Below are 72,089 nucleotides of genomic sequence, written 5' to 3' on the forward strand. Positions count from 1 at the left end.
CCGTCGAAGACTATGTCGCAGAGTTCCAGTTATGGGCCACGGAGTCTCAGTGGAATTCAGTCTCTCTACATAATCAGTTCCGTCTGGGACTGTCTGAACATTTAAAAGATGAGCTTTCCCGTATTGAGTTTCCTGACACTCTAGAGTCTCTCATAAATATCTCCATCTCAATGGATAGGAGATACAGGGAACGTCGATCAGAAAAAGTTCCATCTGAAATCTATCCAAAGAAGTATCATGCACCTCAAATATAGAAAACAACTTCAAGTCCTGTACTCATGGAAATCGGAACAATAAAAGGTCCCCTAACATACGAGGAAAAACAACGTCGAAGGAGCTTAAACCTTTGCATGTATTGTGAAAACAAGGACCACACGGTATCCACTTGTCCAAATCTGATGCGCCAAAAGAGGGGTAAGATACTGATTGTTAACCCACAAATTAATTCCAAAGTGATGTCACACCTAACCATTTCATTGTCTTTGCAGTGGGATCAACATCTTCTCAAGAATGAGGCAATGGTCGATTCAGGGGCATTCGGCATGTTTATGGATCAAACTTATGTTACTGTAAATAAAATACCTAGTGTGTTAAAGCAATTTCCTGTGCATGTAAAAGTTATTTGATGGATCCACTCACTTAAAGGGACCAATAACACACCACACCATACCGATACTCATCACATCAGGTAATGGGCATACCGAATACATTACATTCGACATACTACCTAACTCTATACACCCCATTATATTGGGTTTCCTTTGGTTACAGAAACATAACCCTAGCATAGATTGGGCTACAAACACTATACAGTATTCATCTAAGTACTGTACCTCCACTTGTTACCCTATTATCTCTTTAAACCACATACAAACTCAAATACCCACAGAATACACTGAATTCTTAGATGTGTTTAACCTTAAAGAGGCAGAAAATCTACCACCTCATAGGCCATTTGATTGCCCTATAGACACTAAGCCTAACACTACCATACCTTTTGGGAAGATATATCCTATGTCTAAAAAAGAGTTGCAATATCTCAGGGACTATCTCAACGAAAATCTTAGAAAAGGGTTTATTTCAACATCTACTTCCCCAGCAGCTGCTGGAATGTTTTTTGTCACCAACAAGGATGGCACTTTGCGCCCAATTATAGACTATAGGGGTTTAAACGCTATCACTGTGAAAAACAGATACCCACTTCCACTCATCCCCGAACTCCTAGAAAGATTGACAGATGCTTGTATCTTTACCAAATTAGATTTGAAGGGGGCATACAATCTTATACGCATGAGAAAGGGTGATGAGTGGAAGACAGCATTCAAGACACGATATGGCTTATTTCAGTATAATGTTATGCCATTCGGTTTGACGAATGCTCCAGCGACATTTCAATTTTTTTATTAATGAGATATTCAAGGATTTATTAGACATCTGCGTAGTGATATATTTAGATGACATTTTAATATATTCAAAGTCCATGACCGACCATATCAAACACGTACGATGGGTCCTAACGAGGTTAAGAGAGCATCAACTATATGCCAAGTTGGAGAAGTGTCAATTCCATGTGAAGACAATCAAATTCCTGGGTTATATCATCTCCCCAAATGGCATAGAAATGGATCCTGACAAAGTAAAAGCTGTTTTGGAGTGGCCCACACCTACCAGTCTAAAGTCTCTTCAAAAGTTTCTAGGTTTCTCCAACTTCTACAGAAGATTCATACAGGGTTATTCATCCATTGCTCAACCCCTAACTAAATTAACAGGAAAAAACAGATTTTGTTGGACAAACGAAGCAAAAGAAGCTTTCGAACACCTTAAACAATGTTTTACTTCAGCTCCAATTTTACAACTTCCAGATCCAGATGCTGATTACACTCTTGAAGTGGACACCTCAAATATTGGTGCAGGGGCTATTCTATCTCAGCAACGCGTTGGATCAAAAGATCGCCACCCCGTTGCTTTCTATTCACGTCTTTTGACACCTGCAGAAAGGAATTACTCAGTAGGCGACCTTGAACTTCTGGCAATAAAGGTCGCTCTGGAACACTGGAGGCATATACTAGAAGGAACACTCAAACCATTTCTGGTTTTGACTGACCACAAGAATTTACAATATCTAAAGAAAAACAAAACGTTATCTTCACGACAGGTCCGCTGGTCACTCTTTTTGTATCAGTTTAACTTTCTGATACACTATAGACCAGGATCCAAAAATACTCAAGCAGATTCTCTATCCAGAACCTTCCATAGTGTTCCAGAACGGGAAGAAGCACAAAATATTATACCCTCTCACAAATTCCTAGCTGCTATTACGTCATTCCATTCCGATCTATTAATTGCTCAAAACAATGACTCTAACATTCCCACGATTTGTAACAAAGAATCGAAGTCCGGTTTATTTCACTACGACAAGTTATTATATGTACCACCAACACTTAGTAAAGAGTTACTCCATCACTACCATGATAAACCTTTATCAGGACACCCAGGTATTACCAAAACCCTTGAATTGTTGAACAGAGAATACTGGTGGCCAAAGATGAAACAAGATGTCTGTAACCATATTGCAGACTGCCAAGTTTGCTCTCGAAACAAACGAATACCTCATAAACCATTCGGATTGTTAACGCCTCTACCCATTCCTGACACACCATGGCAGATGATAGCATTGGACTTCATTGTAGAGCTACCCCCATCAAGGAATTTCACCTGTATCTTAGTGGTTGTTGATCATCTCACACGTATGGGACATTTCATTTCCCTGAAGAAGATACCTACTGCTACAACCACAGCTAACGTATTCATCTCTCATATTGTTAAATTACATGGCCTACCTCTTTCAATTGTAACAGATAGGGGAACACAATTCACCTCCAGATTCTGGAGGGAATTGTGTTGTCTAATGAAGATCTCCCCCAGATTCACAACAGCCTTTCACCCACAATCGAATGGTTTAACGGAACGTCTTAACCAAACACTAGAACAGTACCTCAGGTGCTACGTTTCACAGGTCCAGGATGATTGGTCTGACTGGCTTCCGATGGCTGAGTTCGCCTATAATAATTTGATCAATACCTCAACTAAAATGTCACCATTTTATGCCTCCTATGGTTATCATCCGAAAACAATACCAACCACTTTCAACACCTCTTCTTCACCTTATGCTGTTGAATACTTTACTGAATTAAAGAATTCATTGACTCTATTGAAAAAACATCTGGAAACTGCAAAGGACAAACAAAAACTTTACTTTGACAAGAAACATGCACTCCCCCCTCTGTACAAACCTGGTGATCAAGTTTGGTTGTCTACAAAGAATCTGAAACTAAAAGTCCCTTGTTAAAAATTGGCTAACCAATTTATTGGTCCTTAAAGGATAAAAAAAATCCTCAATCCTAATGCAGTTGTTCTACATTTACCAACAAATCTAAGGATCCATCCATCTTTTCATGTGTCACTCTTGAAACCCTACTCTGGACGATTGGATGAACAGCCAGGGGACAACGTCTCCGATACATGTTTATGTGCTGACCAACCTGAGTTTGAAGTTGAAGAGATCTTGGATTCCCGCATCCATTGGAGAAGGTTGGAATACCTGGTTCGTTGGACTGGATATGGTCCCGAAGAGGATTCCTGGATACCTCTACGAGATATCCACGCTCCTGATCTACTACGTGAGTTCCATCTTCGTTACCCTTCCAAACCAGGATACGTGAACCCAGGAGGGTCACCTTGAGAGGGGGGATCTGTCATGATTCCACCTTAAATTCCATCTATCCACCTTTATTTCTTAACCTATAAATGGCTATCAGCAACACCTTTTTGTTGCTTGATTATTGAAGTCGTGTACCAGAAGCGATTACTTCGTTTACACGTCCTTATCCTTCTCAAGCCTCAATCAGTCTTGCCTGAATTTATACTTTATTCACTACCTAGTCTCTTAACTGAACTTTCAGTAATTTCCTCCTACAGACTTAAGCTAATGGATCATCAGCTCCGCTTTTCCCATACGCTTGAACTCCTGACGTCATCTGCCTCCGACTCTCTGCCAAACAGTCAGACGCCGTTCCTGATTCTACACCGCACACACTTCCTGCAGACTCACAGCTTTGTCTCCGGCACAAGAGCCAGACGCCGCTCCGGTTGCAATACCGCACACGCTAACCTGCAGCCTAGCTGAACTTATCTCAGCTCTCATCAAAGTTGTACATAGCACACCGGACTCCCTCTCAAAGTAAGTGCTACAACTAATAGCTGTTTAAAGTTATCTCTCCACACGAACCGTATGCTGTGATAAACCAAACTGTCATTTTATTGTCTATTTACCTCATATGTACTAAACATCTACCGCATTATATCTCTGCTGCTATACTAATTTATACTCCAGTTATCCAGGAGTATTAACTCTGCTATACTTGAGGAGTTATCCTAACTGTCTCTAACTCTCTAATAATTATATAAGTATATAAGAGACATCCACAACTAATCATTTACTAATATTATTCTGCTAATTCCTTCTGCTTCACTCATTTCAAGCTATATGATCTGAATTAAAGGAATCAGCTACAAATCTAATATACATACTTAAGGAACATTAGTTCATGATAGCAGCGGACTGTTGTTAACTAGCAGTCATCAATCTCGCTGCTCTTCAGCTTTTTCCCAGCTGTATTAGTACCCTGTCACTAAACACCCACACTATACTATACGGTTTACCCCCTATCCCGTCGCCCCCGGAACTCACCACAACTCTAATAAATGTATTAACCCCTAATCCGCCGCTCACGGACCCCGCCACAACTAAATAAAGTGTTTAACCCCTAAACTGTCACTCCCAGAGCCCACCGCCACCTACAGTATACTTATTAACCCCTAATCTGCCGCCCCCTACACCGCCGCCACCTAGATTATACTTATTAACCCCTAATCTGCCCCCCCACACTGCCGCCACCTACCTACATTTATTAACCCCTAATCTGCCGCCCCCAACGTCGCCGCCACTATATTAAATTTATTAACCCCTAAACCTAAGTCTAACCCTAACCCCCAATAACTTAAATATAATTTAAATAAATCTAAATAAAATTCCTATCATTAACTAAATTATTCCTATTTAAAACTAAATACTTACCTATAAAATTAACCCTAAACTAGCTACAATATAACTAATAGTTACATTGTAGCCAGCTTAGGGTTTATATTTATTTTACAGGCAAGTTTGTATTTATTTTAACTAGGTAGAATAGTTACTAAATAGTTATTAACTATTTACTAACTACCTAGTTAAAATAAATACAAATTGACCTGTAAAATAAAACCTACCCTAAGTTACAATTACACCTAACACTACACTATAATTACATTAATTCCCTAAATTAAATACAATTAAATAAAATTAAATAAAATTATCTAATGTACAAAAAAACACAAACACTAAATTACAGAAAATAATAAACAAATTACAAGATTTTTAAACTAATTACACATAATCTAATCCCCCTAACAAAATAAAAAAGCCCCCCCCCCCCAAATAAAAAAAGCCCTATCCTACATTAAATTACAAATAGCCCTTAAAAGGGCCTTTTGCGGGGCATTGCCCCAGAGTAATCAGCTCTTTTACCTGTAAAAAAAAGTACAAATGCCCCCCCAACATTAAAACCCACCACCCACACAACCAACCCTACTCTAAAACCCACCCAATCCCCCCTTAAAAAAACCTAACACTAACCCCTTGAAGATCACCTTACCGGGGATAAGTCTTCACCCAACCAGGCCGAAGTCCTCAACGATGCCGGGAGCCTGAAGTCTTCATCCAAGTCGGGCGAAGTGGTTCTCCAGACAGCAGAAGTCTTCATCTAGACGGCATCTTCTATCTTCATCCATCCGGCGTGGAGCGGCTCCGTCTTCTAGACATCCGATGCGGAGCATCCTCTTCATCCGATGTCTTCTTGAAGATTGACGGTTGCTTTAAGTGACGTCATCCAAGATGGCATCCCTTCAATTCCGATTGGCTGATAGAATTCTATCAGCCAATCGGAATTAAGGTAGGAATAATCATATTGGCTTATTGGATCAGCCAATAGGATTGAAGTACAATCCTATTGCCTGATCCAATCAGCCAATAGGATTGAGCTCGCATTCTATTGGCTGTTCCAATCAGCCAATAGAATGCAAGCTCAATCCTATTGGCTGATTGGATCAGCCAATAGGATTGAACTTCAATCCTATTGGCTGATTGCACCAGCCAATAGGATTTTTCCTACCTTAATTCTGATTGGCTGATAGAATTCTATCAGCGAATCGGAATTGAAGGGACGCCATCTTGGATGATGTCACTTAAAGGAACCGTCATTGTTCAAGAAGACGTCGGATGAAGAGGATGCTCCGCGTCGGATGAAGACTTCTGCCCGTCTGGAGGACCATTTCTTCCCATCTGGAGGACCACTTCTGCCGGCTTCGTTGAGGACTTCGGCCCGGTTGGGTGAAGACTTCTCCCGGTAAGGTGATCTTCAATGGGTTAGTGTTAGGTTTTTTTAAGGGGGTATTGGGTGGGTTTTAGAGTAGGGTTGGTTGTGTGGGTGGTGGGTTTTAATGTTGGGCGGCATTTGTACTTTTTTTTACAGGTAAAAGAGCTAATTATTTTGGGGCAATGCCCCGCAAAAGGCCCTTTTAAGGGCTATTTGTAATTTAGTGTAGGGTAGGGCTTTTTTATTTTTGGGGGCTTTTTTATTTTGTTAGGGGGATTAGATTAGGTGTAATTAGTTTAAAAATCTTGTAATTTGTTTATGATTTTCTGTAATTTAGTGGGGTTCTTTTGTACTTTAGATAATTTTATTTAATTGTATTTAATTTAGGGAATTAATTTAATTATAGTGTAGTGTTAGGTGTAATTGTAAATTAGGTTAGGTTTTATTTTACAGGTACTTTTGTATTTATTTTAGCTAGGTAGTTATTAAATAGTTAATAACTATTTAGTAACAATTCTACCTAGTTAAAATAAATACAAACTTGCCTGTAAAATAAAAATAAAACCTAAGCTAGATACAATGTAACTATATTGTAGCTATCTTAGGGTTTATTTTATAGGTATTTAGTTTTAAATAGGAATAATTTAGTTAATGATAGGAATATTTATTTAGATTTATTTAAATTATATTTAAGTTAGGAGGTGTTAGGGTTAGACTTTGGTTTAGGGGTTAATAAATTTAATATAGTGGCGGCGACGTTGGGGGCGCCAGATTAGGGGTTAATAAATGTAGGTAGGTGGCGGTGATGTAGGGGGGGCAGATTAGGGGTTAATAAGTATAATGTAGGTGGCGGCGGTGTCAGGGGCAGCAGATTAGGGGTTAATAAGTATAATGTAGATGGCGGCAATGTAGGGGAGGCAGATTAGGGGTTAATAAGTATAATGTAGGTGGCGGCGGTGTCAGGGGCAGCAGATTAGGGGTTAATAAGTAAAATGTAGGTGCGGCGATGTAGGGGGCAGATTAGGGGTTAATAAGTATAATGTAGGTGGCGGCGGTGTCAGGGGTGGCAGATTAGGGGTGTTTAGACTTGGGGTACATGTTAGGGTGTTAGGTGTAAATGTTACCATAGGAATCAATGGGATATCGGGCAGCAGCGAACATGAGCTTTCGCTGCTTTCAGACTCCCATTGATTCCTATGGCATCTGCTGCCTCCAGGGCAGCGGATTGAAAACCAGGTATGCTGGGCCGGAATAGTGGCGAGCGTACCTGGTAGAAATTTGATAACAAGCAAAAGTAGTCAGAATGTGCCAAATTTGCATTCGGAACATCTGTAATGACGTAAGCATTGATCTGTGTCGGCCTGAGTCCGGCGGATCGTATGTTACGTCACAAAATTCTACTTTTGCCGGTCTGTAGGGTTTGATAACTAAGGGGAATCAGGCTCGCCACAAATACGCTGCAGAATTCCAGCGTATTTGCGGTTGACGGCTTGATAAATAGATGCCCATCTGTGAGCTTTTGGAGTGTTACTTTAAGGGATTGCAGTCCTGAATAAAGTTATAACATCACCTCAGTAACCAATAGTATCATATTAAGGTCACTTCAGCAACTATGTATGTTTTATAAGGTTGCATGATTATTATTATTAAAACCAGGTTAAATAAGGTTTATTAAGGTTAACCATTGCTATACTATTGTAGATACATAGGGGCAATATATGTTTAAGGTGAGCAAGCTTTGGGAAACCATTTCTTGCCTAAGGTATTAACGGCTTAATCCCTGTGGGGCTTTTGGTTGCAAGATGCTCATTTTCTATTGTTAATGTTTGCTTCCTGACAGACACTAATTGAAATTTTTAGATTAATAAAAAAGGTTTTTAAAGCAAAAAGAGTGCTGTATTCCCTTTCTTTTGTAAGGGTGGAGTACCCTCCTTCCTTATTAATATATATATAATATATATAAGCAAAATATGATAATAATATAAATACAACATTTGAGTTTAAGATCAGTTTGCATATAAAAAGTATTCAATTTTAACTAAAGACAGTGTCAAAAGGGCAACATCAAAAGAACCTGTTATGTTAAAGACAAACATAGTACATAAAAGCAAATTTAAAAAATACTGTTCCATTGAAGCATTTTTATGCATAGTATTTCTATAGGTCAGCAAGTAATATTACGGTTCTAAAAAACAAATTGCTTCAACCAAAACAGCTATGAAAGTATGCGCTCATTCAACTTGGAAGGCTCTGTTTAAGTAAATCATGCAAAGGCAGTATTTTGGTAGCACTGAATTTACATAGGAATATCATCCTTGGATATTTAACAAGTCTTAAGCAAACAAATGCATGAAGCCACCGTTACAAGGAGATTAATGGAACTGTTGTCTCTTTTTTACAGGATGCTGGATAACGTCCATAAAAGTAAATACACAATGTGATATGGCTCTAAGCTACACTCTGTAGGAACGTATACCTCTATTCCTTTCAAGAGACCAAACAAAGTAAGCCCCGTGATGTGTTATGACACATTTTTTTCAGTGACCTGTTAAATGCTTTGTGATGTATGTTATTGCCTGCATTTGGACATTTGTAAAATAACTTAACTCATGCTGATTTATTTACATTTTCCCAGCTGTAAACTATTGAGCATCATTCAATAAAACGTAACACGCAGTGTACTCAGCCATAATAAACATGATATTTAAACAAAATAAAAAGAATATATATGATTTAAAATTGACAACAAAAGAAATGCACTTTGCTGCTGTTGGAGTACAGTCAAGATGTATGTCCAAAACAAATGCATGTTGATAGAATTAGTTAAAATGAAAACTATTCCAATTTTTTTTCCTATCTATCATTGCTTTTGAGTGTCCTCCCTCAATTCAAAATCTGTACTGGGAGACAGGGACCCACTTCAAATAAATGAGTCATTTTTGCTTTTGAGCCAGAACAATTAAACCTTTTGTTTAAAACATGACCTAAAAACCTTCCCTTCACCACATCATCCCTCCTGAAACTCCCTAAGGTTAGCTTTGACATTTAGCAGCTAACAAATTCAATTTGTGAATAGCAAGGTCCAATCTTTTACCTTTGAAAACAAAAATTAGTTTATTGAGAAATTGGATTATTTTGTGATATTTTTTTTATCAATTTGACTCGAAGACAACTCAATGTCATGTGACCTCACACAAAGATTCATAATATACAGTAATTTCAATTCAAGAATAGATAAGATATTACTTTTAAAAAGAAAGTTAATGAAAAATAAATACCAGAAATAAAGCAAAAATACTTCTTTAACAGATTTATGTTTAAATATTTTTTATTGTCATTATTTTGAAACTTTGAAAACAATTACAGACATACCTTCCCCTCCATGTAATTCCCTCTACATGAAGGTTAGGAAGAAGACAATCAGTATAACATCATTTATGTAGCAAACAATATAGCTAATGTGGTAAGGTTTACCGTGCTCTACTCATTCCCAATGATATTTGAATGTCCTTTTGGATTCTGGGATGAAAGATAGATGGTAATATTCATAGGTCATCTTTTTCACGTGATGATTTATTTGAGTATCTTCCGTGGTGTTAGGGAATCTCTCTTAAGGGGTAGAGCAAATATCTAATTTAACTTCCATATTAACCTGTTGTTGAGTTGCGATAGCAGTTTCACAGTATCTGAGGTCACCTGAATTAACTCTACATAAATTAACTTTAAAGAGGTATATCCTCCTTAGGAGGTAAAATTATATAAATAGGGTATAAAAAGGGGAAGGGGGGAAGGGGGGGGAGGGGAGTGACGACACAACCTGATGTGATTATTGGGGAGTGATTTCGCAGTAGGTAAGATCACTCGTTATTTTTGTGTTTCAATGTTTTATTTAGCTATCCAGTAATACCATATCGCTAGGAAAGTTTCTCTATTGTCTAGGGTGTGAGATGCCAGCTCATACATAGTATATGTATATTGGATTTTATTATAAATTTCCGTCCAGGTTGGGCTGCCTGTCTTCCAATATCTGGCTATGCATGTCCTTGTGATTGTACACAATATCCTAATAAATGTGTTGATATGTTTATTAAGTGTACTAATATTTATGTGTAGAAGGGCCTGTTGGATGGTAAGATCTATATTTTCGTTCAGTATGTTACTAAGGAAGGAGGATAGCTGTTGCCATATCCCTGTAATTTCTTTGCAGTCCCACCACATATGTTTGTATGTTCCTGCCTCTCCGCACCCTCTGTAACATAAGGGACTTCCCTGTGTGTGCATATGAGCCGTTCTAATGGGTGTTAGATACTATCGGTGTATAGTCTTGATTATGTTCTCCTTAAGATCTACACTTATAAGTCCCTTCTCAGCCTTTAGAAATATCGTTTCCCATTCTTTAGTTTCTTTAGAAATGTGGAGATCCCTTTCCCAAGCTATCATAGTAGGGGTTTTGATTTTATTCTGTGATATTTGAATATTTGTATAGAGGATAGAAATAGTATGTTTATCTCGTTCTTGCGATTTACAAAGATGTTCTAGTGGCGCGGTGTGCCTTTCTCTTGGATGTTTCAGATATATCTGGGTGGCTGAATGAATCTGTAGGTATAAATACCATCTCAATTTCAAGGGGGATAATTTTTCTTGAAGTTGGTTAAATGTAAGTGTAGTTTCTCCCTCTATAAAGTCTGCTACTCTATAGAGACCCTTATTTTCCCATTTCTGCAGTTGATCCCAGAGTTCTCTGGGCAAAATATATTTTATCGGGATATATAAGGAATATTGTGGAATAAGATTGTATTTGGTTTTTGCTTTCTTCCAGGTAGTTATTGTGGTGTTTGTAGTGTAAGGTCTATATGATTCTTGTTTGGATTGTGTTTTCTCAGGATCCCAAATAATGGTATTCGTTTCCCCCCAACCACCCAGCGTTGTTTCTAGAGTAGGCCAGATAATTTCTTTATTTCTTTTTAGTAATAGACTATCTTGTGCTAATCTGGCGGTGTGGTAATATTCCATTAAATTGGGGACCCCAATACCTCCCAGAGTCCTGTGTCTAGTCAGGATTGATTTAGCAATCCTGTTCGTTTTGTCTCCTCTTATATAAATTAGTATCTCTTTTTGCAATGAGTCTATATCTGTTTTGACAATTTGGATAGGGAGTGTTCTAAAGAGATACAAGATCCTTGGCAAGATTGTCATCTTAACCGCGGCCACTCTGCCTAGCCATGAAAATTTATAGGTTTTCCACTTTGATAAATCTTTTTTAATTTGTTTGAACAATGGGATATAATTTACTCTGTATAGATGTGAGGGGCAGGAAGGAAGGTGAACTCCAAGGTACTTTAATGAATGTTTCATCCATTTAAAGTTGAAATTAATTTCTAATAGCGTCTGAGTCATTTGTGGTAGTGCAATGGGTAGGGCTTCACATTTTTCTGTGTTTATTTTGAATCCCGATATGTCAGAGAAGGTTGCTAATGTTTGGTAAAGGTTGGGTAATGATACTAAGGGGTTAGTCACAGTCAATAAAATATCGTCCGCAAACAAAGCCAACTTATGTTCCACCTTAGCTAACTTAACTCCCGAGATGTCTACTTGAGAGCGGATTTTGGCGGCCAGAGGTTCAATGCAAAGAGCGAAAAGTAATGGAGACAAAGGGCAACCTTGTCTAGTCCCATTACGAATTGGGAAGGGTTGTGATTTGTATCCTGCAGATGAAACCTGAGCTCCCGGCATGGAATCTTTAACAGATTTAAAGGGACTGAAAACTAGGCTTGTGCACTTTTTTTGTTATGAATGCAAATTCATAATGGAAACATGGGTATTTGTTTTTTTTTACTTAAAAATATCCAAATAGATGCACTAAATAATTTAAGAAATAACAAATATAAGTCATTAGTATATTCTTCAAATTAGGTGTATACTTACCTATAGCATACTGAGGAGCTGTGCTCATCCTTCATAGAGTCCAGGGCCCACGCTTATACGAACATTAGCGCAGCTGATTCAGGGTCTGCACTAAAGGACTTCTCCTATTAGTGTGGCCCTGTGAAGAAGGTCGGATTAGCGTGCCCCCACCTGTGCTAAAAGAGAAGGTCCTTTAGCGCAGGCTCTGGGATATGCCTCACTAATGTTCATATTAGCGCTGCACTGAACTCTATGAAGAAGAAGAGGATTAGCATGGCTGCCCAGCATGCTGTAGGTAAGTATCCAGAGGTGCCATTTGCAGCAAGATAATATTTACCACCTGCAGCAATATAACCTTTACATTTGTTTTAACGAAAACAAATGTAAATGTTAAAGGGACAGTCTACACCAGAATTTTTATTGTTTAAAAGATAGATAATCCCTTTATTACCCATTCCCCAGTTTTGCATAACCAACACAGTTATATTAATACATGTTTTACCTCTGTGATTACCTTGTATCTAAGCATCTTCTGACAGCCCCTGATCACATGACTTTTTATTTGTTATCTATTGACCTGCATTTTAGCCAATTAGTGCGGTGTTGTGCTGACTCTTAAATAACTCAATGGGCGTGAGCGCAATGTTATCTACATGACCCACATGAACTAGCAATACCCTGTTGTGAAAAGCTAATAAAAAAGCATATGATAAGAGGCTATCTGTAGTGACTTAGAAACAGGCATAAATTTAGAGCTTTAAATGTTATAACTATGACCATTGCAGGCTTCCAATTCTTGCTAGAAGTGGATGTACAGGCACTGCTATATTCCACAGGGCCACTGGTTGCACACTCTACTGGCTCACTTATAACTGTCTCTAACTGGCCCCAGCAGGGAAGAAAACCGAGGTTGCAACACATTGCTTCATGGATACTAAAACTTTTTTACTAATTGTTTTCAGTATTTAAAAAAATGAATGTAATATTTTGGCATGTTATTCTTAAGATAAACTAATGTATTTAGTGTTTAATGTCCCTTTAAAAGTTGCATTTAAAAAATGATAAAATATAATTTGAAAAAGGATAACATAAGTTTTTAAATATTTAAAAGGACACTGAACCCAAAGTTTTTCTTTTGTGATTCAGATAGAGCATGAAATTTTTAAGCAACTTTCTAATTTACTCCTATTATCAAATTTTCTTCATTCTCTTGGTATCTTTATTTGAAATGCAAGAAAGTAAGTTTAGATGCCGGCCCATTTTTGGTGAACAACCTGGGTTGTTCTTGCTGATTGGTGGATAAATGTATCCACCAATTTAAAAAGTGCTGTCCAGAGTCTGTACCAAAAAAGCTTAGATGCCTTCTTTTTAAAATAAAGATAGCAAGAGAACGAAGAAAAATTGAAAATAGGAGTAAATTAGAAAGTTGCTTAAAATTGCATGCTCTATCTGAATCATGGAAGAAAAAATTTGGGTTCAGTATCTCTTTAAGACTGTTAAAATAGAAAAAAAGTGTTTTATGATGCAATGGGATGTTGCTGTTAAATTTTCTTAGAGCAAAATATTTGCCCTTAAATTTAAGAACCATACAAAAACAAGTGCTACGTATTCTGCATAGCTCTTCTAATAGATTTTAATAGACCCCACTGTTTTTTTGGAAGTATGACAAATGTGAACGTTTGAATATCTCATCAGATTTGACAGATATTGAAATGTAGCATTAAAATATAACATAGGAATGTTGAGTCTAATTGTCATACTGAAGTCCATTAAAATGAACAGTTAAATGTTAATATTTAATTGAATATTACATTTAGTATACTGAAAGTTAATATTTGTTTGCCAAAAATAAATGTCAAACGTTGGACAATATTCAACATTCATTTAGAACAAACAAGTGCAGCCAACACTAATAAATGTTTTGAAATATGTGCCCATTCCTAATGTGGACTCAGCAGTTGTTCAACAGGCTATATTAACATTAGATTAATTAATATGGTGGTATTTATTTTGGAAATAAGTTTATCAGGTTAGGAGATAAAATCATGTTGGGGTATAAATTATTGTAGGCGGTTTAAGGGTTCAGATTCATTTATTTTGGAGCATTACTTTTAATTATGAAAGGAATTAATTACAATCGGAAATTATTAGAGTGAAAATGAATTACTATAGGGATACTACTTATAGTAGATGTAAAAAAGTAGAGGGTTATTGGGCATAATTTGGGGTTGTAGCTAGGAAAGTGTTAAGATTCTTTGGTAACTAGAATAACACTCCTGATCATTCAAGCAGCCAGTGAAGTGAAAAAAAGATACTTTCATGAACACAAATAGCTTCACTGCACCCAGTTCAAATATAGAGTTAAGCAAAGATTTTTTTACATCATGCATTAATTAACTAATGTGCAGGCTCATTGAATTACTAAAATATAAGTCATTTTTGGCCTGCTGGATGTCACTCTAGGGTCTGTGCCATGCCTGGTATTTGTAGTTTGCAGAGTTAATAACTAGCTGTTGAGATATCCTAATCTGTTATCATACAACATGCTTGATTACAGAGCTATTTCTTAATAAATCACTAATTACATGGCTTTCTTGTGCATGTGTGTTTGTGTGTCTGTGTATGTGTGTATGTTTGTGTATGTGTGTATGTTTGTGTATGTGTGTATGTTTGTGTATGTGTGTATGTTTGTGTATGTGTGTATGTTTGTGCATGTGTGTTTGTGTGTCTGTGTATGTGTGTATGTTTTCTTATTTTTGTCTTCCTTGCACATGGCTCCAAATTAGCAGACCCCAGAGGAACCTTAGCCTAAAAAAAATATTAATTAGTGACCAGACTGGGGATTTATTTTTTTTTCGTTACAGTGATTATTGTTTGTTATTGAATTTATTATACTGTTATTGTTTTATTTTTTGTTTAGAAAACTGTTGTTTAAGAAAGTGGAGTAAGGCAGATGTTTCCAAATAGGTTCTAGATAATTTGTCAAATGTGGGTTGCTAGTTTCTACAGAAATTGGACAATATGTTACACAGCAGTTTGCTCTAGCTGTTTTTACTAGAAACTTGCAAAGACTGCTTCTAAAGTAGGATACATTATCTTACATTGCAGACAGAGAAAGTCACACTGCTTCCTGCCAAGTTTGGTCTGGCAAAGTTATGTTTGTGACTAGCAACACAACAAAATATGCATTTTTTAGCTGTCAGAACAGTAAATCAGCATAGAGGCAGGGAGGGTAAATGTGAGGTTACTTTACTTCAAATGAGACCTATAATATGTCGCTCTGTGACCCTAACAACTGGAAAGACCAGGACAACAATAATGACAATGAAGACCATTCAAATGGTTCTTCAGAGAATGAGATGCAAACTGAAACAGCCGACACATATGTTTTGCCCCATCCAGGTCTTCATGTTATTTTTTAACTACTTCTTTGAAGCCAACATCTCAACTAACATGACTCAATTTGCACTGGCAAATACACTGACCTGTGTACACTTTCAGTCAATTTTCAGCAATCTGAAAGGCTTTCAGTGGAATGGCACAGTACATTTTCTTAAAGTGATGGTAAATTTCCGACTTTAAGAATGTCGCAATGAAAAATATATTAATGTGCAAACAAAACCGCATATTTTTTTTTTTTAAGTATAACTATATTTTGTAATACAAGATTTATAATTCTACTTGGTATCTTCTGTTCCTCCGCCCCCCTCATTTCCTCTTTTGGCTGGGCTGCAACATAAAGAGCAAACCCACCCACTCTCAACATAAGCTTCCTAAAGGCTTTCAAAGGGCTGGACCTCAAGAGTGATTGAACGCTTATTGAAATAGTTCTTCCCAGGGGTACACATACTTTTTTAATGGCAAAGATGACATATATGGAATTTGATTAGCTAAAAATTACCATCTATTTAATGCACATTGCCATTGGCTTCATAAGCATGGCACAGTGCAAATAGGGGATTTATGCAATTGCAGGGGTTATTTGCACCCTTGAAGTCATTTGACTCCATTTATTAGATGTTGGGTGGACATCGCTGTGAGCGGAGAGCATATGCAGTCTGCATTTAACATTCTCTACCTTTTAGGTGGTGGACAGGTTAGTGAGGTTAGTCTTAAGACACTGATACTTAACTATTGTTTCAGGCAAGACTTAAATGATCGCCATCCAAAGCAGCAATTTCTGCTTGGTAAATGGAGCCAATTGACTGTACATATCTGGCACTCCAAGAGCAATGTGTATTTTACAATACAATACGCATCTGTCTTCTAATTTACAAATCATTTGTAATTCCATGTAAATATATCCTGCTTTACTCTAACCGTTTTAACAATTTTAAGGATGGATTTGGGCAATGTTACTGCATCACTGTAGTGCGTTAATCACATGCAACTTGTGTATAAGTAGATTAAAAAGCGGGCTGTGATAACTCCTTAAAAAAACATTGAAAAGTCTGTAAAACTCTCCTGTTATTTTGCTAGTTGAAACTCTTCTAATAGATTGGAAATGTGTAGAAAATAGAGCATAAATGGAACATTGCACACGTGTTTTACATGATTTTTCTGATTTATTTGAATGAGAATGACTTCAGCAACTGAATGCTGGAATTGGCTTGCTGAACAAAATCATAAGACGGATTTGAATTTTAAAGGGACATAACAGTAAAAAAATGACATGCTCTAATTCGTTAAATCATTTATTTTTAATACTATTGACTCTATACTATTGTGTGTTTAATCCCCCGCAAAGGTTTTAAACACACAGTAGAAGTGCCCTCTGGAATTACAGGGCACTGCTGGTCCTGAGTGCAAACAACTCAATGTGCAACTAGTGCTGCTGATGGAATCAGCTGTGGTTCCTGCTCAAGACCAACGAAGCTCTGCAGGTACAGCGCAATACTTCTACTGTGTATTCAACCCCTAATTAGAGCATGTGGTTTTTTATTATTATGTAAATATGTATATGCTTGTGTGTTAACTTTGCTCACTGCTCACTGCTACTACATCATGGTTGATCCCATGTTACATATCATTATTTTTCAACTGAGTTTAAGTTTAGGTAATTTGTCATATAAGTACATAACAATTTGCAGCACCTTGTCCTCCAGCACCAATGGGTTGGCAAATTAAACATTGCACTAATTTTATGGCTTTAACAATTTTGAGGCCAATTCAAATCTAGTCGATTGGCCAACAGGCCTTTTCAACATTGTAATGATCATGATGCAAATGAAAACACCATTCTCAGAAAATTATTGAATATTATGTCAGAAAAGCCAACCATATGATGCAGGGACAACATCAACTTTGGTAATTACAATCAAACCTACCACAAGGTATCAATTAAATATTAAAGGGACACTGAACCCAAATGTTTTCTTTCGTGATTCAGATAGAGCATGCAATTTTAAGCAACTTTCTAATTTACTCCTATTAACAATTTTTCTTCGTTCTCTTGCTACCTTTATTTGAAAAAGAAGGCATCTAAGCGGGTTTTTTGGTTCAGAATTCTGGACAGCACTTTTTGATTGGTGGATGAATGTATCCACAAATCAGCAAGGACAACCCAGGTTGTTCACCAAAAATGGTCCGGCATCTAAACTTACATTCTTGCATTTCAAATAAAGATACCAGGAAAATAAAGAAAATTTGATAATAGGAGTAAATTAGAAAGTTGTTTAAAATTTCATGCTGTATCTGAATCACGAAAGAAAAAAATTTGGGTTCAGTGTTCCTTTAATAAAATGGACACAAAAACACTTGATAAATGCTTAACACACACAAATTGACCATTAACACATCAGGTGGATGCTAACAAAATTGGCCACCAATCTGCACATTCTCTGACACAAAAATCAAGATGGCACTGCTCATGTCAACAACGATGATGGCCCTTTTTGATGATGATTGAATCACTCAAAATAAAAAACTATAACGAGCAAATTATCATCATCAAATACTTTTTAAAAACACAAAGAAAACATATCTACAAGATATCAACAGTTGTGACATGCAAATAGAGGAAACTGTCAGGAGAGGAGAGAATGATGGACCAGCCTTTGAGTATGAGTAGTCTGGTCAGCCTGGAGACCAGTTGTATTTTTTTTTTATCAATACAATTTATTGTGATCAATGACCCTTATCAACAAAGGTGCCATTGTGGCATGCTTAGCTGTGTTTAACTCAATAAGATTGCAATCATTTTGATTAAAAAAAAAATCCAATTCCTTTTTTTTTTTCAATATCGGCCATAAATTTCGGAAAGATTGGAAATTAGGTCTTTTTTTTCTTATGTCATCTTCAAAACAAATTAGGAAACAAAAATAAAAAAAAATCATATGAAGGTTGCACAAATAGATGCTTGTCACGTCCAAAATTACAGAGTGCTTAATATAAACTGACTTTCTTGTGGGGATTTCCCTTTCTTGCTAATTTGCTGCATGCTTTTTTTAGTCAATGAGTACTGATAACAACTTAAAAGCAGAATGAGTACAGATAATAAATGTATAACTAATTCAGTAACATTCACAGCTGGACACATATGAATGAGAACAAGTGAGGTTTGAAAAACATTCCATAGAGTTTAATTTCCATTTATATAAGTACTTATTCATTTGTACACTATTCAATCTTCCATTAATGTTTATTTAAACCTGTTTTCTGTATATTAATCATGCTCATTAAACCTAGTGTTCAAATTCATTGTATATATTACATTTTTTATTTAAAATACAATTGCATGTTTTCTTTCTAAAATTATTTTTTTTTTTTTTATAGTTCTAATTAAATATTAAATATATTAACAGAAAAATACATGTTTAGGCAAAAGCTTGCGCAAATGATGAGAATAATAAATTAACTACAAGATTTTTCAATTAATTTAAATATTTTTTTAGAATATTTTAGATATGAATTTGGATTTCAGCAAATGCAAAAATATACAGTATATATTTTTTTATTATTTTCATTAATGTTAAAAAGGCGAAAGTAGAGAACCCTTAAATGAACTCATGCATGCAACAGAAAAAAAGTTAATTCGCTAAAACTGTTATTCTGAATGTGAGAAAAGACGTTTCTGCAGCACACTTTATTACAGAAAGTATGTGAAAACCCTTACTAATTATTGAGTTCAGTTGTGAGAATACTTACTGGGTCTGAGGGACTTGGTCTTGGCGAACGCTGAGAGTGATGCTCCTAATCTCGGTGTCCCACGTGACTGCAGCCCTCTAAGTGTCACACACTGCTAGATTTAAAGGAGCCATGTTCCAATTATAAGAACTCCCACCTGGAGGAATAAGGTGTAGGAGTTTAAATAAAATATCACCCAGCCCACCACTCTGGGCTGAGTTATTACCTTACCTTGCTCCTGAGATCAACGTATACTTACCTGATATATGTGTATGCTCACCTTGTTTCTGAGACCAAGCATACTTACCTGATACCTGTGTATGCTCATCTTGCTTATGAGACCAAAGCATACTTACCTGATACCTGTGTATGCTCACCTTGCTCCAGAGACTAAGCATACTTACCTTGCAACTGTGTATATTCACTTTTCTCCTTAGACCAAAGCATACTTACCTGATACCTGTGTATGCTCACCTTGCTCCAGAGACCAAGCATACTTACCTTGTACCTGTGTATGCTAAACTTGCTCCAGATACTATGCATACTTGATACCTGTGTAAGCTTAGCCTTGCTCCAGAGACCAAGCATACTTACCTTGTACCTAAGTAAGGCCTATGTTCGAACTTGCTGTCACTGTGATCTTCAATCTTAACTACCATCTGTTGCTTTTCAATCAGTAAATCTTTCAGAAAGACTTTCATTGTTCTGTGTATATTTTCCTGCATTCTGAGTTCCACAAACTCTAACTCCCTCACAGAATAACTCAGTCAACAAGATGGAACTTGCAGGGATAGTCAAAGCTTTAACACAGCAATTAAATGCAGTAACTCAAACTGTGTGTGCCTTACAAGAGAATCAGAACAGATTGGAACAGCTGTTCCAAAGGGTCCTACCTTTATGGCACCAGTAAGTAGTGCACCAGTATCAGAATCTGCTTCATGCAATCCAGCTAAACATAGAGTTGTTTTACCTGAGAAATTTAATGAGGATCGGTCTCAATTCTGAGCTTTTATCACCTCTTGTCAGATTCTGTTTTCTCTGTAATGTAGAACTTATCACTCAAGTTTTATGTGTGTATTGTATTTCACTTCTCACTGGCAAATTATGAGCTCACCAACTCCTTGTTATTCACAGTCCTATACTTGAGTCTTGGGATCAATCTTTAAAAAGCCTTGAGTCACAATACGAATACCCCTATAAGACCTCAAGCTTATTTCCGTGCTCTTAAACAAGATAAAAGAGATGTGGAAAAATATATAATTGATTTTTGTCATCTTGCCACACTTACAGCCTGGAATAAAGCTGCTCTCCTGGATCAATTCTGCTTGGACCTGTCTGCTACTTTGAAAGAAGAACTAGCAAGAGTAGGGATCTCTAAGACTCTAGAAAGCCTAATCTCCTTGCCAACTCAGATAGATTGTTGCCTTAGGGAGAGATGCATTGAAAAACTGCATCCTATAACCATCCTCAAAAGCAGTTTGTTTGCCCTCTGCCTTCACCTTTACCAGCTGCCTCTGCTGAAAAACCTGACGTCCCCTCTCTGAAGCCAAAAAACAAAGAAGAAGGTTGCTAAACCTCTGCTTGTACTGCGGAAAGCCTGGACATATAGTTTGAGTGTACACTGCCAAACCCAAGGCTCCTAGGGGTAAGCAACCTCTTCTCCTCCTATCCATTAATCAAATGCCAAGATATTCTAAGTCCCATTTGTCCCTATCACTGAACTTGCAGTGGGACAGGAACTGTCACTAAAGAAAAGACAAATCACATACAACTAATCTATTGGTCACCATTGAAAACCAATCCAATCGCAAAGGAAATTATTTCTTTATCAGTCACAATTGGGTCTGGGAATCAAGAGACTGTGATTTTTTTCATTAGTGTTCCCTCTAGTGCTTGGCCTTTCCTGGTTATGAAGTCATAATACATGTATCAACCCGGGAAACTGGAACTGTAAACTTTAAATCAGAATTTTGTCTTCAGCACTGTCTTAAGTCCCTCATCAAGGCTACCCTCCAACCCAAGAATCCAGTAAAACCTATTGTTCTAATACCAGATATGTACCAGGATTTTAAAGATGTTTTTGAGAAGAAAAGAGCTAATACTCTCCCTCCCCATATTGAATAATATTGGATACAAATTAGTTACTGTTATTTCCTATGAGAACAGAAAAAAAAAATTAACACAAATCTTAAACTATAGGATTAGAACAATTAAAATAACCTATCTTTCAATGTTAACAGAACAAACAATTTTGACTGAATTTTAGTTAATGGCTAGCTCAGAGGTCAAACAACTGCATCTTCCAATAGCTCTAGTAAAATTGATTAAAATATCTAAGTTTCCTCTAGTCTCCCACCTTCCTGTGCTAGGTTAAGGCAAGCCTGTATGACTTAAATCTAACATTTAATGCCTGATTAGTTAGTGTCCCTAACATAAGTTATTAGTAATATGATGGCATGATTGGACAGGGGACAATGGACACATGAATAGTCAAACCCCTTGTACTTTATTACAAACAAAAGAACTGATTAACCAAACTATATAACTCTTCCTCCTTCTTGCACCTTTTTTTGTAACCAAATGGCTCAAACAAGTAAACAAATCAATTTTGTCAAGCAATCATTTGTTGTTTGTTCATTTGGCTCAATGATGTATTTGGCTGTTTGTATATCAGACAACTTCATGAATCAGCAAAATGAATTTGCTTTTGTCCGATGCTGAATGCACATCTGCTTAAAAAAAGTTATTGATATGATTTTCAATAGTGATTAAATATCCAGTGTCTTTACCTGTATAGAGAGATTCTCAGAAGGACCAGCAGAAACTAATTTTATTAGAAGGAAAAAAAGGATTGCAGTAGCTCAAAATAAAATAATCAAACTTTTTATTATAATCCAAATTAAAAACTGGTCCCATGCCTTAATCATAGATCAGTATCTATGATTACTGCATCTATTGAGTGACTATTCCATTTTTGTTCCATTAAACAGATTTTATTTGATGCTAATGTAATCCTTTTTGAGAGTTCTACTTGCATGGTACACTCTTGGGGGCTAGCAAAGATAGTGTGCGTTAAGTTGGAGAAGAAACACATACACACTTTATACGGTTCCAGTTTCAGATTGGTTCTTGATTTGAGTTAGTATACCATTGTTCAACTGGAAGTACGGTGCACTGTGTTGATTGACCTAAGGGTATGTGAAAAGCTGAGGCGAATGGCTAGACCTAGGTCTCCGGAGTTGAAGTTTATGCCCGCTGTTCTAAGAAGGTTGTCTAATCTGGATGAGAGGGTGGGAGTGGTCAAAGACTGCAGTCCCTCAGCAGTGTTGGAACTCCAAAAGAGGAGGGGTGAGTGTGACATTTCTACAGCACTGGTTTACTCTATGCTGGAACGGCAGTTGTAAACACACATGCAAGTCCCTTTAAAACACAGACTATTGATTTAAGGAACTACTTTTGGCTCTGTCATTTTATTCCCCCTTAAAAAGTAATGAGGAGCATATGCTGCTTTCTCTATCCTCTGACAATTATAGATTGTTTCTAAAAACATTATGGGTTTGATAACAATTTATCGGCTTATGTCTTCTAGACTCTTTTTCTCATTATAGATCATCTATTTTTATTATAGGGCTGAAAAGTTCTCTGGAATAACAGTCCATTTTTAACAGTTTTTTCAACATCTTTTCAAGACAATGTTTGAAACCTCAAGGTTATTGCTATGGAAAAGAAATGTAATTTGGGCATCTTTACAAGTATTCTAGGACAATTAAGAAACATTAAATTATATTGCACATGTGCAAGACACTCTAAAATTGAAATTTAAGAGATGTAGTTACATACATGGTATTGATTCAGTAAATGTTATTCATCACTATTGTATAGACTATCTGAAATGGCCAGGACACGCATTTACATAAATGTAGGTGAATTTCCATATGAATATTTGTTGAGTGTGTGATATCCTTTACAGTTAAGAAGATCTTCAGGAAAAGTGGGATCAAGATCCCGACATCTACAAACAATATGTAGTAATCTCTTTCTGTTAATCTTTGATTGTTAAGTCCCCCTTGCACTGTCTTTATTGTCACTAACAATACTGGTGTCTTCATAGCTGGCCTTAAAAATGGGATTGTACAATTGTGAGTTCAAAAGGAACATATTGTAAACTTTAAATGTAATACAACTTAATCTGAAGTATAAACAAATATAAAATACAAATCACAGAGTGTAAATGCAGCAGAACTCTCACCGTCATGCAGTGCTATATTGCACTGGGCTTGCCTCTCCTTCACATACAGAAATGCAGGGAATGCCCCTTGGAGAAGTATAGCAAAATCTGCCTTTTAAAAATGTCTCTAAGGACCTTGCAGTGCTGGAGTATCATTTTAGATTATATCACCTAGCAGAGAGCTTAAGATCATCAGACCCTGAGTATGTATTTAAAAAGGAGCTGATGTTTTTGTTAACAACAATCTCTTTACCACATCCATTGTAATCTCGCCAAATACATCTAAGTAAGCTCTTATTAAATGTATTTCTAAAGAACATTCAGCACATCTGGCAGAATTTTAAGTGACAGTTCTCGAACTCTATTGCCAATAAATATTAAAAAGTTGGCATTGATTAAACAATGTTGTAATAAACTATGTGTTTGATGAATGCAGTTGTTAGATAGTAATTTATATCAGATGATCATGTATACTTTGCAGAAACGACTTACAAAAAGAAGATACGGGTTGCAGTGACAAGATTGGTTGGGTTGCAGTGACAACATTGGTCATTTTAGAATTGTGCTTTCTTAAAGATATGTCTCAATTTTTTGGTACTAAAACGTTTGCAAATTTTAAAAAATCATATATAAGAACCACAGCATATTTAAGGTAGCATTGATTTGTCAATATTTATTTACATTCAAGTAAATAAAAAAAAAAAAAAAAAAATAAAAAAAAAAAAAATATATATATATATATATATAAAAGCAATAAATATATTGAAAAGAAAATGCAAACCGTATTAAATTTCAATCTCCCTGGCAATAATTTTGGCTAACACCCACCTAGATTACGAGTTTTGCGCTAAACAGGGTGCAAAACTAATGCCAAAAAAGTTGCGTTATTTAACTGTCCATAACGCTGCCATTACGAGTTACTGAAAAGCCTCCTTGTGCGTGTGATATGGTGGTGTTAAGCTCCATAATACAGGTACTAAGGGAGGCGCTAAAAAAGCCAAAGGTATCAAACACTTATAAAATTTAATAAAAACACATATGCATACAATATCATATATAAAAGGGGACGTCTCCCCAAAACGAATACTACTATTTAATTACTTAAAATACTAAAAAATACAATTGATATAAATTCCCACAGATAAAGAACATACGGTCTGTATAGAGCAGTCCCAATCAGTTCGTTATAATAAGGTCAGAAAGAAATGTCTTTTCTCCATATAAAAAGTAACTGAGTATGCGGTCAGCGTTTCACTAGTCAAATACCACCAAGCTGCCAAATTGATAGACCAATTGCTGCCAAACAGTGTAAGTAGATAAATATATACTTGCAATTCCAAAGTCCTCTTACTATGTAAGATATCACTTTAGCAAAACATTCAGCCGTGTACTTTACCAGATCCTTATACGTGAGGTGGATGTCTTTTCCCCTCGCCCGGTATTCACCTCGAGCGGGGCCGACTAAAACTTTCTGGCGTCTGACGTCACTGAAAGATGTTCCGGTTTAGGAGAAGAAGCCGATTCCTGCGCTTACTTCTATGACCTGTAGTCACGGTCCTCTCAGATGAGCCCTGCACTTAGTGCTTATAGCACGCAAGGGATTGGATACTGGGCAATGTGAATGATATCCCAGAATTGCTGCCAAACAAGATGATTTACTCCTATTTGGGAGAAAATAGTTCCAAAATATATAACCCGGGTTATTAAGTAGAATATGTAAATTGTTGTCACAAAAATAAAAACAACAACACTGCCAACACACACGACGCGTTTCGCCCTCCTATGGGCTTTATCAAGAAACGCGTCGTGTGTGTTGGCAGTGTTGTTGTTTTTATTTCTGTGACAACAATTTGTAGGGATATTTGTCTTTTTAAGGGGGTGTTTGGTTATCTATTTGGCCTAGAACACCTATCTCTCCCTTTTACTTCACGTTAAGCTCCATACTGCACAAAATCCAAGGGCTGCTTTGACGTGCCCGTGCACACTTTCCCCTATAGACATCAATGGGGAGAGAGTGTTAGAAAAAAACCTGAAGTGCGGAATGAAAAATCTCCGTAATGCAACCCCATTGATGTCTATGGGGAAAAAAAGTTACGTTAAGACCTAACACCCTAACATAAACCCCAAGTCTAAACACCCCTAATCCGCCACCCCCGACATCGTCAACACCTAAAGTTATTAACCCCTAATCTGCCACTCCCGACATCACCGACACTAATAAAAGTTATTAACCCCTATTCCCTGCTCCCTGACATCGCTGACACTATATTAAAGCTATTAACCCCTATTCCGCCGCTCCCCGACATCGCAACACTATAATATAGTTATTAACCCCTATTCCCCTGCTGCCTGACATTGCCGACACTATATTAAAGTTATTAACCCCTATTCCGCCGCTTCCGGCCATCACAACACTATAATAAAGTTATTAACCCCTATTCCGCCGCTCCCCGACAATAATAAAAGCTATTAACCCCTAATCCAGCGCTCCCCGACATCGATGCCACTATAATAAAGTTATTAACCCCTAAACCTCAGACCTCCCACATCGCTGCCACTAAATAAACCTATTAACCCCTAAACCACCGCCCCCACATTGCAAAACACTAAATTAAACTATTCCCCCCTAAACCTAACAACCCCCTTACTTTAAATTAAAATTACAATATAATTATATTTAAATAAATAAAAACTTACCTGTGAAATAAAAATAAACCTAACATTTTTTAGAGTTAGTTTTTTTTATTTTGGGTGTTGGTTGGGTGGTGGGTTTTACTGTTGGGGGACTTTGTATTTTTGTACAGGTAAAAGAGCTGTTTATGTTCGGTCAATTAACTATAAATTAACCGAACATAACTAATGATATAAAATAAAAAAATACTACCAATTAAAAAATCTAAATAACAAATTTTAAAAAAACCTAACACTATGAAAAAAAACTAAAACATCTAAAATTACAAAAAATAATAAACACTAAATTACGAAAAATAAAAAAACTAAATTATCAAAAATAAAAACAATTACACCTAATCTAATACCCCTATCAAAATAGAAAGGCCCCACCAAAATAAAAACACCCCCTAGCCTACAATACCCTACCAATAGCCCTTAAAAGAGCCTTTTGTAGGGCATTGCCCTAAATTAAACAACTCTTTTACCTGTATAAAAATACAAAGTCTTCCAACAGTAAAACCCACCACCCAACCAAACCCACAAAATAAAAAACCTAACTCTAAAAAAAACCTAAGCTACCCATTGCCCCTAAAGGTGCATTTGTATGGGCATTGCCCTTAAAAGGGCATTCAGCTCTTTTTCACTGCCCTTGAAAGGGCATTCAGTTATTTTACAACAGCCCAAAGCCCTAATCTAAAAAAAACACCCCAAAAAAAACCAAAAAATAAAACTAACACTAACCCCAGAATATCTACTCACGGTTCCTGAAGTCCGGATATCCATCTCCATCCAGGCAGCGAGAAGTCTTTATCCAGGCGGCGACACCTTCACCAATCTCAGGGATGTCTTCTATCTTCATCCCGGCGGCGCAGAGCGTATCCATCCTGGAAGTTGATCCTGTGCGGAGTATCCTCTTCATATGGTCACCGCCGTACACTGAAGTTGAATGCAAGGTAGCCGTTTCAAAATGGCATACCTTGCATTCCTATTGGCTGATTTGATTCTTCAAATTCAAATCAGCCAATAGGATGAGAGCTGCTGAAATCCTATTGGCTGTTCAAAACAGCCAATAGGATGAGAGCTACTGAACTCCTGATTTTTACAGGGGTTTAGGGGTTAATACTTTATTATAGTGGCGGCGATGTGGGAGGCCAGAGGTTAAGGGGTTAGCAACTATATTATAGTGGCGGCGTTGCCAGGGAGCAGCAGATTATTTATTAATATATAAATAGTGTTGGCGATGTGGGTGGGTAGCAGATTAGGGGTTATTAGGTTTATTTAATAGTTGTGATGTGGGTGGGCAGCAGATTAGGGGTTAATACATTTATTATAGTGTTTGTGATGCAGGAGGGTGGCGGTTTAGGGGTTAATAGGTAGTTTATGGGTGTTAGTGTACTTTGTAACAGTTTATTGTATGAGTTTTGTGAAACATTTTTGTTTTGCAAAATACATAACTACTGCTCTCAGATGGCGGTATGGATCGTGTCGGTATAGGCTGTAATGCAAGCATTTTAGCCTGAACGCACAATCTTTAATACCGGTGCTATGAAAATCCCACACAAAAACGTCCTTTTTTTGAGTGCGGAATGGACGTTGTGTTACAGGCTAAAATGCTTGCAGTATAGCTATACCGACACGACTCGTAATATGCGTTCCTGGCTATTACGCTGGAATGGCCATTTTTTTCAGCGTTAAAAGCCATACCGCAACACTTTTTATCTAGCCGATAGTCCTGTGTAAATAGAGATTTGTTAGTTTCAAATTCTCAAGCATACAATTTGTTATTTTGTGAATGGATTACAAATTTAGTTTGCTGACAGCACCTAGGTTTTTAGGTCTATCTTGGAATTCGTACCTAAAATTAGAAGATTCTGAGTACTGTTACCCAATGAGGCATCACATTAAATGTTGGTGCTTCAATAATTTCAACATACAGACAGCTGGAATATTACATTTTACTCTGCAACTTGGAAAGCAAGATCAGTTTAGGTGAAAGATGAATTCTTAACATCTTACTTTTAATAAAAAGGATATGAAAATCAACATTAAAGTTGCATGATTCAGATAGAGCAGGTTATTTTACGACACTTTTAGATTCACTTCTATTTTCAAATGTACTATGTTCTCTTGGTATCCTTTGCTGAATAATAATATGTACATATCCTACACTGGTAATTGGTGTCTGCACACATTTGTCTCTTGTGATTGGCTGATTAGATGTTTAGATGTGTTCAACTAGCTCTTAGTAGTACATTGCTGGTCTTTCAGCTACAGATATAGAGGAAATAAAGAAAATTTTATAATAGAAATAAATTAGTGAATGTTTAAAATTATATGTTCTACCTGAATCCTGAAAGAAAAACATTCGGCTAGATTACGAGTTTTTCGTTTTGAGATGTGTGGTGCTAACGAGCAGTTTTCTCTCACCGCTCACTTACCTGCAGTGCTGGTATTACGAGTTTTCAGAAACCCGTCGTTAAAAGACAAGAAGTGAGCGTTGAGCAAAATTTTGCTCATTACCGCACTCCAATACCACCGCTGCTTAAGTCAGCGGTGAGCTGGTCGTATGTGCTTGTGCACGATTTCCCCATAGGAATCAACGGGGAGAGCCAGCTAAAAAAAAGTCTAACACCTGCAAAAAAGCAGCGTAAAACTCAGTAACGCAGCCCCATTGATTCCTATGGGGAAATAAAAGTTATGTCTACACCTAACACCCTAACATGAACCCCGAGTCTAAACACCCCTAATCTTACACGTATTAACCCCTAATCTGCCGCCCTCGACATTGCAGACACCTACATTATATTATTAACCCCTAATCTGCCGCTCCGGATACCGCCGTCCACCTACATTATAGTTATGAACCCCTAATCTGCTGCCCCCAACATTGCAGACACCTACATTATATTTATTAACCCCTAATCTGCTGCCCCCAATGTCGCTGCAACCTACCTACATTTATTAACCCCTAATCTGCCACCCTCAATGTCTCCACCACTATATTAAAGTTATTAACCCCTAAACCTAAGTCTAACCCTAACCCTAACACCCACTAACTTAAATATAATTTAAATAAATCTAAATAAATATTCCTATCATTAACTAAATTATTCCTATTTAAAACTAAACACGTACCTATAAAATAAACCCTAAGATAGCTACAATATAACTAATAGTTACATTGTAGCTAGCTTAGGGTTTATTTTTATTTTACAGGCAAGTTTGTATTTATTTTAACTAGGTAGAATAGTTATTAAATAGTTATTAACTATTTAATAGCTACCTAGCTAAAATAAAGACAAATTTACATGTAAAATAAAACCTAACCTAACTAACACTAACACCTAACACTACAATATAATTAAATAAATTAACTAAATTAAATACAATTACCTAAATTAAATTAAATTAGCTAAAGTACAAAAAAAATCAAACACTTAATTACAGAAAATAATAAACAAATTACAGATATTTAAACTAATTAAACCTAATCTAATAGCCCTGCATCAGCCAATAGGATTTTTTCTACCTTAATTCTGATTGGCTGATAGAATTCTATCAGCCAATCGGAATCTAAGGGACGCCATCTTGGATGACGTCACTTAAAGGTACCTTCATTCAGTAAGAAGACTCCGGATGAAGAGGATGCTTTGCGTCGGATGTCTTGAAGATGGACCCGCTCCGCGCCGGATGGATGAAGATAGAAGATGCTGTCTAGATGAAGACTTCTGCCCTTCTGGAGGACCTTTTCACCCGGCTTGGATGAAGACTTCTCCCGGCTTCGTTGAGGACTTCGGCCTGGCTTGGATGAAGACGCCTCCCGGTAAGTCGATCTTCAGGGGGTTAGTGTTAGGTTTTTTCAAGGGTGTATTGGGTGGGTTTTATTTTTAGGTAAGGGTTTGGGCGGCAAAAGAGCTAACTGCCATTTTAAGGGCAATGCCCATCCAAATGCCCTTTTCAGGGCAATGGGGAGCTTAGGTTTTTTTAGATAGTATTTTATTTCGGGGTTGGTTGTGTGGGCGATGGGTTTAACTGTTGTGGCGGTTGTTTGTATTTTTTTTACAGGTAGAAGAGCTGATTACTTTGGGGAAATGCTCCACAAAAGGCCCTTTTAAGTGCTATTGGTAGTTTAGTTTAGGCTAGGGTTTTTTTTTATTTTGGGGGGGCTTTTTTATTTTAATAGGGCTATTAGATTAGGTGTAATTAGTTTAAATATCTGTAATTTGTTTATCATTTTCTGTAATTTAGTGTTTTTTTTGTACTTTAGCTAATTTAATTTAATTTAGGTAATTGTATTTATATTAGTTAATTTATTTAATTATATTGTAGTGTTAGGTGTTAGTGTAACTTAGGTTAGGTTTTACTTTACAGGTAAATTTGTATTTATTTTAGCTAGGTAGTTATTAAATAGTTAATAACTATTTAATAACTATTCTACCTAGTTAAAATAAATACAAACTTGCAAACTTGTAAAATAAAAATACACCCTAAGATAGCTACAATGTAACTATTAGTTATCTTGTAGCTAGCTTAGGGTTTATTTTATAGGTAAATATTTAGTCTTAAATAGGAATAATGTAGTTAATGATAGTAATTTTCTATAGATTTATTTAAATTATATTTAAGTTAGGGGGTGTTAGGGTTAGGGTTAGACTTAGATTTAGGGGTTAACAACTTTAATATATATATATATCTGTTGTGGACGGCAGATTAGGGGTTAATAAATGTAGGTAGGTGGCGGCGATGTTAGGGATGGCAGATTAGGGGTTAATAATATTTAACTAATGTTTGCAAGGCGGGAGTGCAGCGGTTTAGGGGTTAATATGTTTATTATAGTGGCGGCGACGTTGGGGGCGGCAGATTAGGGGTTAATAAGTGTAGGTAAGTGGCAGCGACATTGGGGGCGGCAGATTAGGAGTTAATAAATATAATGTAGGTGTCGGCGATGTTGGGGGCAGCAGATTAGGGGTTCATAACTATAATGTAGGTGGCGGCGGTGTCCAGAGCGGCAGATTAGGGGTTAAAAAATTTATTATAGTGTTTGCGATGCGGGAGGGCCTTGGTTTAGGGGTTAATAGCTAGTTTATGGGTGTTAGTGTACTTTTTAGCACTTTAGTTATGAGTTTTTTGTTACGGCGTTGTACCATAAAACTCTTAACTACTGACTTTTAAATGCGTTAGGACTCTTGACAGGAGAGGGTGTACTGCTCACATTTTGGCCTCCCAGGACAGACTCATAATACCGGCGCTATGGAAGTCCCATAGAAAAAAGACTTTACAAAGTTTTGCGGTAAGGCCAAAGAAGTGTGCAGTACACCTAAACCTTCAAGACTCGCAATAGCAGCGGGCGTAAAAAAAGCAGCGTTAGGACCTCTTAACGCTGCTTTTTTACCCTAGTGCACAACTCGTAATCTAGCCGATTGAGTTTTATGTCCCTTTAATGTATTGAGAACCGGACAAGTTACATTCATACAGTACTTTTTTTGGCAAACTGAGCCTCATCTTCAATCGAATGCTTTACTCTTCCTATGCTTGCTGACATGACACTGTTATACAGAAATAAGAAACAATGGCTTAGGTTCAATATGGCTTAAATCTTGTTTGAAAAAAATAAACTTACAACTTCACAGATGGAAAATCGTGGAATTCATAGCTGCAAATTAAAGGGACACTAAAGTCAAAATTTAACTTTCATGATTCAGTGTATTTGTGAGAGACTTTTTAATGTATTTTTATTATGAAGTAGTCTTTTTACTTTCACTTTCAGAGGCCTCAGCTGCTACTGAGGACGTGCAAGAGTTCAAGGTGAATATGTACACACATGTAATACAAGGGGCCAGCAAATGAAAGTAAATTTGGAAATTTACCAGAAAAAAAAATCTACTGCTCATTTAAACATTTCTATTGCATTGTCTTTTTTATTATGCACTTGTTGATTATGCAATTTTACTGTATTTAATGGTCCTGTAAAGGGACATAAAACACTTTTTTTTTTTCTTTCATGATTCAGATATATATATACACGTTTTCCACACCAACACTCGCATGGGCAGCCCTCTGTCCCTGCAAGTGGCGAGATGTCTCCCATACAAATAATGAGAGCTCTCTGCTAGGTAAAACTTTGCAATGAGAGCAACGTACAGACGGAGAATCCGGAGTGTTTTAAAACTTGAATTTTACGCTTAATACAAATCAAATTATGCTATTTTCAGTGCACTGTATCTTAAATTCGCTGTATTTTTTGTATGCGCAGGTTTTCCTTTAAGAATAATTAGTGTATTTTGGTGAAAACTGTGCACTTTATAACTGGCGAGAAAAAAACAGTGAGAACTTTAGAGCGAAAATGTTTATAGAATTACGCTGGGATGTGAGAGAAAATGTCATATACGCCCATGGAAAGCCTATGTTCAGCCTATTTTACGAAAAAAACTATGCTTTTTATTTTTACCTTTTAAGTATGACTTTCTTGCTTTTTCTCTTTTTGTTGCATATGGGGGCCAATTTACCAAGCAGTCAATTGGCTCCAATGCTTCTTAACAGGAGTTAAGAAGCAGCGGTCTTAAGACCGCTGGTCCTTAACTCGTCCACTGCTCTGAGGCTGCGAATATCAATCTGCCCAATCTCATACATTCGGGTTGATTGACATCCCCTGCTAACGGCCGATTGGCCTTGAATCTGCAGGGGGTGGCATTGCACAAGTAGTTCACCAGAGCGTATGCTGTTGGCATTTATCGATGTGCGGTGGACATGATCGCTACAGCGGATCATGTCCGTCTGCACAATGGTAAATCTACCCGTTCAAGTGTACATAAATTATGATTTACATTATACATAGTTAATATAATTTATTCGTGTGTAATTTACCTACAAATTTTAATTTTTTTATATGATAATATGATTTTTGATAAACAATTTTGTTACAATTTTTAATACACCTTAACAATACAATTTTTACCTATCTATTATTTTGTGAATAGGTAAATTATTTGTTTTGTATAATTTTTTAAATAACAATTTTAATTGTTCACTTATGTAATGTATGCATCTCCTTCTCGTAAGAAAATGCAGTATACGCCCCTTATTAGCGAAAAACCCTGTTTCAATTCAGGGTAAAAACCGGCTTTAGATCCTTCCACCAGGGAAATAGAAGGACTGGCGAGCATTCTTAGATCTCCCTAGATGAGATACTTCTCAAGAGCAATAGAGTCTATATGAATACTGCAAAATTATTAAACACATACGGCTAGATTACGAGTTTTGCGGTGCTAACAAGCAGTTTATACTCACCGCTCACTTACAGACAGCGCTGGTATTACATGTTTTTACAAACCCGTTGTTAAAAGACAAGAAGTGAGTGTTGAGCAAAATTTTGCTCATTACCGCACTCCAATACCAGTGCTGCTTAAGTCAGCGGTGAGCTGGTGTAACGTGGTGTAATGTGCTCATGCACAATTTCCCCATAGGAATCAATGGTGAGAGCCGGCTGAAAAGAAGTCTAACACCTGCAAAAAAGCAGCGTAAAACTCCTTAACGCAGCCCCATTGATTCCTATGGGGAAACACATTTTATGTTTACACCTAACACCCTAACATGAACCCCGAGTCTAAATACCCCTAATCTTACACTTATTAACCCCTAATCTGCAGCCCCCGACATCGCCGACACCTACATTATAATATTAACCCCTAATCTGCCGCTCCGGACACCGCCGCCACCTACATTATATTTATTAACCCCTAATCTGCCACCCCCAAATGTCGACGCAACCTACCTACACTTATTAACCCCTAATCTGTCGCCCCCAACGTCGCCACCACTATAATAAACATATTAACCCCTAAACCTAAATCTAACCCTAACCCCCCCTAACTTAAATATAATTTAAATAAATCTAAATAAAATTACTATAATTAACTAATGGCGAGATTACGAGTTTGGCGTTAACAGGGGTGCGTTTCTAACAAGGCTTTTTTTTCTAACGCTACCTTAAGACAACGCTGGTATTACAGGTTTTTTTTAAAAATGCCGCAAAAAGGTGAGCGTAGAGCAGAATTTAGCTCCACATCTCACCTCAATACCAGTGTTACTTACGGTAGCGGTAAGCTGGCTAAACATGCTCGTGAACGATTTCCCCATAGGAAACAATAGGGCTGAGCTGGCTGAAAAAAAACTAACACCTGCAAAAAAGCAGCGTCCAGCTTCTAACGCAGCCCCATTGTTTCCTATGGGGAAATAAAAAATATGTCTGCACCTAACACCCTAACATGAACCCCGAGTCTAAACACCCCTAATCTTATACTTATTAACCCCTAATCTGCCGCCCCGACATCGTCGCCACCTGCATTATACTATTAACCCCTAAACCTAAGTCTAACCCTAACCCTAACACCCCCCTAACTTAAATATAATTTAAATACATCTAAATAAAATAACTACAATTAAATAAATTATTCCTATTGAAAACTAAATACTTACCTATAAAATAAACTATAAGATAACTGCAATATAACTAATAGTTGCATTGTAGCTAGCTTATGATTTATTTTTATTTTACAGGCAACTTTGTATTTATTTTAACTAGGTACAATAGTTATTAAATAGTTATTAACTATTTAATAACTACCGCTAAAATAAGTACAAAATTACCTGTAAAATAAATCCTAACCTAAGTTACAATTACACCTAACACTACACTATCATTAAATAAATTACCTAAACTACCTACAATTAATTACAATTAAATTCAATAAACTAAATTACGAAAAAAAAAAAACACTAAATTACAGAAAATAAAAAAGAATTACAAGAATTTTAAACTTATTACAATCAAAAGCACCCCACAATAATAAAATTGACCTCACATTCTATTGGCTGATCCAATCAGCCAAACGGATTGAACTACAATTTGATTGGCTGATTAAATCAACCAATCGGATTTTTCCTACCTTAATTCTGATTGGCTGATAGAATCCTATCAGCCAATCGGAATTCGAGGGACGCCATCTTGGATGATGTCATTTAAAGGAACCGTCATTCGTCATTAGTCCGTCATGCTGGAGGGATGCTCCGCGCCGGATGTCTTCAAGATGGAGTCGCTCCTCGTCGGATGGAAGAAGATAGAAGATGCCACTTGGATGAAGCCTTCTGCTGGTCCGGATGTCCTCTTCTGCCCGGATAGGATGAAGACTTCGGCCGGTCTGGATGTCCTCTTTTGCCCCATCGGATGAAGACTTGGATGAAGTCTTCTGCCCGGATAGGATGAAGACTTCTGCCGGTCTGGATGTCCTCTTTTGCCCCATCGGATGAAGACTTCTGCCTGGATCAGATGACCACTTGTGCCCGGCTGGGTGAAGACGGCTCAAGGTAGGGAGATCTTCAATGGGGTAGTGTTAGGTCTTTTTAAGGGGGCATTGGGTGGGTTTTAGAGTAGGAGTGTGTGGGTGGTGGGTTTTAATGTTGGGAGCGGGTATTGTATTTTACAGGTAAAAGAGCTGATTACTTTGGGGCAATGCCCCGCAAAAGGCCCTTTTAAGGGCTATTTGTAATTTAGTATAGGGTAGGGAAATTTTATTATTTTGGGGGGTTTTTTTATTTTATTAGGGGGATTAGATTAGGTGTAATTAGTTTAAAATTCTTGTAATTCTTTTTTTATTTTCTGTAATTTAGTGGTTTTTTTTCGTAATTTAGTTTATTGAATTTAATTGTAATTAATTGTAGGTAGTTTAGGTAATTTACTTAATGATAGTGTAGTGTTAGGTGTAATTGTAACTTAGGTTAGGATTTATTTTACAGGTAATTTTGTACTTATTTTAGCTAGGTAGTTATTAAATAGTTAATAACTATTTAATAACTATTGTACCTAGTTAAAATAAATACAAAGTTGCCTGTAAAATAAATATAAATCCTAAGCTATCTACAATGTAACTATTAGTTATATTGTAGCTATTTTAGGGTTTATTTTATAGGTAAGTATTTAGTTTTAAATAGGATTAATTTATTTAATTATGTTAAATGTATTTCGTTTAATTTAAATTATATTTAAGTTAGGGGGGGTTAGGGCTAGGTTTAGACTTAGGTTTAGCAGTTAATAACTTTAATATAGTAGTGGCGACGTTGGGGGTGGCAGATTAGAGGTTATTAAATGTTAGTAGGTGTCAGCGATGTTAGGGATGGCAGATTAGGGGTTAATAAAATGTAACTAGTGTTTGCAAGGCAGGAGTGCAGCGGATTAGGGGTTAATACATTTATTAAAGTGGCGGCGATGTCCGGTCGGCAGATTAGGGGTTAATAATTGTAGGTAGGTGGCGGCAAAGTTGGGGACGGCAGATTAGGGGCTAATAAATATAATGTAGGTGTCAGCGATGTTAGGGGCAGCAGATTAGGGGTTCATAGGTATAATGTAGGTGGCAGCGATGTCGGGTCGGCAGATTATGGGTTTAATTTTATTATAGTGTTTGCAATGTGGGGGGCCTCGGTTTAGGGGCTAATAAGTAGTTTATGGGTGTTAGTGTACTTTTGAGCACTTTAGTTAAGAGTTTTATGTTCCGGTGTCAGCCCATAAAACTCTTAACTACTGACTTTTAAATGCGGTCGAAGTCTTGACAGGAGAGGATCTACCGCTTACTTCTTCCAAGACTCGTAATACCAGCATTAGGCAAATCCCATTAAAAAGATAGGATACACAATTGACGTAAGGGGATTTGCGGTAGCCTCGAGTCGTGGAAGAAAAGTGAGCGGTGAGCCTCTACCTGTCAGACTCGTAATACCAGCGTTAGGTAAAAAGCAGTGTTGGGACCTCTCAACGCTGCTTTTTAAGGCTAACGCAAAACTCATAATCTCGGTGTAAATTATTCCTATTTAAAACTAAATACTTACCTATAAAATAAACCCTAAGCTAGCTACAATATAACTTATAATTACATTGTATCTAGCTTAGGGTTTATTTTTATTTTACAGGCAAGTTTGTATTTATTTTATCTAGGTAGAATAGTTACTAAATAGTTATTAACTATTTAATAACTACCTAGCGAAAATAAATACAAAAGTACCTGTAAAATAAAACCTAACCTAAGTTACAATAACACCTAACATTACACTATAATTAAATTAATTCCCTAAATTAAATACAATTAAATAAAATTAGCTAAAGTACAAAAACCCCCCCACTAAATTACAGAAAATAATAAACAAATTACAAGATTTTTAAACTAATTACATCTAATCTAATCCCCCTAACAAAATAAAAAAGCCCCCCCCAAAATAAAAAAAGCCCTACCCTACACTAAGATTACAAATAGCCCTTAAAAGGGCCTTTTGCAGGGCATTGCCCCAAAGTAATCAGCTCTTTTACCTGTAAAAAAAAATTACAAATCCCCCCAACATTAAAACCCACCACCCACACAACCAACCCTACTCTAAAACCCACCCAATACCCCCTTAAAAAAAACTTCATCCAGACGGCATCTTCTATCTTCATTCATCCGGCGCGGAGCAGGTCCATCTTCAAGACATCTGACGCAGAGCATCCTCTTCCTTCCACTGCGACTGAAGAATGAAGGTACCTTTAAGTGACGTCATCCAAGATGGCGTCCCTTCAATTCTGATTGGCTGATAGAATTCTATCAGCCAATCAGAATTAAGGTAGAAAAAATCCTATTGGCTGATGCAATCAGCCAATAGGATTGAGCTGGCATTCAATTGGCTGATTGGAACAGCCAATAGAATGCCATCTCAATCCTATTGGCTGGTTGGATCAGCCAATAGGATTGAAGTTCAATCCTATTGGCAGAATGCATCAGCCAATAGGATTTTTCCTACCTTAATTCCGATTGGCTGATAGAATTCTATCAGCCAATCGGAATCTAAGGGAGGCCATCTTTGATGACGTCACTTAATGGAACCTTCATTCTTCAGTCGCCATGGAAAGAAGAGGATGCTCCGCATCGGATTTCTTGAAGATGGACACGCTCCGCGCCGGATGAATGAAGATAGAAGATACCGTCTGGATGAAGACTTCTGCCCATCTGGAGGACCACTTCTGCCCGTCTGGAGGACCACTTCTGCCGGATTCGTTGAGGACTTTGGCCCGGTTGGATGAAGACTTCTCCTGGTAAGATGATCTTCCAGGGGTTAGTGTTAGGTTTTTTTAAGGGGGTATTGGGTGGGTTTTAGAGTAGGGTTGGTTGTGTGGGTGGTGGGTTTGAATGTTGGGGTGGATTTGTAATTTTTATTACAGGTAAAAGAGCTGATTACTTTGGGGCAATGCCCCGCAAAAGGCCCTTTAAAGGGCTATTTGTAATGTAGTGTAAGCCAATGTCAGGAGACATTTGTGTAGCCACCAATCGCCACCTAGCTCCCAGTAATGTAGGATGCATACATAATCCTTTTAAACAAAGCATACCAAGACTACAAAGTAAATTTGAAAATAGATGTGAAATTAAAATGTCATGCTCTATATGTGCCATGCAAGTTTAAATTAGATTTTTCTGCCTCTTTAAATAAGGTTAAGGTGAAAAACCCTGATCACACCTCTAGCACATCCCAGAGTGTCCCTAATCAGCCCCATTGTTTGCTTCTACAAAGTCCATGAGATTGTTTTTATTCTATGTAGCAAGATTTCTTTATCCTAATTAAACAAACGTGTAAATATTTTACTATTCTGAATCTGAATATTTACAAAACCTGTTTTACACTGTGGTACCTACGTGTTGCTTTTGTAATTATTACTTGTGTCATTGCTTGCTTGTTTGTTGGGTGAGATATTTATTGTATTAGGGACAGTAAAATTAAAAGTTAACTTAAATGGATTGTATAGAACATGGAAAGTGAAAAGAATTTTCAAATTTACTTCTGTTATTAATTTTGCAATGTTCTCTTGGTATCCTATGTTATAAAAGCAACCCTAGGTGAGATCAGGAGAGACTTCTGTAGATATGTGCACACTCCTAGTTTTTTCCTCTTTATTTCAGCAACACAATTGACACATTTAAAGGGTGCAAATTTGACTTTCGACATGTTTACCTGAATTCCAAGATTATTTGTAATACTTGTATTATTTATTATCTACATGTGCAATTTGCTATAAAATGGTCACAGATACCATTTTGGATGTACAATGTATATGAATATATGGTCTAGATTCATTAAACCTATATTCAGCACTATTGTATAATAATAAGGAACAGGGAGCACCCTCAGATATGATAGTACTAATCACAAAAATGCAGAAAGAGAATAGAAAATTCACTAACAAATTGTGAATATCCCACATATATAAGATAACAATGTTGGACATAGAGATAATATCCAAAATGACTGGGCCCAGGTGGCACTCTGTCTGGGATCTGGCTCTTCTCCCAAAGATTGAGATTTACAACATCAAAAGCACATAGGGGCGCCACATGGCCTAGTACAGTCTTGCCTTCCAAAGTGATAACAATGTAAAAGAAATGCATTCACGATTTTAGAAAACCTATCAGAAGGTGCAAAGTAAGCAGGCTGGATCCTCACAGTCGTCCAGCAGACTGCACCTCCAGTATCAGCATCAGTGGAACATCAAACTATCCACAGGCTCCCAAAAAAACAGGTGTCAATATATGATCCAAAGAAAGTAGCAGATTCGTAAAAGTTTGTATTTATTAAAAGCCATTAAAAATGTATCAGTTGCACAGGGTTGTGCTTCACAGCTCGTGGCTGTTTCCTTAGGCTGATGCAAATTACAAACAATATTTGCAACTTATAAATACATACATAATTAAGGTAAATATCATGCATCTGTGTGACGTGCTGGCTCAATACCGCCCACCACATCTGGTAGCGCCATGCATATTGTAACCAAACTGAGGTCAATATACACGTGTCATGAAAAAATAAACACAACTCAGGCATACTCAATACCAATATTGTGATCCCCCAAAACACAGTTCATAGCACAACAAATGAAAATAGAAAATACATAGGCATCAATTTATCAAAGCACCAATACGCTGGCCTAACATTGCTGCCGCAGACCTAAATACGTTCTCCAAAATTATCAAAAAAGCTGTCAAAAAGCCAAGCACCAAGTGCGGGGCAATGAGCAGCGGACTGTTGTTAACTGTCATCAATCTCGCTGCTCTTTGGCTTTTTTACAGCTTTCTTGGTACCCTGTCACTAAACACCCACACTATACTATACTGTTTACCCCCGGATTTGGGATTGTCCTTGTGTGTGTAGCTGAAATGATTGGAGACCCTATCGCCTAGATTACGAGTTTTGTCGATAAAGACCCACGGTGCTAACAAGCCTTTTGTTCCAGCGCACCCTTAAGCCAACGCTGGTATTACGAGTTGTCTGAGTGGCTGCGTTAGCCTCAGAAAAGGGAGCGTTGATCAAATTTAGCTTCCCTTCAACTCTCAATACCAGCGTTGCCTATGGTAGCGGTAAGCTGGCTAAAACGTGCTCGTGCACGATTTACCCATAGGATACAATGGGGCTGAGCTGGCTGAAAAAAAAACTAAAACCTGCAAAAAAGCAGCGTTCAGCTCCTAACACAGCCCCATTGTTTCCTATGGTCTAAAGTCTGCACCTAACACCCTAACATGAACCCGAGTTTAAAGACCCCTAATCTTACACTTATTAACCCCTAATCTGCCGCCCCCGCTATCGCTGACACCTGCATTTTATTATTAACCCCTAATCTCCCGCTCCGTACACCACCGTAACCTACATTATCCCTATCAACCCCTAATCTGCTGCCCCTAACATCGCCGACACATATATTATATTTATTACCCCCTAATATGACCCCCCCAATATCGCCGCCACCTACCTACACATATTAACCCATAATATGCCAACCGGACCTCGCTGCCACTACAATAAATGTATTAACCCCTAAACGGCCGCACTCCCACCTCGCAAACACTATAATAAATTTTATTAACCCCTAATCTGCCCTCCCTAACATCACCGCCACCTACCAACAATTATTAACCCCTAATCTACCGCCCCCAACATCGCCGCTACTATAATAAAGTTATTAACCCCTAAACCTAAGTCTAACCCTAACCTTAACACCCCCCTAAGTTAAATATAATTTAAATATAACGAAATAAAATTACTATAATTAAATAAATTATTCCTATTTAAAAATAAATACTTACCTATAAAATAAACCCTAATATAGCTACAATATAATTAATAATTACATTGTAGCTATTTTAGGGTTTATATTTATTTTACAGGCAACTTTGTATTTATTTTAACTAGGTACAATAGCTATTAAATAGTTAATAACTATTTAATAGCTACCTAGTTAAAATAATTACAAAATTACCTGTAAAATAAATCCTAACCTAAGTTACAAATACACCTAACACTACACTATCAATAAATTAATTAAATAAACTACCTACAATTATCTAAACTAAAATACAATTAAATAAACTAAACTATAGTTCAAAAAAACCCAAACACTAAATTACAAAAAAAAAAGAATTACAAGAAGTTTAAACTAATTACATCTAATCTAAGCCCCCTAATAAAATAAAAAAGCCCCCCAAAATAATAAAATGCCCTACCCTAGCCTAAATTAAAAAGTAATCAGCTCTTTTACCAGCCCTTAAAAGGGCTTTTTGCTGGGCATTGCCCCAAAGTAATCAGCTCTTTTACCTATAAATAAAAATACAATCCCACCCCCAATATTACAACCCACCACCCACATACCCCTACTCTAAAACCACCCAATCCCCCCTTAAAAAACCTAAAACTACCCCCCCTGAAGATCACCCTACCTGGAGCCATGTTCCCCCAGCCAGGAACCGATGGGCCAGAAGTGGACATCCGGAGCGGCAGAAGTCTTCATCCGATTAGGGCAGAAGAGGTCCTCCAAGCGGAGCCATCTTGAATCCATCCGACGAGGAGCCATCCTCTTCGTACAATGTCCTAAGTCTGAATGAAGGTTCCTTTAAATGACGTCATCCAAGATGGCGTCCCTCGAATTCCGATTGGCTGAGAGGATTCTATCAGCCAATCGGAATTAAGGTAGGAAAAATCCGATTGGCTGATGTAATCAGCCAATCGGATTGAACTTCAATCCGATTGGCTGATTGGATGAGCCAATAGAATTGACCTTGCAGGGGTATGTGGGTGGTGGGTTGTAATGTTGGGGGGGGTTGTATTTTTATTTACAGGTAAAAGAGCTGATTACTTTGGGGCAATGCCCCGCAAAAAGCCCTTTTAAGGGCTGGTAAAAGTGCTGATTACTTTTTAATTTAGGATAGGGTAGGGCATTTTATTATTTTGGGGGGCTTTTTTATTGTATTAGGGGGCTTAGATTAGGTTTAATTAGTTTAAACTTCTTGTAATTCTTTTTTTTTTTGTAATTTAGTGTTTGTTTGTTTTTTGCACTATAGTTTAGTTTATTTAATTGTATTTTAGTTTAGATAATTGAAGGTAGTTTATTTAATTAATTTATTGATAGTGTAGTGTTAGGTGTATTTGTAACTTAGGTTAGGATTTATTTTACAGGTAATTTTGTAATTATTTTAACTAGGTAGCTATTAAATAGTTATTAACTATTTAATCGCTATTGTACCTAGTTAAAATAAATACAAAGTTGCCTGTAAAATAAATATAAACCTTAAAATAGCTACAATGTAATTATTAATTATATTGTAGCTATATTAGGGTTTATTTTATAGGTAAGTATTTATTTTTAAATAGGAATAATTTATTTAATTATAGTAATTTTATTTTGTTATATTTAAATTATATTTAACTTAGGGTGGTGTTAGGGTTAGACTTAGGTTTAGGGGTTAATAACTTTATTATAGTAGCGGCAACGTTGGGGGAGGGAGATTAGGGGTTAATAATTGTAGGTAGGTGGCGGCGATGTTAGGGAGGGCAGATTAGGGGTTAATAAAATTTATTATAGTGTTTGCGAGGCGGGAGTGCGGTGGTTTAGGGGTTAATACATTTATTATAGTGGCGGCGAGGTCTGGTAGGCAGATTAGTGGTTAATAAGTGTAGGTAGGTGGCGGCGAGGTTGGGGGGGTCAGATGAGGGGGTAATAAATATAATATAGGTGTCGGGGATGTTAGGGACAGCAGATTAGGGGTTGATATGGATAATGTAGGTGGCAAGTAAAAAGGATTGCGAGGAGCACAGGTATAAGTGTGAAACAGAAAGTGTTTATTAAACATGCGCAAATGAGTGAATAAACACACAAAGCGGTACGTATATTACGAACCAAAAGACAAACAAACAGTGTGTGAGGGGGGAAAAAAAGCTTAAACCACCCAGGGGTTAAGACTAAACAGAGAAATCTACTGTATATTACAGACTGCAAATAGACAGGTATACGCGTTTCAGCAGATTGCCTTACTCATTACCTGATTAAAACAAATGTGTGTGCTCCTTAAAAAGAGAAGCAGTCCATTCCCATTGGCTAGAGGGGACCCACCCTTTTACTATAAACACCAATGGGAGCAAATTTCAAAATGGTGCACAGAGATTCCAACTGAACTCACAGTATTAAATAATGGCTCCTAATGCACAAATGATATATATAAACTTAAGCAACAAAAATTATATATAGTGATGTTAGTGGAAATATCGAAATTTATCAACAACAAAATGTATACAAATGAAATATTATTATTGTTGTCGCTGCTACAAATTACTACTTATAACATTCTTGCTATAGCTTAAGTTTCTTGACAAGTGCTCAGATCATCGATTCCCTGCAGCTCAAAATAGGACTTCTGCATCCATACATTCTGAAACATAACATAATATTAAACTGAAATAAATAAGTCATGCTATGGACATAATTATTACAGCAAAGAAAACAGAACAGTAAATAAGTGAAATACTATACATAAACAAAATGTACATGCACCATACGATTATAAATAAACATGTACACTGCTTGATTCTATGTTATATGAGCTACCTTCTGCATTAACTCCCTGTGTTTCACAGGGCTGTCGGTCCCTCACTTGGGTGAAATGGAGTATAAAAATGTAGGATACATTAACCATATGCTATGTCCCTAATAAGGCTACATTTTAGCCACGCGCTAGTGTTAGAGACCTGCAACTACTTGTTAAATGCTGTCGGAGGAAGTTGACTATTAATGACATCAATAGGTAAAGTTATATACATTAAAATAAAATATGAAAAATATAAAGAAATAAATAATAAAGCTAAATATTCTTATAGAACTATAAGAACATGAGGGTCACCGATCTAAATGATTAGAACTTGTCACTACTAATATTTGTTTAGTAGAGAGGGGTAATCTGACCTCGAGGGTCCGATAAATAGGGAGATGTGGGGACTAAATTATAATAACTACAGGGTCACTGATTATTACTACTGGACACTGATAATTATTATAAATGAATGATCACCTGACCAAAGAACTATATGTTTAATCCTGAGCTGTTGTAGTGGGGAGGAGATGGAGAGGAGGAACCCAGGCCAGAGGAGAGTGGTGACTCCTCACAAAGTGGAGGAACAGAGGGTCACCAAAAATTGATCAAATCATATTCAGAGTTAAGACCCTCTGGGACCCTTGTCCTCAGTTTAAAAATCCAAAATACCTCCCTCTCCCCCAGCCTGCGGTTCCTATCCTGTCCTCCCCTAAGTAGGGGAACTCTCTCTATGATGGTCCAAGAGAAGGATTTTGTATCCTTAAAATGTACGCCTGAAAAATGCTGTATAAGTTGTGTAGTAAGTATCCCAGCCCTAATATCGGCAAGGTGTTCCTTGATTCGGACCCTAGCCTCTCTGGTGGTGAGACCCACATACTGAAGAAAACAAATCTTACAGCTGATGACATATATCACATAAGTGGATCTACAGTTCAGACATGAATCAATCCCAAATACCTGACCTGTTATCAGTGAGCTGAACTGTCTTCCGGTTGCCACCTTTTCGCAGGCCACACAAGTGCGGTGGTGGCAACGAAAAGTACCCTTACAGCTCAACCATGAAGAGATTTGCTGACCTGACTTTCTCAGCCTGGTAGGTGCTATCATGTTACCTATAGATTTGTTCTTCTTATAGGAGACTCTCAGACCTCTCTCTACCACCTCCTGTAATTTATCATCTGCAGACAGCATGCCAAAATTTTTTCTTAATATTTGACAAATGTCATCATATTGTTTGGAATATTACGTAAGAAAAGTCATTTTGTCATCTTTCATGCTTAATAGGTTAGAGCCTCTTTTTCTGGTCCTGGAGGATTCAAGTAATCTTTCCCTAGGTATGCTTTTAACGACATTCCTAGCCCTTGAGATAACTGAGCTCTTATAGCCTCTTTCTTTAAGCCTTCTCTCTAGGTCATCCGCCTGTTTGCTGTAGACTGCTGCATCGCTACAATTCCTTTTCAGGCAGATGAACTGTCCTTTTGCAACCCCCTTGAACACCCCCTGTGGATGACAACTCTCTGCATGTAGAATGGAGTTGCCTGAGATTGGCTTGCGATAGGTTTCTGATGCTATAACCTGTCCATGTTTGCCTGTCAGTGACACGTCAAGGAAATTGATGGTCTCACTCTGCACTTCATGGGTAAAGTGAATGCCCATTTCCTCATCATCCAGACTCTCCAATGAGGTCTGCAAGTCAGATCTACTGGCCCCCCATATGAATAGGAGATCATCTATAAAACGGCAGTACCAGATGATGCCTTCTTTGAGGGGATTCCTGTCTCCAAAGACGTGGGACAGCTCCCACCAACCCATAAACAGGTTGGCATAGGAGGGGGCAAACTTCGCCCCCATAGCTGTCCCACGCCTCTGGAGAAAGAAGTCCCCTTCAAATTCAAAATAATTGTGGCTTAGTAGGAAATGGGTGACCTCCACTACATAGTCCACAAAAGGTGAGTCTGGTCCAAACTGCCTTTCCATGAAGAAACGTATGGCCTCCAATCCCCTCTCGTGTGGAATGGAGGTGTACAATGACTTAACATCAGCAGTTACCCATACAAAGTTCTCTCCCCACTCCACACGCGAGAGGAGATTGAGAACATGCTTAGTATCCGAAAGAAAGCTCCATAGGGAACTCACCAACGGCTGCAGAACCTGATCAAGCCACTCTGACAGGTGCTCCAAGAGGGAGCCAATGCCGCTGACAATTGGTCTCCCCTGCACATTGTCAACAGACTTGTGGACCTTGGGCAGATGATTAAATGTTGGTATAGCTGGGTTAGACACCATCAGATAATCTTGTGTGTTATCATCTATAAAGCCCAGTTCCACACCATCATCTACAAGGGAGGCCAACTGCCGCTGATACAACCCTGTAGGATCACCCGCCAGAGTGGCATAGTCATCAGGATTGCCCAACTGTCTATAAGCCTCTTCCCTAAAGCTGTCTGCATTGAGCACCACTACAGTGCCACCCTTATCGGCGGCCCTCACTACAATGTTATCATTATTAACCAAGCTGTCCAGAGCCCTCTTGTGGTTGATAGAGATATTACTTTTTTGTCCTCTCTCTGAACTATAGTACAACTTGGTGAGATCTCCCTCCACTCTCTGCTGAAATTTCTCTAGAATTGTACCTCTATTCTGTAAAGGGTAGAAGGATGACTTACACTTGAAGGACGGAATTAATACCGTCCCTCCAACTGTTTGATCACCCCCTCCCCCTAGTGTTTCTAGGGTTCTAATGTCACAATACTCCTGGAAATCTAGTCCCTCCCCACCCCCTATGCCCCTTACTTCTGTGGGCCTATCCACGGGAATGGAAGCGTGACTCTCATGCTCTCCACCCTGTTGGGAATGGTAGAACTTTTTTAGCGTAAGTTTTCGAATTAACTTGTTAACATCAAGTAAAGTTCTAAATAAATTGAAGTCCGCAGAAGGTGTAAATGACAGTCCCAGACTAAGTACCTCCTGCTCATATTTACTTAACACATGGTTGGAAAGATTCAAAACATTCTGTAGTTGCCCCTTCGTCGTCCCCTTCTCTGGGGGTACCTCCTTTGGTCCTTGAACTGTGTATTTGGCTCCAGTGTTTCTCCTCCCCCCGTCTGGTAATCTTTGGGGGACCCGAAAAACCTGTTCCAGTTGGGCATTCTCTGTCTCCCTGGTATCTCTTGAGGAAGCCCCTACACATCCTGATTCTTCTCTGTAGTGTGAGTGTGACTGAGCTACCTGGGTCTTTAGTATGGGAGGTGGGAGTGATGTTGTTGTTGAGCTCTCCTTCGGTCTTGTCACCTGTTCCCTAGGTGGTAGTTCTTCCCCACCTGATCCAGAGCCCTCGTTGTATGACTCCCCCTCACTCTCATAGAAGTTGACCCTTCTTCCTCTATTCTGCCTCTGCTTGTTTCTTCCCCTCTGTTGGTTGGGAAAATAAGTATTTTTATTTTGATCCTTTTTTAGCATATATCTGTCCCTCTTATTCCAGACATATACCCGATTTAGATCATAGTCCGATTGGTCTCGCAGGTATTTATTGTGTTTCACTTCAAGTAGTAAGGTCTTAGCTTCTGCTACAATTTGTTGTAATGTAGTGTCAAATTTGATGTAGCTTGTCTCCTTGCTCCTGTTATTCAGTTCCCTCTGAACTTCCTTTATTTTAATTGCTAGCTCATCCAGGGACTTCTTTTTAAACTCACAGATCAAGTTCATTAATTTTAGTGAGCAGGTGGTTAAGTGGCCATTCCAAAGATCAATGAACACCTTATCATCAGTGATAAACGTGGGGAATTTATTAAGCCGTAACCCCCTGGGTATGATACCCAATTCTTGATATTTGATCAGGATTTTTATGTCCCAACTCAGCTTGTTCTCTTTTAACAGAAGGAACTCTAATTCTTCAAACAGAGCAACCAGACTATAATGCGATTTGTCCGTGGAAAAAACTTTGTTATAGTTCACTTGGACAGTATCTCTTTCCTGTGCATTCCTTAGAGAAAATAACAATACTGGAGTATCATCAGTATTAACCCCTTCACTCATGCCTGACCGCTAAAGCCACTATAAATATAACAATTAATTATAGAAAAAAGTGTGCAGAGACTAAGGTAACTCTCCCAGGGCCCGTCCTCGACCCTTCACAAAATGAGCAATGATAGACAAAAGTAAGGAAAAAGGTTCAAAGGAGGGTAGCCTCTGGTGCGGCATGCTCCGCAGTGAAATTTATAACCTGCAGTGATTAAATTTGCAGCTCGCATGTGCATTAGGAGCCATTATTTAATACTGTGAGTTCAGTTGGAATCTCTGTGCACCATTTTGAAATTTGCTCCCATTGGTGTTTATAGTAAAGGGGTGGGTCCCCTCTAGCCAATGGGAATGGACTGCTTCTATTTTTAAGGAGCACACACATTTGTTTTAATCAGGTAATGAGTAAGGCAATCTGCTGAAACGCGTATACCTGTCTATTTGCAATCTGTAATATACAGTAGATTTCTCTGTTTAGTCTTAACCCCGGGGTGGTTTAAGCTTTTTTCCCCCCCTCACACACTGTTTGTTTGTCTTTTGGTTTGTAATATACGTACCGCTTTGTGTGTTTATTCACTCATTTGCGCATGTTTAATAAACACTTTCTGTTTCACACTTATACCTGTGCTCCTCGCAATCCTTTTTACTTGTTATGTATGGCCGCTTTTGAGTGAGCACAGGTGTGGGGTGAGCGCAATATCCTGACCGCAAAGCTAGCTTGTTGCCGAAGACACCTGGAGAGGAGGAGCTACATACCGCACCGACTACGGAGGTTGCTTGGGAGCTGCACATTACCCAGCCACGAATGGAGATACTAGCCATATGGCGGTAATCGGCACACACAGGACGATTCCTGGTGGGGGTCACATGGATTGGAGGTACGTGCATGCTTAGCCTTGAACACTGTACAGTTTTCCTGTCATACACCTCTTGGGACTTACCTAAATATAGTGACTGGAACCTGTTTGGGAAGGAAACCGGACGGGACCTTACTCCTCAGAAACCAGTGCTCAAGATTTGGTATGAGAGCACTGTGCATATGCGAGCTGCAAATTTAATCACTGCAGGTTATAAATTTCAGTGCGGAGCACGCCGCACCAGAGGCTACCCTCCTTTGAACTTTTTTCCTTACTTTTGTCTATAATGTAGGTGGCAGCGATGTCCGGTCGGAAGATTAGGGGTTAAAAAACTTTACTATAGGGTTTGCGATGTGGGGGGGCCTCGGTTTAGGGGTTCATATGTAGTTTATGGGTGTTAGTGCACTTTTAGCACTGTAGTTAAGAGCTTTATGTTCCGGCGTTAGCCCATAAAACTCTTAACTACTGACTTTTTTTTGCGGTTGGAGTCTTGGAGGTAGAGGCTCTACCGCTCACTTTCTCCAAGACTTGTAATACCAGCGTTAGGCAAATCCCATAGAAAAGATAGGATACGCAATTGACGTAAGGGGATTTGCGGTAGCCTCGAGTCACGGAAAAAAAGTGAGCGGTGAGCCTCTACCTGTCAGACTCGTAATACCAGCGTTAGTTAAAAAGCAGCGTTAGGACTCCTAACGCTGCTTTTTAAAGCTAACGCAGAACTCGTAATCTAGCAGATACGAATTTGTTTGCAAATTTATTCAGAATATTGCGTTGGTGTTCCCCCTATCATCTATTTATCATATGACAAGTGCACCCAACATATTGCAATGTACCCAAATAAATTAATAAATCAATAACATAATGTAGATTTACTGGTCATTTGACTTTTCATTTAATATTCTAAACCTGTCACATTAGATTTGAGTGAATTTACACATATTGCACTGTGGTTTATTGCATTTGAAAACTACATTACTCATTTTAAAATGGCATAAAATGTATCTTTATTGAAACTATTGTATATTCCCTCAGTAGTGTACATTTACATATGTATATGTATTTTATAGCCATATTTGTATTATCTCATACAACTAAAGAGACCTGAAGGAAATGCAAGAAAATGAGAATAGCAACTACAACGTCTAGAAATGGACTTTAGCAATCATGCTCTTAAAATGTTGTTTTTATTTCATACTAGCATTTTCTTCATTCTAAGGCCCCAATATTCAAAACATTGATAGACCGATGAGAAACTGCCTGCTTGGGTTTGCCAGGATGGCAGTACGTCAGTCTGTCGATATTTTCAAAGAAAAGGGGGAATGGCCAAGCAGTGTAAGCGAGCGAAGATGTCTTTCCTATAGAGGTCAATTGGAGTGTGACATCATCACCTGCATCACCAACATTGCCACTGCTCACTATTTTGCTGCGGCCAGGGGCTTCCTACTTAAAGTGGGCCTACATGGTGCAGACAGTGTGCTCAATGAAACTAAAAATAGTTTCTGTATAGGCACACTCAAATATTGCCAGCGGCACCTAAGTTGCCCTATACCTAAGCTAACTACATCAGGCAATGTAAAACATGGCTGCTACCATCCTCTCAACCTGCAATTCACTGATCTGTACATATCACATTGGTAGTGATATATCCAAATCAAAGTGCAGCATACTTACCCTAGCATACCCCATTAACTGCCACTGAACGCCTATACCTACGTAACATCTAAGCTACACTCCACCTGCTTCCCCTCCCTACCTCCCACTGATAGCCTACACCTACGTCAGAGCTAACCTACACTCACCCTACACTGCCCAGCTAACTCCCCCTGACCGCCTACACCTACGTTATGCCTAAACTACACACCCCTGGAATATCCCAGCTAACTCCCACACACTATCTACTGTCTGCAACCTACTTGACTATAATAAAGTATACTAAATAGTAAACCTTCCAGTTATAACTATAGGAGCTATGTCGCTAAAATGATAAACAATGTGTCACTGAGATGTGCTAAATGCTGGCGGCCGACCAACACAAGGCAAAGCCTTGTTGGCCTAGCCAGGCTCCTGGAACTCTTAAAATGGTCAATCGAGCAGGGTGCAGGGGATCAAGTTGTCCTTTTAGTATGTTGTCAGAAATTTGATGTGGCACCTGGGGAATACCACTTGTTTGAGGATGCTACCTTCTGGAAGGAATAGGGGACACTTCAATTCTGGCCAGGCACTCAGTTTCAGGAGCCTGGCTAGGTCGGGCAGGTTTTGCCGGCCCTCTGAAGTTTACCACATCTCTTTGACAAAATATGCATTGTCATGTACAATCAATGTAGATTCTTTAAAGTATTGTATATGTCTTAAAAGGGATTTATTGTTGCTTGCTGTGTTTATTATTTCGAACATATATATTTAAAAATATATATTTATGTTTAAAAGAAAAGAAAGAAACATTAAATATTAAATACCTTTTAATCTATATGTACAATACTTTAAACAATATGTATTGTACATGAGTATGCCTATCATTTAAACATTGACCCCTTAACTGTCATAGCCTAATACTAACTGTAGAAGCTAAGGCCCTACACAGATATATTCAATATTTAAAATGATGCATTGTTATGTAGAATGCATATTATGTAAATTAAGTTAATGTTGCTTGTTGTGTTTATTATTTGTTATTAAAGACAGTAAATTAAAATAACAGTTCTATATAACTGCATGCCTGTTATGTAAAACTATAGTTTAATGCTACTGACTACCATAATATTAATGTACAGTATATTAACATATATATCTATGCTATCACTAATAAACACAACAAGCTAACATAAATACATTTTAATTTATATGCAATACTTAAAATAAGATGCAATATACATGACAATGAATACAGTTTCAATTATTGAATTTTAATGCAAGGCCATTCTAGTTCTAGGTAACAATCTCCACAGGTCCTTAATGCTAGTAATCCTCTGCAAAATTTTCATTAGAGTGTACAACTAATGACTGTATAGAGTAAAGCATTGTTAACTGTGGAGCAATTTCGCTCCATATAGGAAATTTATTTAAATTGCAGGAATTAAAGGACAAAATCAATAATGATAGTATATTGAAAGTTTTTTTTTTTTACCACGCATAATTATTTCATACTATAATCTCATTGAGTGTAATGTTTCCCCAAATCATGTTGAAAATACCTGATGTATCTATTGTAAAATAGATTGCGTACAACCCTAAAAAGTCTAAATATGGATGGAAATGAAATACTTTACAGTAAACAATAACTTTATTTATATTGCACAATAAGATATTAATATAGTTATATAGAGTGCAACTGAAGCTACTAAATATTTTTGATAAAACTCATATAAGATCTTCTCTAATACCTGCCCTTGGTAAATTATGTATAATTTAAAATATGGAAAAAAAACACATCATTATCAGCCAGAACATTCCTCTGTTGGGTTGTGCTGTAAAGCTATATTTAAATTTAGTCTTGAGCTCATTTCCCTTCAAAGATTGCTCTAGAAATAAAACTAAGCAAAGAAGCTCTATTTTAAGGGACTGACAGAAAAATCTTTTTGGAACAGGCTCACTTCCCTTTACTAACATTGAATGCATATTACAAATGTACCCACTTGCTACTGGGTAGACATCCTATACATTGGGCTGCACTCAAGAATCTTTCAGCGGTTTGTAAAAAGGTAGAAATCTTTTTTTTTTGACACTAATAAAATTATTCAAAATTTTGCCCATTTCCTTTCAAGTCGTGGATATTTTTCCAAATTGATTTTAATGCTTGTAACTGCATAACCCCAATGCTTTATGCAACCAGTTAGTTGCCAATTTAGTACTTTAATGTCCAAAAATAAATGTTGTAGAATAAGGAAATATTTAAGAGGCATAAGTGGCTGATATATCTCCTATTTAAACAATGTTCTATCAATCTATCTATCTATCTATCTATCTATCTATCTATCTTTTTATCATCTATATAACTATATATATTTTATCTATCATCTATCTTTCTGTCTATCTGTCTATTTATCTTCTATCTATCATCTATCTATCTATCTATCTATCTATCTATCTATCTATCTATCTATATATCTATCTTTCAAGCAATCTTCAGAAAGTTAACTTGCTTTTAAATATTACTGTGTGCTTGCTAGAGAGTGCCAGGCGTTATATGTGTTGTGTTGATAACTTTGTTTTGTAATTTTTCCTATGGACTTGTCACCCAGGCTGCTCAGGGTTAACTGCTGCTGCAATTCTTTTTTAATAGTCAAACTCCACTCACCAATTGCCTTATTTGGAGCCAGTACAGACGTGTTCCTAGATTATGATGTTGTCATTTTGTTAGAAAAAATTGTATTTTTTACAATATCTTATCTGCTAAGGCAAAATAAAGATTCATGGGTAGCAGTGTTAGGCGTATTAATTCTGCAATGTGCAATATTTAATTCCAACTCTGAGAATTAGAACTAAGGGGATAAAATAAATAATGATAGCATATTGCCAAGTTTATCTACTATGCACCAGTTATGAAGCAGCGGTCTAAAGGCCACTGCTCCATAATCTGTCCACCTGCTCTGATCAGGCGCACAGACATTGCCGCAATTCAACCCGATCAAGTACGATTGGGTTGATTGACACCCCCTGCTGGTGGCCGATTGGCCACGAATTTGCAGGGGGCGGAGTTACACCAGCAGCTCACAAGAGCTACTGGTACAATGCTGAATATGGAGAGCGCATTGCTCTCCGCATTCAGCGAGGTCTGTTTGACCTGATCGCACTGTTGGATCAGGTCCAACAGACCTTTGTTAAATAGGCCCGTTTATGTTATAATTTGAAAATGTTTTATATCCCTTTAAAGAACTGGTAAAACAATGACTGACTCTACTACAGCAGTAATGTTCAGCATTATATTTGGGTGTGCCAAGTGCCCACACATACAAGACTCATTCAGAGAACAATAAAGTTTGTGGCATATGTAGACTATGGGGTATGTTTATGTAAGTGTGAGCGCACATGATACAATGTAGCGTATCATGTTCATTCACATCTTGTGAACTGCTGGTACAATGCCGCCCCCTGCAGTTTTGCGGCTGCTAGAAGGGGGTGTCGATCAACCCGATCATATTTGACTTGGTTAATTTCTGTCCGTGACTTCAGAGCTGGCGGACAAGTTTTAGAGCAGCGGTCATAACTTCTGTTTCCAGCGAGCCATACGGAGCTTGATAAATTGACCCCTATGCCACAAATGTAGGCTATTCATTGTGCAGCTTTGTAAAATAAACTATTTTTTTATACAAATAATTTAAGTGATTACCTTTTAAAGGCTTACATGCACTATAGCTTAGTGTTGTTTATCTACCAGCAGCTTTATTTATTTGTAGGTAATATTATCAAAAACATAAAACCATAATAGATATTAATATAAATTGAATGATTAAAATACAGTTTTAAATTTGACTGTAATTTTTTAAACATTTCTAACGTTAATATATATATATATACATACAGTAAGTATTATAATAATAATAATTATACTTTATTTATAAAGTGCCAACATATTCCACAGCGCTGTCCATATGAAACTTGTAAGAGACAAGATAAGGCTTAATTTGACACATACAAGAGGATATTTATTAGGAAAATATTACTATAGTGTACTAGTCTTACTAGTCAGCAGTTAAGTCTTACTAGCCCAGAGGAAAAAACTTACTAGTCCACTCAATGTTAAAAATAGAAATAAAGACAAATTTAGTTTGTAATGATGTAAAGGGGTCTGACTATTGTCCCCTATCCAATCCGGTCATAGAATTACTAATGATTTTTGTTTGGGGACAGCCAGTTAGGCAGTAAATGTTGTTTTTAGTCATACAGACTTGTCCAGTCAAGGCTGAACCTGTCATGAGAAGGTGGGAGACTAAGGGGCAATAATCTATTTTAAATCGCTCTGACTTACAAGGGCAGATGTAACTCTCAAAGGCAGAAGGTCCAGGTAGGCTGCAATAAACCAGCAAGTTATAGGCTAGATCACAATCCTTTAGAAAAGCTAATCAAATATTTTAACTTCAATAATTCCCATAGAATTTACTGGTGAATTTTGTGAAAAAAAATAATTAGATACATTTTATTAAGGATGGCCCCTATATTTTCTGTTGGCATTGAAAGATAGGTTCTTTTAATTGGTAAAATTTACAATGAAATATTTTTATTGAAATTAGTTGTAAATTTGTTGTTCCCATTGGAAATAACAAAAACGACTCTGAAACCAAAATTTGGCAGAAGAGAACTCCAACATCAAAGAATGTTTTGAAAATTAGGAAATACTATGTTCCACTAGTCTGTATACTAAATTATTAGAAATGGATGACAAAAAATTCAAAACTAAACATGGTTTGATAGTATTTTAACTGTATACTTAGTTACAGTAGTTTCATGGTTAAGAATAGTATACTGGGAACATATACATTCCTTAAAGGGACAGTGAACACCAGAATTTTTGTTGTTTAAAAAGAAAGATAATCCCTTTATTACCCATTCCCCAGTTTTGCATATCCAACACAGTTATAATAATACACGTTTTACCTCTGTAATTATCTTGTATCTAAGCCTCTGCTGACTGCCCCCTTATTTCTGTTCTTTTGACAGACATGCAGTTTAGCCAATCAGTGTTCACTCCTAGGTCACTTTACGTGCATGAGCTCAATGTTATCTATATGAAACATGTGAACTAATGCCCTCTAGTGGTCAAAATGTATTCAGATTAGAGGCAGTCTTCAAGGTCTAAGAAATTAGCATATGAACCTCCTAGGTTTAGCTTTCAACTAAGAATACCAAGAGAACAAAGCAAAATTGGTGATAAAAGTAAATTGGGAAGTTTTTTAAAATTGCATGCCCTATTTAAATCATGAAAGCTTTTTTTGGACTTGACTGTCCCTTTAATTCTAGTATGTCTTGGAATGTGTGATTCAAACGAGTAAAATAAATGTTAAAAAATATCTCCTGAAATAGCAGTGTCTACTGATATAACATATGGAAAATAAAATAGAATATTATTAAAATAGCTCATGTAACCTAAAATATATGTCAATATATTCAGTAGAAGATTTTATACATTATTATGGAAGTTTCTAGGTTAAAAAAGGTAAAATCTGTAGTTATTATATATTGGGCTCCATGTACTAAGAGGCGGGCGGACAGCTTCTTAACTCGCGAAGCTGTCCGCCCGCCTCCGCTACACACGGGCAGCGGATCTATTGATCCGCTTGCCCGTATGTATCATTACACACTCAGCGGAGTGTGTAATGCCCGCCCCTTCAGTCGCGCGACCAATCACGCGACTGAAGGGGCTGTCAATCACTGAGAGCGAGCGAGCTCTCAGTGATTTTGCTTCGCCACCTAAGAGGTGGCGTAGGGTGTAGGAAGCAGCGGTCTAATGACCGCTGCTTCTTACATTGCGGGAAGCAGGCTCGCATATGCGAACCTGCCCCGCAAAGGCTCCGGAGCAGCTTTCGCTGCTTCATACATGGAGCCCATTGTCTTTAATGTTTGAAAATCATAGGTCAAAACTATATCTTAGATCACCATATCATCTAAACAAAATGAGTAAGCCACGTTAAAGTAGAAATGAGAACATAGTATTAGACTACAATTCACAATTGTATAGCATAACATGCTGTTCAAAATGCTCAATAGAGTTATTTCATTATATCCAGCTAGTTATGTTGATATATCTGTTTAAGTGCTAAATACCTATCTATCGGCTAGATTACAAGTCTTGCGTTAGGCTTAAAAAGCAGCGTTGGCTGGTCCCAACGCTGCTTTTTAACGCCTCCTGATATTATGAGCCTTGCAGGTACAGGTGTACCGCTCACTTTTTTGGCCAGACTCGGAAATACCGCAAATCCACTTACGTCAATTGCGTATCCTATATTTTCAATGGGACTTGCATAGCGCCGGTATTATGAGTCTTCCAAAAAGTGAGCGGTACACCCTCTCCTGTCAAGCCTGGTACCACATTTTAAAGTCAGTAGTTAGAGAGCTTTACACTACAGTAGCATAAAACTCTTAACTAAAGTGCTAAAAAGTACACTAACACCAATAAACTACCTACTAACCCCTAAACCGAGGCCCTCCCACATCGCAAACATTAAAATAAAATTTTTAACCCCTAATCTGCCGAACCGGACATCGCCACCACTATAATAAATATATTAACCCCTAAACAACCACACTCCCGCATCGAAAACACTATTTAAATATTATTAACCACTAATCTGCCGGCCCTAAAATCGCCGCCACCTACATACATTTATTAACTCCTAATCTGCCGCCCCCAATGTCGCCGCCACTATAATAAAGTTATTAACCCCACCTAACTTAAATATAATTTAAATAAATCTAAATAAAATTACTACAGTTAACTAAATAATTCCTTTTTAAAACTAAATATTTACCTATAAAATAAACCCTAAGCTAGCTACAATATAACTAATAGTTACATTGTAGCTAGCTTAGGGTTTATATTTATTTCACAGGCAACTTTGTATTTATTTTAACTAGGTACAATAGTTACTAAATAGTTATTAACTATTTAATAACTACCTAGTTAAAATAAAGACAAATTTACCTGTAAAATAAAACCTAACCTAAGTTACAACTACACCTAACACTACACTACAATTAAATTAATTACCTAAATTAAATACAATTAATTACAATTAAATAAAATTATCTAAAGTACAAAAAAAACAAACACTAAATTACAGAAAATAATAAACAAATTACAAGATTTTTAAACTAATTACATTAAAACCCACCACCCACACAACCAACCCTACTCTAAATCTCACCCAATCCCCCCTTACAAAAACCTAACACTAACCCCCTGAAGATCACCTTACCATGTCGGATGTCTTGAAGATGGACCCGCTCCATGCCGGATGGATGAAGATAGAAGATGCCATCTGGATGAAGACTTCTGCCCGTCTGGAGGACCACTCCGCCCGGCTTGGATGAAGACTTCTCCCGGATTCATTAAGGACTTCGGCCCGGTTGGGTGAATGAAGACTTCTCCCGGTAAGGTGATCTTCAGGGGGTTAGTGTTAGGTTTTTTAAGGGGGGATTGGGTGGGTTTTAGAGTAGGGTTGGTTGTGTGGGTGGTGGCTTTTAATGTTGGGGGGGGAATTGTAATTTTTTTTCAGGGAAAAGAGCTGATTACTTTGGGGCAATGCCCCGCAAAAGGCCATTTTAAGGGCTATTTGTAATTTAGTGTAGGGTAGGGCTTTTTTATTTTGGGGGGGCTTTTTTATTTTGTTAGGGGTATTAGATTAGATGTAATTAGTTTTAAAATCTTGTAATTTGTTTATTATTTTCTGTAATTTAGTGTGTTTTTTTGTACTTTAGATAATTGTATTTAATTGTAATTAATTGTATTTAATTTAGGTAAATAATTTAATTGTAGTGTAGTGTTAGGTGTAATTGTAACTTAGGTTAGGTTTTATTTTACAGGTAAATTTGTCTTTATTTTAACTAGGTAGTTATTAAATAGTTAATAACTATTTAGTAACTATTGTACCTAGTTAAAATAAATACAAAGTTGCCTGTAAAATAAAAATAAACCCTAAGGTAGCTACAATGTAACTATTAGTTATATTGTAGCTAGCTTAAGGTTTATTTTATAGGTAAGTATTTTGTTTTAAATAGGAACAATTTATTAAATTATAGGAATATTTATTTAGATTTATTTAAATTTTATTTTAGTTAGGGGGTGTTAGGGTTAGGGTTAGACTTAGGTTTAGGGTTTAATAACTTTAATATAGTGGTGGCGACATTGGGGGCGGCAGATTAGGGGATAATAACTATAATGCAGGTGTCGGCGATGTTGGGGGCAGCAAATTAGGGGTTCATAAGTATAATGTAGGTGGCGGTGGTGTCCAGAGCGGCAGATTAGGGGTTAATAATATAATGCAGGTGTCGGCGATGTCGGGGGCAGCAGATTAGGGGTTAATAAGTGTAAGATTGGGGTGTTTAGACTCGGGGTTCATGTTAGGGTGTTAGGTGTAGACATAAATGTATTTTCCCCATAGGAATCAATGGGGCTGCGTTAAGAGCTTTATGCTGCTTTTATTTTTTTTCAGCCAGCTCTCCCCCATTGATTCCTATGGGGAAATCATGCACGAGCACGTTTAGCCAGCTCACCGCTAACGTAAGCAGCGCTGGTATTGAGGTGAGATGTGGAGCTAAATTTTGCTCTACGCTCACTTTTTTGCGGTTAACGCCGGGTTTGTAAAAACCCGTAATACCAGCGTTGTCTGCAAGTGAGCAGTGAGCATAAACTGCTCATTAGCACCGCACCCCTGTTAACGCAAAACTCGTAATCTAGGCATATTTAAGGGTGGTGTCACTAATGGCCAGACTTTTAATCATATACCTTTTTGGTCCCCCAGAAGTTAAAATTCGCCAGAGAGCAGAGGGAGTTGAGTAACTCACCAGAAACAATTCATAGAAAACAGTGCCAGTGATTTGTGCTATTAGGTCCCTTTGGTGATACAGTATCAAGTGATTGATCCATTTAACCACCAATTGGAGAAGTAACTTTGCCCTATCACTACCTCTATTCAGTGGTGGGATGTGGTCTATGATCATGGTTCTGATTTGTGAAACAGTTTTCTAGCTTCTATAACATGCTGGGCAACTGGCTGTTCAAAAGAACCTTAAAGGGACACTGAACCCAATTTTTTTCTTTTGAGATTCATATAGAGCATGCAATTTTAAGCAACATTCTAATTTACTCCTATTATCAATTTTTCTTCGTTCTCTTGCTATCTTTATTTTAAAAAGGAGGCATCTAAGCTAAGGAGCCAGCCAATTTGTGGTTCAGAACCATGGACTGCACATGTTAATTGATGCTATCCAATCAGCAAGGACAACCCAGTTTGTTCACCAAAAATGGGCCTGCATCTAAAATTTACATGCTTGCTTTTCAAATAAAGATAATTGCATGCTCTATCTGAATCACAAAAGAAAAAATTGGCTTCAGTGTCCCTTTAAGTGATGGTTGATCTAATCGCAAAGTGGTGATTTGCCACATTTATATATATATGCTATCAGTAGTCTTACCTACATAGAGGATCCCAGATAAACAGATGATGACATAGATAATGTACTTAGTGGTATATATGACATGATAATGGGTATAGTATTTTTGCTGGTAATTGGATGGTGAAAATATTTGCCTGTAATTAAGCTATTAAGCATTTACATGTAGTATATCCTGAGCATTTATAACATCCATCTCTGGGGCAAGGTCGTCATGTTGTAAGTGTATATAATGTATTGGGACAGATTTTATAGGAATATCTTTACGGGTCCTACCAATTTTGAAATCAGCTAGTGGTCAGCCATACTTTTCCAATGGTAGAGATTTATTCATCCAGACTATTGGAAAATGTGCACATAAGATATTGTTAAAATCTTTCTTGTAGTAACTATAGATACTAGAGAACATCAGTCTAGATTGATGACATTTTTTTGTTTGGGTTCTGTCTTTCCTCACCTTGTCTGGGTTGTGAGTTCCTGGGGAATAGTACTTAATTGATTTATTTTATGCCACCTTGCACAAAATCTGTCTTGCATTTCATCTAGTTGTATCTGGCATGTGTCTGAATTGGAATTCTTTCTTATTACACATTAAAATTGTGGTTTAGGTATAGCCCATAGAAGATCCAATGGGGGACAACTTTGTGCCTGTAATAGTGCATTACGGTGTATGGTCCATGTTCTTCCTGAACAATGTGGTATCCACAGTTGTTCCTTGTCTAAATAGCCTGAGGTTTAAGTAATCAGTACTGTATGTATCAGAAGTAATTTAAAATTTAAAATATTTTGAGCAAGTGCTGTTGTCTATAAAGCACTGTAAGAAAGACAAAATATATTCGATTTTGTATTGCTAGAGTACATGAGACCCATTTATCAAGCTCTGAATGGAGCTTGAAGGGCCGTGTTTCTGGCGAGTCTTCAGACTCGCTATAAACAGCATTTATGAAGCAGCGGTCTAAAGACTACTGCTCTATAACCCTGTCCGCCTGCTCTGAACAGGTGGACAGGAATCGCCACAATTCAACCCGATCGAGTACAATCGGGTTTATTGACACCCCCCTGCAGGCGGCCGCACTGTCGGATCAGGTCCACAAGACCTTTGATAAATTGACCTCCATTCCTCTTAGAAGGGGAATGAATCGCTAGTGTTGAATATTACAGTAAGCTTAAAGGGATGCCACCCACATTTTTTCTTTTCTGATTTAGAAAGTGAATGCAATTTTAAACATCTTTCTAATTTACTTATATTATCTAATTTGTTTTATTATCTTGATATTCTTTGATGAAAAGCATATCTAGATATGCTCACTAGCTGCTGATTGGTTGCTGCACATAGAAGCATCATGTGATTGGCTCACCATGTGCATTGCTTTTTCTTCAAATAAGGATATTTAACAAATGAAGCAAAATAAATTATGGAAGTAATTTGTAATGTTGTTTAAATTTCTATTCTCTATCTGAATAATGAAAGAAAGATTTTGGGTTTAGTGGCCCTTTAAGTTAGAATTATTCTTAGATTAGTTTATGTGAGGTTGTGACAGTATAGCTAACCTTGAATGAACTGTAGTTGAGGTTGCCAAACTGTCTTATTTTAGCCAAGACAGAAATATATCACAGAATGTAATAGACAGTACTCAACTTAGCAGATAAAAGGTTTCAAAAGGTACCTGATTTCCTAATGACATGAATCTCCGTAGAAGACACTGGGAGTACAGAATAACAAGCTGGTAAAAAGAATGGGGATTACCAGCTGAAAGAGGCAGTGTAGAAGAGCCAGGGTCTGAAAGCTGAAGCGGACAAACTGGGAGCAACAGATCAGCTACACACTAACACAGTGAAATGTCAGCTTTCTGCGGCAGTATCTGAGGATGTCAGAGAATCTCCTGTCTGCAGCTCTCATGCAGAAGGAAGTGAGCCGTGAAGTGGAGTTATGGTAATGGCTTCTAGGTGAGAGAAAGGGATCCTTAGAGTCACTTGCCAGGTACGCTTAGTTGATGGAGCACTTGGTAGGTACTCTAAGTAGAGGTAACATTTGCTTAATGGTAAGAGGTTAAGTAGCAGAATAAGCTAGTGTTTAGGAGTAGCACAGATAAGAAGTGTCGGGAGCATTAAAGAAGGGTATTATTGGACAGGATGTGCAAAATGCTTGCTGAATACAAAAGAAATAACACCTGTCCTATATACTCTACCAAAAATACACAAGGAAAGGGGGGCTTCTCCTGGAGGCCCAATAGTTGCTGGAATTGGTTCCATTTTGTCCAATTCTTCTACTTTTTGGACAAATTCTTGAGACCATATGTTAAATCAAATTCCCATATAAGAGATACAGAGATTTTCTGAATAAAAGACAGGAGGTAGGTTTACAGGATCGTAAAGGTATTTTGTTTAGTATGGATGTGGTGAGTTTGTACACATTCATTACACATGAAGCAGGCCTTGGAGCTGTAAATAAAATGTTGTACAATAATATTAATGCAGGTGAACAACAAAGACATTGGCATCTATTTATCAACCCGTCAACTTACTTGCATTCGCCGGCACCAATAAGCTCGCCTAAGATCGCCTAACATCACTGCCGCGGACCTGAATACATTTTCCAAAATTACCAAAAAAGCTGTCAAAAAGCCACGCACCAAGTATGGTGCGATAAGCAGCGGACTGTTGTAAACTAACAGTCATCGATCTCGCTGCTCTTTGGCTTTTTCCCAGCTTTATTGGTATACTGTCACTAAACACCCACACTATACTATACTGTTTTACCCCCTATACCGCCACTCCCGGAGCCCACCGCAACTCTAATAAATGTATTAACCCCTAAACCACCGCTCACGGACCCCGATGCAACTAAATAAAGTGTTTAAGCCCTAAACCGCCGCTTACGGACCCCGCCACAACTAAATAAAGTGTTTAACCCCTAATCTGCCGCCCCCTACACCGCTGCCACCTACATTAAACTTATTAACCCCTAATCTATCGGCTCCTACACAGCCGTCACCTACATTATACTTATTAACCCCTAATCATCCGCCCCCTACACCGCCGCCACCTACATTATACTTATTAACCCCTAATCTGCCGCCCCTACACCGCTGCCACCTACATTATACTGATTAACCCCTAATCTGCCGCCCCCTACAAGGCCGCCACCTACATTATACTTATTAACCCCTAATCTTCCGCCCCTACACTGCCGCCACCTACATTATACTTATTAACCCCTAATCTTCCGCCCCCTACACCGCTGCCACCTACATGATACTTATTAACCCCTAATCTGCCACCCCCTACACCGCTGCCACCTACATGATACTTATTAACCCCTAATCTGCTCCCCCCTACACCGCCGCCACCTACATTATATTTATTAACCCCTAATCTGCCACCCCTACACCGCCGCCACCTACCTACATTTATTAACCCCTAATCTGCCGCCCCCAACGTCGCCGCCACTATATTAAATTTATTAACCCCTAAACCTAAGTCTAACCCTAACCCTAACACCTCCTAACTTAAATATAATTTAAATAAATCTAAATAAATATTCCTATCATTAAATAAATTATTCCTATTTAAAACTAAATACTTACCTATAAAATAAACCCTAAGATAGCTACAATATAACTAATAGTTACATTGTAGCTAGCTTAGGGTTTACTTTTATTTTACAGGCAAGTTTGTATTTATTTTAACTAGGTACAATAGTTATTAAATAGCTATTAACTATTTAATAACTTCTTAGTTAAAATAAGTACAAATATACCTGTAAAATAAAACCTAACCTACGTTACAATTACACCTAACACTACACTATAATTAAATTAATTCCCTAAACTAAATACAATTAAATACAATTAAATAAAATTATCTAAAGTACAAAAACAAACAAACACTAAATTACAGAAAATAATAAACAAATTACAAGATTTTTAAACTAATTACAGCTAATCTAATCCCCGTAACAAAATAAAAAAGCCCCCCAAAATAAAAAAACCCTACCCTACACTAAATTACAAATAACCCTTAAAAGGGCCTTTTGCGGGGCATTGCCCCAAAGTCATCAGCTCTTTTACCTGTAAAAAAAATTACAAACCCCCCCAACATTAAAACCCACCACCCACACAACCGACCCTACTCTAAAAACCACCCAATCCCCCCTTAAAAAACCTAACACTAACCCCTTGAAGATCACCCTACCATGAGAAGTCTTCACACAACCAGGCCGAAGTCCTCAACGAAGCCGGCAGAAGTGGTCCTCCAGACGGGCAGAAGTCTTCATCCAGACGGCATCTTCTATCTTCATCCATCCGGCGCGGAGCGGCTCCATCTTCAAGACATCCGAGGTGGAGCATCCTCTTCATCCGACGCCTTCTTGAACAATGACGGTTCCTTTAAGTGACGTCATCCAAGATTGCGTCCCTTCAATTCCGATTGGCTGATAGAATTCTCTGAGCCAATCGGAATTAAGGTAGGAAAAATCCTATTGGCTGATGCAATCAGTAATAGGATTGAAGTTCAATCCTATTGGCTGATCTAATCAGCCAATAGGATTGAGCTTGCATTCTATTGGTTGATTGGAACAGCCAATAGAATGCAAGCTCAATCCTATTGGCTGATTGGATCAGCTAATAGGATTGAACTTCAATCCTATTGGCTGAATGCATCAAAACCAGGTATGCTGGGCCGGAAAAGTGGCGAGCGTACCTGGTAGAAATTTGACAACTAACAAAAGTAGTCAGTGCATTCGGAACATCTGTAATGACATAAGCATTGATCTATTTTGGACTGAGTCCGGTAGATCGTATGTTACATCACAAAATTCTACTTTTGCCGGTCTGTAGGGTTTGATAACTAAGGGGAATCAGGCTCGCCACAAATACACTGCGGAATTCCAGCGTATTTGCGGTTGACGGCTTGATAAATAGATGCCAATATATTCTGGAAGTATTAGGCATTATACAGCTGCAAGGTAATGCGATGGGTTTTAATGTCGCCCCTACATATGCCAACATTTTTATGAATATTTTTGAAAGAACAATTTGTCTATAGTCATCCACTTCTTTGAAATATGGCACCACTTTGGCATATGGGTGGGCGACATAGGAACCTTGGAGGGGATCTTCTGTGATTTAAATAGGGCTACATTGCATATTAAGCTGAAGTTGATGTCAAGTGAAGTGAGTATTGCTTTTTTGGACACCAAAGTATATAAATCCTTGAATGGCTTATCTGTATATCTCTATAGTAAGGAGACAGATTGTAACAATCTATTACATTACAGCAGTGCACATCCTCCCTCTCTCCTTCAGTCTCTACCCAAGAGTCAACTGTTGCATGTGAGACACATTGTATTGGATGAAGAGTTGGTACAAAAAAGACTGAATGAGATACGGGGAGCTTTTGTGAAAAGAGGATATCCTCCTACGTTAATACAGATTGAGGTTGAGAATGTTTTAAAAATACCTAGACAGAAGTTAATGGAACCTAAAGAGAAGGAGCAAAATGAAATATCCAGAATGTTTTTTGTCAGTCAGTTTTCCACACTGAGTATAGAAATTCAAGGGATTTTGCAGAAGCATTGGAACATTTTAAGTACATGTAATCCCCAAGTTAGGGAGTTTCAGGAATACCCAATGTCTGCCTATAAAAGAGGTAGAAATCTTAAGGACAGTCTGGTTAAAGCTGATGTAGGCCCTAAGAAAAAATTGGTGCACAGTTACATCAGTAAAAAAGGCAGTGGATGTTTTCCATGCCTTAATTGTACTAACTGTAACAATATAATATGTTGATCCACATTTACCCATCCAAGCACGGGCAGGAAGTATGAAATCAAGGAGCATTTTACCTGTAAGGAAAACAGAATTCTCTGTATATAGGAGCGCTCACACACAGGGGCCCATTTATCAAGCTATCAACGGAGCTTATGGGCCCATGTTTCTGGCGAGTCTGAAGACTTGCCAGAAACAACAGTTATGAAGCAGCGGTCTAAAGGCTCTGAGCAGGCGGACAGGAATCGCCGGAATTCAACCTGATCAAGTACGATACGGTTGATTGACACCTCCCTGCTGGCGGCCGATTGGCCTCGAGTCTGCAGGGGGCGGCGTTGCACCAGCAGCTCTCCGCATTCAGTGAGGTCTTGCGGACCTGATCCGCACTGTCGGATCAGGTCCGCAAGACCTTTGATAAATAGGCCCCAATGTCTCCTCGGTATAGAAGTTCTCCATGAAGTGGCACAATGGAGCGTGGGCAGGGACAAACCCCCAGGTAGATCCTGTGCACAGGCTGCTACAAGGTGTTTTCTGCTTTTTACGCCAAAATCAAAAATCAACATAGATCCAGGAATAGTAGCGCACTATGCAGGTTAAACATACCACATCTCACTGATAAAATACAAAAGCTTTGTTTCCATACTTAAAAACAAAGCGGTCAGCACATCTAAAAATCAACAGGTGAAATGTGTGTGATAATGAGATTATCAGTTGGTATGAACCATATCAACCTGTTGTTATGTGCACAATGGTAGAGTCAGGAAGTGCCTCTTGCAGAGTGTGTGTGTGTGTATAGCATACTTAATAAAGTTTACAGTTATGAAGACCTGTGCTGGATCTCCTTATATAAACTAAGATAAACATGGTGTCAGAATAAGGAGTTCCCTGCTTCCATCTGAACTGACATGCAAGGACTCTGAGGAATCTATAAGAAATCTTTGCAGCAAATTGAAAAAGTGAGAGTCAAGGCTCTGGCAGAGTGACTACAGCTTCTTCTCATGAGTAAGTTCATCATAACATGTACAATTCTTTATTGGAATAATTGACTTAACCAAAGCTACAGATAAGGAGTGGGTCATTGAAGCTATTACAAATGGCACTAATATTGCTTACAAAGTAGATACAGGCGAACTGAAGAACAAACCAGAACTTCTGAAAAGCTCAGTTAAACTAAAGACATATAATGGGGATTTTATCCCAGTGCTTGGCAAGTGCAGTGTGTTCCTGGAATATGGAAATCAAACGCATAAAATTAACATTCTGGTAGTTCCAGGAAAGAAACCAACTCTAATGGGTCTACAAATGTGTGAAACTTTAGGACTTATTAAAAGGGTAAATGCCATTGATGGAACTAATAAAGAAGAGGACATAGAACATGTATTAACAGACTATGCTGAAGTATTTGAAGGAATAGGATGTCTTCCAATGCAACATAAAATACAACTAAAAAAAGGTTCTCGTCCAGTAGTGCATGCCATGCGAAATGTTTCAGTTGCTCTAAGGGATCATCTTAAACGGGAACTTGCTAGGATGGAGGACAAATGTATTATAAAGAAAATCAAGACACCTACTGAATGGGTTCAGTCTATGGTGTTAGTGGAAAAACCGGATGGGGGTCTCAGAATCTGTATTGATCCCAAGGAACTGAATAAAAGCATCTTAGAGAACACTTCCACTTACCAACAAAACCAGAATTGCTTGGGGAGCTAAGTGGAGCAAAAATCCAAATAGGAACAGCACCAATTAATCATGTGATAAGGTCAGTTAGACCGAAACGTTGTGTTGTTGTATTATCTGATGTCCCAATAAAGAAAAGATTGAATTGCCTTCAGTGTGGTGCTGTTCCTACTTGGATTTTTACTTCTACTTAAGGTATTGGGCAGGACCTTTGGAACGTGCACCCTTTTGCAGATTGGTGCTGTGCCTGTTGATTTGCTATTGAGCTAAGTGGAGCAACAGTATACAGTAAACTGGATGCATCATCAGGATTTTGGCAAATTCTACTGGAGGAGGAAAGCATGAAACTCTGCACTTTCAATACTCCTTATTGGAGGTACTGTTACAAATGACTGCCCTTCAGCTTGTGTTCAGCACCAGAAGTGTTTCATAGTACCATGCAGCAACGTCTTGAACGAATACCAGGCACAACTGTATTCATTGATGATATTCTGATTTGGGGTAAAACCAAGCAAGAACATGATGAAAGACTAATGATGGTCTTAGATGTTGCTAAGGAGAATAATTTGAAGTTCAATAAGACAAAATTTCAATTAAGAAAAACTTCAATTCAATATTTGGGAGAACAACTCACAGAAGTTGGTGTTTTACCAGAAATGAAAAAGATTAAGGCAATTACAGAAATGTCATAGTCAGAAAATAAGCAAGACATACAACGCTTACTAGGAATGGTGAATTATCTTGGCAAGTTCATACCTAATTTACCAGACAAAACTGTACTAATGCAACAACTACTCAAATAAAATATGCCCAGGAATGGTCAGAGGATCACCAGAAAGAATGGAAGTTTTTGAAGGAAATGTTTACTACTGTACCAACTCTGCAATTCATTGATCCAACAGCAAAAACATAGTTGAGAAAAAAAGGAGGTTATTATCTGTCCTGGTTAGTTTGTAAATACTGCTCACCTTTAAAACTTTCCCAAAAGGTTTATAATACTAAATATTATTATAAGGTGGCACAAACTAATGTCAATTCCCACTCTGAATAACCTGGTGATATTATGTATATGTGTATATATGCACTCTGGGGTATATGTCAAGTTTTGAATAGGATAGAGTATAGTTTATGGCACCTTATTTAAGAGCAATAAATCTTACCATAGTCTGCTTTCTCAGACCGTGTTCAAGTGTAAATTCACTATAATATGACTTTTAACTAGTTCACCTTTTTAATGGTTCCTTTTAAGAAATATGCAGTAGGCTGAGGGTGAATAACTGATAGTTTAATTTGAGAGGAGGTTGAGATCAGCATAACCACTGTCAGAACCTTATTATCACAAAATGACCACTCACCCGAACATGGACAGTGAAAGCTTGCTACTCGGGGGCTTTAAAGAGGAACACTATCAGCCAAAAGACGCAAGTTTCCTGATATATGTACCGGCGAAATAGGCAGCCAAGTTTGGAGCACCTGAAAACTCCTGGGAGATACCGAAGGAGTGTCTAAGTGGATACATGTAATCAAGGGGTGATGAACACCTGAAGAGGAGACCCATCGGAACACCCGGTAAACAGAGGCTGGAAGCCACAGCGCTCTACTGGAATTATCTATCCGAGAAGGGAGGATATCAAAACAGTGCACTGTCAACCCGGAGGAGACCTAACGGAAAGTTAAGAGACACACAAAAAAACGTATGTACATACTATAGGCAACAAACATCTACTTAAGTTTGTTTAGCTGAACTTTTTAACAAAGACGATTGGATACATTTAGGAAATTTCACTTAAGGTGTATTTCCATCAACCAAGCCGCAAACTGCAATTCTTGTCAAAGTGCATACAGTATGTTCTAACTATCTATCAGTGAGGAATTCTACATTAATCTTGGTGGAAACAAATGCTTTTAGAAACATAAAGAAACACACAAAAAAGAGACATTTACTCATATAGCAACATGCATGTTTATGTGATTTAATGCTACAAAGGTTACAAATGTTACAATTGTAATATGTATTTATATTTACAGTGCTATTAAATCTAGACACCGGTGTTTTAAAAAAGGGGATTTTTTAAGATTTTATTTTTTAGTCCGTTTATGATTTTTATTTTACAAATTAAACCCTCACCCTTCACCCACAGCCTACTGCATATTTCTTAAAAGGAACCATTAAAAAGGTGAACTAGTTAAACGTCATATTATAGTGAATATACCCTTGAACACGTTCTGAGAAAGCAGCCTATGGTAAGATTTATTGCTCTTAAATAAGATGCCATAAACTATACTCTATCCTATTCAAAACTCGACATATACCCCAGAGTGCATGTATACACATATTCACAATATCACCAGGTTATTCAGAGTGGGAATCGGCATTAGTTTGTGCCACCTTATAATAATATTTAGCAAAAACAAAGTTGTCAACTGATGCTTCACAGAATGGAATGGGAGCAGTTATATTTCAAAATCAAGACTTGGGATGGATGCCTGTGGCTTATACATCTAGGACATTGACAAATGCAGAAAAATCATATGCTCAAATTGAAAAGGAAACACTGGGACTAGTTTACGAATGTGAAAAATGTCATGTTTATTTGTATGGGAGAGTATTTTCAGCAGAAACTGATCACAAACCTATGATTCACATTTACCAAAAGGGCTTGATAAATGCACCTCCAAGAATCCAACGTTTGTTGCTGAGACTTCAAAGGTGTGACTTCACCTTGGACTTTATACCTGGCAAGAAGTTGGTGGTAGCGCATGCTCTGTCACAAGCTTACTTACCATTTAACAATGAGGACTTACAGTTGCAGAAAGGGGTGACTGTTCACGTCAATCTGATCTTGAAGACAGCCCCGTTTAGTCATAAAATGTGGGCAGCAATAGAACAAGCTACACAAACAGATGCTCTTTTAAGTCAATTGAAGAAAGCAGTTTGTAGTGGCAAATCTAAGACACTAATGTCATCACTGTATAGACCATACATTTCTGAACTTTCTTTGATAAAAGGGGAACTTTTGAAAGGACAAAAGATTATTGTACCATGTAGTTTGCAAAGTCAAATACTGAAAAGACTACATGAAGGTCATTCAGGTATAGAAAAAACAAAAAGACGAGCTAGAGACATTTTATACTGGCCAAACATGAATGAAAACATTGAGACAATGATCACTCAATGCCAGACTTGCCAAAAAATCAGACCTCAGTTACCTAAAGAACCTATACTGGATATGGACTTCCCATTGGCACCCTGGGAAAAGTTAGGAATGGACTTGTTTGTTTTCAAAAATCAGCATTATGTCTTAGTAATGGATTACTTCTCTAATTACCCAGAGATATCATTATTGGAAGATGAGTCTGCAAGTACAGTGATCAAAAAAGTAAAAGCAATTTTGGTGAGACATGGCATTCCAAGAGTAATAATATTAGACAATGGTCCTCAATTCAGTTTAGGGTTTTTGCCAGTACCTATGAATTTGAACATCGAACATCCAGCCCGGGATATCCACAAGCAAATGGATTAGAAGAAGCTGGAGTAAAGATAGTGAAAAACATACTTCGTAAAGCAACAGAAGCAGACGAGGATCCATGTTTGGCTCTTCTTAGCTATAGAGCTACTCCTTTTAAAATGTGGGAAGTCACCGACAGAATTATTGTTTGCAGACAGCTGGTCACAAGAGTACTAGTAGTGAAATCTTGGAAAAGGTTCCCACAAAAACATGTAATAGAAACCAAATTGAAACTCAGAGAAAAAAGGAATGAATACTATGACCGAGCTGCAAAGCCTTTGGAGAATCTTCAGGTACAAACTCCTGTGCGAGTACAAGGTTCAAACAGCTGGATTACTGAAGGGACAGTTATCCAGCAATATTCTCCAAGATCGTATGCAGTTCAAACCAATGATGGGCAATGTTTACATAGGAATTGTAGACATTTGATGGCTATTTCATCAGTTCACCACAATTCAACGGTGAAGGAAACCTGTGAGGATACATGAACACTCCATTGCAGCTGGAAAATGAAGACGCCAGAGAAACTTTGCAAAGCTCGACTGACTTGCCTGCCAGTGATGCAATGCAAACACGGTCATGTCGATATATCAAAAAAACTTAATCGTCTCATTGAACAATGTTAAAAGGGGCTGAAGTTTTTTCACATAGACTACAGTTAAAAAAAAAAAATTACTTTAAGTTTTCTGTTGTTTAAAAAGAAAAGAAAAAGGGAAATGTGTGATATTGAGATTATCAGTTGGTATGAACCATATTAACCTGTTGTTATGTGCACAATGGTAGAATCAGGAAGTGACTCTTGCATATTGTGTGTGTGTATAGCATACTTAATAAAGT

This window comes from Bombina bombina, chromosome 4 (assembly GCF_027579735.1).
Source record: "Bombina bombina isolate aBomBom1 chromosome 4, aBomBom1.pri, whole genome shotgun sequence".
Lineage (NCBI taxonomy): Eukaryota > Metazoa > Chordata > Amphibia > Anura > Bombinatoridae > Bombina > Bombina bombina.